We start from the raw sequence: 72,089 nt of genomic DNA, 5'->3' as shown, positions 1-72,089 counted from the left end.
TGGTTTTGGCAGGTGTTGAAGAGGAGTCAATACAATAGTATTAAATTCAAGAGACCTTGGCTTTGAGTTTTTGATGAGTTGATTGAAGTGTACAGTTGAAGAGGATTACTCAATGGAATGATGGTTGGCAATGATTGTTGTGATTACCTTCAGGAATTAATTGTAACTTGAGGTCACATAAGAATTTAAATTGTGAGGGTATACTTTCCTTTGGAGATTGAGCGTCCAGTCGAGAGAATTATGGACATTGTTTTTAACTTGAAGAGAAATTGTTGGGTCGCCATGTATGGTGTACGATAAAATCTTGGAAATTGAAACTTAGGCATCAGCTGTGGATAACTTAATCAAGTATGTGAGTTAATAAAGCATTACGATCCATGTGTGTTGTGCAATAGTTTTTGGTGGATTGAAAATTTGAGCAGTATGGTTTACCTTGAGGCTTAATAGTGATGTGCTATTGAAGAAATTAGTCGTGCTAATACTAGCTTATAGGAGTAGAAGTAGGTGGGCGAGTTACTAAGAAAGCTTTGATAATGTTTTGGTGAAATCAATAGTGGTTCGTAGTGAGTTTAGTCACCACTAGATTAGATATTCAGAATTTAGGTGATGGGCATTTGGGTTTAGGTTGTCAGGTAGAAGTTTATAGGCGCTCTTATTGGTTGGCCGGGTTGGATTCGAGCCTTTTAGGATATGTTCCTTATCTTAGATGCGACGAGTGTATTTTGAGGTGATGTTACATGTTTTTAATTTGGGATGTTGAAGTTGATTGATACTGGTTTTCTGTTAATGATCATGGATGTATTTTGCAGAATATTGATTTTGATTAAGGCCACGAGAGTTAATTGAGGAATATGAGTGATAACTCATGATTGTGAGAAAAAGAGTATTTTCTACCCAAATGTGGTAAGAGCCTTCTGGTTAGTAGGTATGGAGCCACCTTGTGCTTGATGGTGTTGTTTTTATGAGGACATAAATTTTATGCATGTGGCAAATTATCAGAGTGAGCAGCAGGAGCGTGATATTTTGGTTGTAATTAGGAGTTCAAATTTTGTGCTGATTTTGAGGAATTAATGGTGACTTGAATTTTTGAGACGATACTTGTAGTTGGAGATTAATTACTCAGTTGTAACAATTATGTTATTGATTGTTAACTTTGGAAGTGGCCTTTAGGTTACCAAAGGTAGAATACAATGAAGGTTTGGAAGCTATATCGTAGGAGTCGATTGAGGTTAGTACAAATTATTGAATAAAGCTATTAATCATTAGGATTCCTTGGGTGTTGTATTAAGGCTCTTGTGGAAAATGAGATTTTGGATATCATAGCACCTTAGGAATACTAGACGTGGTGCCACTGGGGGACTAATGTGAGTATGATGGAATCGCCTATAGGAGTAGACTTGGGAGAGCATTACTCATGCTTGTTTGGAAGTTGTTGATGGTATGTTTTTCTCAAGCATGTTCTGTGTTGTATCTTGTATCTTGCCTTAGCGTTAATGTTTGACCCTACAAATTTCAAGGACAAAATTTTTTTAAGGGAGGGAGGATGTGATACCCCGTATTTTAGTGTATTTTTAACTGAATGGGTATTTTAATTAATTTAAATATCGATTCTCTTATTTTAAATTTATCGGATCTATCGTTGGTTTATTTTTATGATTTTTAATTTGTGAAAATTATTTTGATATGATTTCTTAATATTAATTATTGTTTCGTATTTACATTGTTCTTTATTTTAAATTAGTTTATTGTTGGATTTAATTATTTTATTTTTATTTAATCACTACGTTTAAATTATTTTATTTAACTTGCTGTTTTGAAATCATTTTCGTTGGATCATTTTTGTGACCCAAGATGTGAGAATTGGATCTCATTTCTTTCCCTCACTTTTTCTTTTTCTTTTCTTCTTCTCTTATTTTTCTCTTCATTTCTTTTTCTCCTCTCTCTCTCCTTTCCTGCACACGACTTCTCCCTCTCTTCACCGTCCGTGCGTCGTCCTCCATAGCACCGCCGTGCGCCACCCCTTTTCCGTCACCGCCCCTCCCAACCGTCTCCCCACAGGCCGACGACCTCACCCCTTAGTTTTCAGTGCATCTCGCGCCGCCGTGAGCCCCCGCACACGGCTTCAAGCCGAGACACGCTTTGAACTCGTGCACCACCATCGCGCCACCTTTGGCCACTACCTCTTCACCACATCACCGGTGACCCCCCCAGCTACCTAACCCACCCATCATCAGCCCCGATCCACCGTCGGTGAAGTCCATTCATCTCTATTTCCAATTTGAGCTTTTTGGACTTCAACCGCCGCCTATGCCGCCACCCACGGCCAACCACCACCATCATTAGCTTCACCAACATCCCTAAACTATTTCCTAGTAATCTCAAGTCTTCGTTTGTCCCTGTTCAAAAGTTGGATTTTTGAAACCCACGGCCTTAGTCCATTTTTCACTGTTACATTGTCGTGTCGCCACTTCTAGCACTTCCGTGATCATTCGAAAATTATTTTATAACGCTGTAAGTATTTTCCCAAAGAACTTTTAAGATTTAAATGTATTTTTGCATTAACTCATATTTATTGTGAACTGGGTGGTTGTGCCGGACTAAGTCCGAGGAGTAAGGGGGTCGGTTGGATTGGATGATAGAGTTGTTTGTGTGAGTGGTTTATGCTGGGATTTGTTGGCTGTTTCGAGTTTAAATATTAGTGTTTTGGGTTTGATGTTGTTTATGGTGGATGTTTAAGTTTCTATTGGAATTGATAAATGGTCGTTTGGGTGGATAAATATGATTATTTAGACTATACGATGTGGCGATTTTGTAATTGTTAGGTGTTACAATTTGAGTTAATGTTGGTTGTTGGGCTTTCGTTATGGAGGGTCATGTTGGGTTGCGACGATTGTGGGCTGTCATTGTCGTAATGAGTTATGAAAGTGAGCTAATTGGTTGGACATGACGTGTTGGGTTAAGGTTTTGGAGGTTGTGTGAGTATGCTTATACCATGAATTGAATCCGAAGCAAAATGATATCATGTGTGGGCTGAATAGAATCACAGAATTTAGTTAGTTTTATTGAATTCACATTTATATGGAGTATTAACATATTAGTGAATAATTTTTTGTTTAGGTCGTGAAATTGATAGAGCTCAAGTTCAAGGCTCTAGTAACTCTTCGCAAGAGTCAGGTAAGTGGGATTTCTATGCTAGATTTGTATAAAAAAAAATGAACTGATGTTGGTTTGTAAAATTGTGCATGTTATTTTAAAAAGAAAATGTGAAAAACAACCCCAGTATATGTTTTGCATTCACTCATGAAATATGTATGAAAGATTAAATAAATGTTTTTGACATAAAAAGTGTAGACATGAGCAATATTTGACATGTTTATGAAATGTGCAAAAGAGCGAATATGAAAATTGAGATTTTTATACACGTGATATAAAATATTTTTGATCTGTTATTAATCATCTGAAAATGATATGAATGTGTTCAGCACGTGGTTTGATATGATATGGATATGAAAACTTTTGGCATACTTATCTGTTTTGATTCTGATTCTGAATATGGTTCTGATATGATGATATTGGTTCACGTGATATGGTTGGTACCAACATGATATGATATGATATGAGTGCACTCACTTTGGAAACAAAGTGGTCTTTTATGTGTTCTTTCTTGTGTACATACTCGGGGCTCCGAGATTGAAAAATGGGAAGTTTCACAACATGATATTACCTGGTTTGGCCACCGGGGATAGCACAACCCTACCACAGGGGTTAAACATGGTATATGACATGATACGATACGATATGACATAATAAGATGAAGATGTGCAGTTATGTTATGCCAAAACGATTTTTGAATATGAAAATAGTTTATGAATATGAAAAATTGAAAAGTCGTTATGATTTTTCTAATAACATGTTTCGAGATGTGCATATGAAAATGAAATGTTTTATTTCTTCAAACCAAACTTTCTAAAAATGGCTCATGTTTACATATTATTATATGTTCTCTGCTTACTGAGTTGTGGATAACTCACCACTTATTTTCATATATTTTCAGATGACATTGATTATCCAGCTGGGGTCAGGAATAGAAATTGGAGCTTGGCTAGATATGGATGGAAGGTTGTGTACCTAAGAATACCATTGTTAGTAAAATGATTTAACTTGAGTATTTGAAGTATTTTATGTTGTTTGGGCCTATTGAGACCTAAAGATGTATCGTTATATTTTGTTGAGATTATTGGGAGATTGTGGACCCCCTTTTGGTTTATATTATTTTGTAATGATGACTTATAGACTTTGTATTATGGTTATTTGGAAAATATGAGATTGTGTACTTTTTATGAAGTCCTTGGAGTTTTAAATGCTAGGAGAGATAGGTTTGTAAGTGATAGGTTGTAATTCTCCGACCCTTCCTGATACGGGGTGTTACATGTGGAGTATCTATTAGGAAGCTTCTATTAGAATGATGATGGGTGCTCTGTTTGGCTAGGGTTATGCCACTTGGCGCCCTTGCTACATGTCCCTTGGAGTTCCAATAGAGCAAATGATGAGGGAGAGAAAGAGAGAGGTTTTGGTTTTGGCAAGAACATACCACTTGGCGGCCATGCTCATATGAGACTATTAAATTTTCAAGAGGGCAATGATAATGGAGATATAAGGAGATTTTGGCCAGTCCCACTTAACACTCACGCAAGACACCTATTGGTTTCCCAAAAGGAAGGAGGAGGGTGCTTGGTTTTGGGTAGGGACATGCTACTTGGTATTCATGCAAGGTATTCTTTAGAGTTTCAAGACAATAATCATGAGAAGAAATAATGATGCTTGGTTTGGCCAGATCTCGCCACATGGCATTCATACAATGATTCTTTGAGTTCAAAATAGAAATAAATGAGGAGGGAAAGGAGAGAGAGGACATTTCGGCAGGTGACCCTTATGTTTTCAAAAATTTCAGACAACAAGCAAAATGGGGGCAAGACTGTAACATAATGATCCTCAAATTAGGGCATAAAAATAATTTTAGTCTATTTATCAATTTGTAATTAGTTTTGATATTATCATAATCAATTTAATTAAGAATTAGTAGTATTATCATTATTATTAGTATTAAAATCATTTTAAGATAAATGTAGTTAAATCATCAATTTAAAATTTTCCTCATTTTAATCCTTATTGATTAAGGTTCCTTACACATTTTCAGTCACTTTGAGACTTGCTTAAATGAACTGCTAAAGTGTATTTTTGTTTTAATGATTAAGGTTCCTAATTATTATTTTTATTTGGAGATTTGAAAAAGTTTGAATTGTTTTTTTATTTTTATTTAAAAGTTTGAAAAATTTGTAATGATTAGTTTGATAAAGTTGTAAAGATTAGTTTGAAAATTTTGTATTTGAATTATGTTTGGGAATAAAATGAGATCAGATGAAATGAGATCAGATGAGAATTTTGTGTCTCATCTGAGGCCCCAAACCTGCCGCATAATTCAAATACAAAATTTTCAAACTAATCTTTATAACTTTTTCAAACTAATCATTATAACTTTTTCAAACGTTCAAATAAAAAATAAAAACAATTACAACTTTTTCAAAACTCTAAATAAAAATAATATTATAAAATTATATTATTACAATATTTTAACTTTATAATATTTTTTGTTCAACTTTTCCTCTCTCCTTTCTCAAAAACCAAAATGTAACATCTTGATCCCGAAGGTCCGGAGAGTTAACTCTTAATACTTAATATCAACTTCATTAACATAACTATAAAATCCAGAAAACTCTATAAAATATTAATTCATTTAATCAACCCAAATATCTATGTTCCTTCATGGGGACAACAAAGAAATTCTCAATAACATAAATTAAAAATTCTCCAAAAATTCGAAAATATCATTAACTCATCATATCAAAATACCTGAAAATAAATCAATTTACTAACTACGACTCTCAAATAGCACTTGTATCCTCAGGCACTTATTCCACTATGATCATCACACCTTACTAAAATTTCCTACTCTTGTTCTCCAGCTGAACCATCAAAATTATCTGAAAAATATTTGAAGATAAGGGGTGAGTTATCAACAACTCAGTAAGCAGAGAACATATACTAGTGTGTAAACATGAGCATTTGTCAGAATTTAGAATGCTCAACAAAATATTTTCTTTCAGAATGTAGAATCAGAATACTTGTTTTCAGAATGCAAAATCATAACCTATTACCAAAAATATAAGAGCGAAACTTTCAGAAAACATTCTGACGTAAAATTTCCTTTAGCAGAACATAATTGAATATATTCATCTTATTTTATTATATCAGAACAGAGACCATGTTTAACCCCCGTGGTAGGGTTGTGCAAACCTCAGTAGCTAACTGAGCAGAAACAGAATGTGAATCTTCCCCTTATTCATTCTCAAAGCCCCGAGTGTGCACATAGGAAAGACCACGCAGAAAACCACTTTGTTTTCAAAGTGGGTGCACAAGAAACAGAAAAGTTGGTACTAGAGGTTTTCAGAAATTACATCATATCATATTAGAGTACAAAATATCTTCAGAACAGAACATAATCATATCTCAAAAACATAATTTATGTATAAAATTACATATTCGCTCTCTTTTGCATAGTTCAGAAACAGAATGTAAAAAATAAACTCATGCCTACACTAGTCATGCCAGAAAAATACTTTATTCTTAAACAGAATCTCATGAGTAATGCAGAATAAATAACTGAGGTAGTTCAAATTTCTTTTCATAAAAAAACATGCATATTTTCCAAAATTGACCTCAGCCCATTTTATTTTTATGCAAAATCTAGTATAGGAACCCCGCTTACCTGGACTTCTTAGCCTTTTTAAAATTTTCCTAAAAAATACCGAACAATTAACAATCGTCACCTATAAGATAATCAAGTAATCTCCGTAAATTTCCAATCAAACACGTATTTCGATATTTAAACCTAAAATACTAAAAGAACCTATTTTAAATCCACAAAACCTAATATTCTCATAATTCCTAAAATATCATCATTTTCTAAAACCATCAATATCCACTTAATTCCTCTCACTATTATACTCTAAGTCATTTCTAAATTGCATAATAATCTTATACTAAATACAACTATGCCACAAAAATACATCTTTAGTTTAAAAAATTCTCTTAACATAATTATAACAAAACTGATTAAAAGTTAGCAAGTAAAAATTTCATTTAATAAAAATAGGCTAATTAGTTTCTCTTTAAAGATTTCAAAATAAAATTTTGCACTTACTATGTTCTTCTAAAATTTATATATTAAAAATACATTATTACTAATAATATACTTCAACAAATTTACAAACACCCAGCCCACATGAATAAAAATAATCCAATCTGTTATGAATTTTAGATAAAAGGGTAGGGATGTAATTTAAAATTAAGTGAAAAGCTTGAATTTTTGGCTAGAGGCTACGTGTGGTCTTACAAAGGCTACGGAAAAGAAGAAACAAGTTTCAGAGGTTACAGTGAGGGAGGGAAAGTGCGAGATACTCACCGAGAGGCACAACCACCGTGCGACAGCAGACCTGGTGGCTGGACAGAAATGTTTCCACGACGACTTCCTTTATAAGTGACGGTGCAGTTCTAAGAGGGATAGAGATATGTGAGAGAGATATGTGAGAGAGAGATGAGAGACCAAGAGGGAGACAGAGAGTGAAGGAAAAAGAGAACACAAGAGAAGGAAACGAAAGCTTACGGCAGTGAATGGAGATCGACCTGGCAGTGCCTCGCGACTGGGCTATGGTGCACAGCGGCAAAAGGCTGGGAAGCTTCAATTGTTGGCAGTGGAGGTGCGACGTTCGACTCTATTTTGGGTGTCAAAAACAGGGGACCTGCAGTGGTTTGAACAATGGCTTAGAGAGGCACGCGACGGTGGAGGCGAGTCTGATCTGTGGGGTTGCTGCTACAGGAAGGACACTGTTGGCAGCAGCTGGGTTGTGGTTACTTGAAGGTGTGGTGCGGCGGCAGTGATAAACCAAGTGAAAAGGGAGAAAAGCTAAAGCGGTTGTTGTTCTCCCATGGTGGTTGGAAGTGGAGGCTTGCGGGTTGAGTGGTTTCTCGGGTGCGGTGGTGAAAGGCAGCATTGTGGAGGATCTCGGCACTTTGGAGTGGTTTCCGTTCAGCTAAGTGCACACAGGCGTTGGTTTCTGCAAAGAGCACCCTCCACGGCAGGGAGTTACGTCAGTTTGGGCTTAGGTTGTGGAGGGCTTCAGCACACGAGAGGGATGAGAAAGGTGACGGCAGTGCTATTCCTAGGTTTCCTTCATGCACAAAGGATTAAATACAGGTCAACAAAAAAACAAAAACAAACCCTAGAAGGATGAGAGAGAGACGTGCATGCGAATGGGAATAGAGTCGTGCGGGTGAGGAAAACTGATCATAAACTGATAGGTTTTCATGGTTTAAACAAACGGGTGTGGCCTTGTTCCGTAAACTGCTGGGCCAAAAGCTCAAGATAAAAAAAAAGTCCATAGTCCAACCATACAAATTCTGGATCTGAAACCTTTTCTTAAAAATTACTCGCTAAAATCCCAGTGGGTTTTTCATCCATATAAAGAAAAAATTCAAACACAAGTCTCATGTTGGGCTCGGGTATTATACAAAAAATACTCAACTCAAACTATCTCACTACTATTCGCAAATTACCTTACTACTACTCACAAAATTCTCATCTAATCTCACTCCCCAAACAAACATAAGGCCACCTCACCCCTCCTGCGATGGAGAGCGGGTCCAGCCTCTCAGTTGCCCAACATCTTACCCCAGACTCCGCCACGACAAAGAGTGAGATTAGCGCCAGCCTGACCCAACACTTACCTTCCCTGTGATGTCAATGGGCGGGAGCAGGTTCAGTCTCAAACTGCCCGACTACTTACCTCCCCACGAGGGCTAAAAGGCAGGTAAGTGGCCCAACTTCTCTCGTGGATAGAGCGGGTCCAGCTCCTCAAACAACCTACCCTGCCCCCATCACGATGAAGAGCGGACCAACTTCTTCGTTGTCTGACACTTACCTCCCCGCGAGGAACCAAAAGGATGGGTCACGCCAGAGGCTGTTTTTTCGTTCTCGTGGTGGAGAATGGGCCAGCCCTCGGCTGCTCGATATTTACCTTTCTCGTGAGCGTCAACTGGCAGGAGCTGGTCCAGTCTCAAATAGCCCAATAAACTTACCTCCCCACGAAGGCTAAAGGACGGGCAGGTGGCCCAACCTCCCTTGCAAGGAGAGCGGGTCCAGCCTTTCGACTGCCTGACAATTTACCTTGACCTCCACCATGACGAAGAGTGGGATCAGCGCCAGCCTGATCCAACACTTACCTTCCCTGTGATGTCAATGGGTGGGAGCGGGCCCAGTCTCAAACTACCTAGTGACTTACCCCACCCCCATCACGGTTAAGAGCAGACCAGCTCCTCAACTGTCCAACAACCTACCTCCCCAAGGTAACAAAGAGGCGACCTTGTCCTAAGGCATCCCGACCTCTCCTCCGGTGGAGAGCAGGTTTAGTCTTTCAACTGACCGACACACCACACGCCATCTCCAATAACAAAACGCCAAACTAGCTACACCTCGAGTTTCTCGCCGCACTCCTCCTTCACCAAATGGAATGCCAAGTGACTAATACCTCTTGTCTCCGATAAGACAACCCAGGTTTATAAATCTCGCACTTGTAAATCAAGGAATAATTATACTAATTTATTTATTTTGTCTAGCGATACGTTGGACAACTCCTTCTCACCTCACGGGAGCAGACCATTTTCCCAACTGTCCTTCAAACTTCCTCCTTGGGGGGACCAAAAAGGTAAGCTTGACCTAAGGCATCCTGACCCCTCCTTCGGTGGAGAGCGGGTGTAGTCATTCGACTCCCTAACATGACGCCATCTCCAACAAAGGAACGACAGACAAGTGATGCCTCAAAACCCTCACCAAACTACTCCGCCACCAAATGAAGAGCTAGAGCACGACTCCCTAACAACGTGACGACTCATGACCCCCCCCCCCCCAAAAGAAGAGAGAGCTCAGCCTCTCTCCCCACGGAATATAGGCCCGTTCTCTCCACTACTCAAGAAATACTTCGATATGAGAAGGGATAATGCCTAGTTGGTAGGGTAGCTTGAGGGAATCCTTGGCATCAAGTCCTTCCCTGTCAAGGCCTCGCGCTCTAACGCTGCTGGATCTAGAGAAAGAACTTACACTCTTAATACCCTCGAATCGGTCCAAGGATTTGGGGGCACATGAGCTCTCACTCTTTCCAAACCCTCCAGATAGCTGCGATTCCAGGCATCAACATATCTTCACGGGCTTGTCAGTCTACAAGGTCGACGAGAAGACTAAGGAGCTAAGTATTACGTCCCTTCCAATTTGACTTATCCCTCGCATCATGCCCACCAAGCCGACAAAAGAGAAATCAAAGGAAAAATAACATTGAGGGATGGACAAAGTAAATGGCAAAGGAAAAATGAAAATTTTATTAACAAAGTAAGCGTATACAAGGCGCGAGCAAATGGACGCAAGAACAACTAGAGATACTTGATCAGAGTACCCTATAAGAAAAGAAAATAATGTGTCTAACTTTACAAGCAGAGTGACATGGACAAAAACTAAGGTGTGGGAGCATCAGGATTTTGCTCGGGGGCATTGGGGTCTAGCGCAGGAGCATTAGGGTCTAGGTTAGGAGCTTCAAAATCAGAAGATTAGGAATCATGTCCCTGCCCAAGGTGTAGCCATGCTCGAGTGCGTTAAGGTCTGGATGAAGGTCGCGGGGGTCAAGGCCTCTTAAGTGTGCCTCTAGGGCTTCCGAGTTTGCCTAAGGGTTCTCTAGGATGTAGTCCCGCATCCACTTGAGGTCTTCGATGTATCTGTATGACCATGCCTAGTCACAAACGAACACAGCCGAGCTCAGCTGCCAAACTAAGAGGGGAACAACCTCTTGGACTTGAGACAAGTCACTCAGCAGATCTTCAATAACCACCGTCTGGGTGGCCAACCTCTTCTTAGCTCCCTTTAAATTGCCGAATGCTTGGTCAACCCTCATCTTCTCTTGGTCGGCAATGGCTTGGGCGACTGCCAATGAGTCTTCCTGTCTTTTCAAAGTTGCAGAAAGAGACTGACAGTCTTTATCCAATTGCTCAAGTCACTAGGCCTCGGAGTCTCGACTGCCCCTCAAGTTGGCATTCTCCCACTTCAATTGGCCAAGTAATTCTTCAAGAGCTGCCACCTTCGTGGTCAGTTCATCGACTAACCCCTCAGCCAAGCTCCTCGCAACTGACGTAGTAAGGACGTCTTTATGAGTTGACTCAGCTTGCTCATTCGCTGTGACGAGCTTAATTTCTAACATCTTTTGATGGTGACAAAGCTGCTCGACCTTCTCTCAGCTCTTTTCCTGAGCAAGCTAGGCTTTCACCAGCTCCTCCTCCAGTCGCTCATTCTCCTCCATTTCCCCCTGAGCGCAGCATAGAGCTTGTCGAACCCACGAGCGGAGGGCCAAGTTCTCCCCTTCAACGGCTTCCTAGTCGTCGACAATGAAGGTGGCCAATTGAGATACACCCTATCGCTAACAAAAACAAAAACGAGAAAAGTCAACGTAGGATTCCTAAATGATAAAACAACTTGAAGGAACAAATTGATGTGAGAGACCTCGGAGAAGAAGCCCATTAAGGACTTGGTCACCTGGTCGAGGGATTCTGCTAGAGCTCCTCCCTTTCGACCGAGCGCTAAAGGGAATGTCCTCCATGGGGCCCTCTTCGAGAGGTGGCCAGGCAACCCACCCCCCTAACCCCCTACCCCATGTCCTTGACAACACCCACAGCCTCCTCTACTGGGAGGAAGGGTGGCCCGCGATAGAAGAAGGGAGTCCTTCGCTAAGATCTTGGGGCTCCCATCCCTCGCCAAAACCTTGTGATCTATCCCCTTCACTCCTCGTCTCCACCACTACCTAATTCCTGGCAGTTGGCAACTTGACGATAGGCACGAGAGGAAGGACCATGGTCACCCTTTCAACAGGGAGATCAAGCGTAGGGGTAGCCTCTAACTTTGCCTTTTCCCCACTAGGACCCCCCTTGCCAAGCTCCTTAGCCGAGGTCGCCAGTGTGACGACAATGGGAGCAGGAGTAGGGCATTTTGGTGATGCCTGGAAGCGAAGTAGCTCAAGGAAAGCCATCCATTCCATGTCTACGTTGGAACCTCCTATGCAATCCCCGAAAGCGCTCTCAAAGACTTGACCTCAATGGCAGATTGCACAGTGGAATGAGAGGAGTGGATCATCTCCACATTCAACTCTAGAGGAGGCTCCACTAGTGTTGATTGACGAGGGGCCAGTTCCAGAAGAGCCCCATAAAAATGCGTCGAGAGCATATTTGACCCGTGAGACAAGTTGTGCGAGCCCATCGGGGACCACGACTGTGACGAGCTTAGGGGTCAAAGCGACTATGATGGGCTTGGGGGTTGAAACGGCCGCTGGATGAGGAACAACCGGTGTCTCTGGGACGGTGGGTCTCCTTGAAGGATTGGGTTGAGGGACAGGTGTCGTCGGTCGAGGAGGATGAACGAACCGGGGGGGGGGGGGGGGAGGATATCATACCTCGATCAGCGCTAAGGGTTGCTCTAGAGGGAATTGAGGAGAGGACACGGGGCTGCTGTCAGCCCTAGCAACCTTCGTGCGAACCTTCTTTCCCTTCCCCACAGCGGGAGGGCTCACCGAACACTTCCAAGCTGAGGTAGCCCTGACTTACATGTGAATGGTACGGTCGTCAAAGATGGTGTGGCGGAGGGGAGGCAGGAAGGCCCTTATGCTCTGCTCCTCGAGGAGAGCCTCCGAAAGGGCATCAAATGGATGTTTTAGTACCTAATCTCTAACCAGAGCTATATGTCGCAGCTCCTTAGGTGAGGCCTTCGATCGCACCATTTTGTCATCAAGAACCACCCCCATATGGCCCGAACTGGGAACTCACGACGATTCACTTGGCCGATTGGAAATTCCCACCTGCGGCTGGACATGAAGAAAAATTTAGGAGTCCAGTCCTTGATCTTGCGGTAGCGAGGCTCTAGAGAAATGAGGGCATGTATCACCCTAAAACTGCAAATGTTCTCCTCACGCTTTATAACATTGTGAGTTAGGAGAAACTCGGGTCAGTAAGGTTGGCATGCTCCGGGTTTGAGTCCGACAAAGCCCGCCATTAGAGGATGCAACAACACATCAATATCCTCCAAGCATTTGGGTAGAGTTGAGAGGGGGCCAAGGCGAGGTGATCCAATAAGTCACGAACAAGGAGAGGGAAAGACAACCTCAACCCACAAGAAAACATGCTAGGGAGGAGAGTGACCTTCGAAGCGTAGCCCTTATCATAAACAGCCCCCTCACGAGGCTCTGGAACCTCAAAAACCAACTTCTCCGGGATGTGAAAGGTGGAAGCCAGCTACGATAAGAACTCGAGAGTGACGTTCAAAAGCCAGCTGTGCCCAATGAAGAATTGCTCCACGGTGCGAACCTCGGGCTAGTCTAATATTTTAACTTATTATTATTTATGGGTGACAATTTTTGTTTGCAGGTCGTATTTGTATCGTGTCAAGTCATGGACGTTCGATTATATGAGTCAACCCGAATACGGTATGTGAAGCTAAACGGGTTAGACCTTCAAACTCCAACACCATCCCTTTACATAACAGGTCATGTCGTGTCACTCATTTTGACCCGTTTAATATTTAATTAGAAATGAGACAACACGATATCACTTATTTCAACCTGCTTAATGTAAATGAGTTGAACTAACCTGTATAATCTATTTGACCTGATTAACATAATTTCATATAAAAGTTAAAATATATATTTCTTAGTAGCCACAAAAAATATCAATATTTTTCAAATTATTTAACTAAAAAAAATAAGTATATTGAGAAATACCAATATTACAATTCAATAGTAATAAAGTTGATTTTGAAATAAAATTTAAACAAGTTATTGCAGGTTGACTTTGGGTAAATCGGATTGACTCGTTATTGATCTATTTATAAATTATGTCTTAATAAATCAATCTATTTTGATCTAAATCTATTTATATAAAAAATAAATCCGTTAATTTTGCATCAGGTTGACTCGTTATTGTTGGTGTTGATTTTATAAGTCGAACAACATTGTCACATCTATTATTATTATACAAATCAATTAAAAGCGAAAAAAAGAGAGTAATAAAAGACGCGTGGCCATCCTTTCCCTGTGTTAGTTTTTTTGGACAGGGTTGAGATAATAAAGCCTTGTACTCTCCCTCGCTCTATCTCCCCGCGCCGAAACAATGGTGAGAATAGCATGCGGTCACGTAATTCCGGCATTGGTTCGTCCATTGAAGTCATCCGTCTCCAGAAACCACTCTCTTCTTCTCACAGAGAAGTCTCACTTTGTAGGCTTTTTCGGGTTCAGCCGGAGGTTCTCTTCTTCATCCTCCAAAATAAGCATGAGCCTTCGAGCCGGCATTGTTGGCCTCCCTAATGTCGGCAAATCTACTCTCTTCAACGCAGTTGTAAGCGCTCTCTCTCTCTCTCTCTCTCTCTCTCTCTCTCTCTCTCTCTATATATATATATATATGTACACACACACATGCATGTATTTATAATTGGTTGCTGGGAAAAATGTAGGAAACCAATGTTCTGCTGATTCAAAGTATTTGGTTTATCAGAAAAGATTCCTCTTAGTTTCTTTGATTGTTAATGCTCCGCTTAGATGAGGGTGCTACATTCTTAGGATAATGAGTTGGTAAGTTCTCAAATCGAAGAAAAACAGAATATGTGTAATGCTCTAATGCTTTTATTGTGTTGAGGGAAACTGAAGAAAATTTCGAGAATTTGAATTTTGGAGATTTTTACTTTTTTAATCAATGGTACAGAGAAACACAAGTCCTCCCTTCAACTATGACCTATCAGATTATTTGCATTATTTCCTATGGTAGTTCGTTTTATCTTGGGAAAAAATTATGAGTTTGTGGAATTTTATGAAAATTGTATGAAATTGTTATTTCATATAAGTAACTGCTAATGATAATTCGTGTTTGTTAAAATCTAGCAATTGCGGCTCTCTGGCCAGTGATGTAACTTGGCTGTGTTTGATTCAAGAAAGTTGAGTTCGTGTTTTTGGTGTATTCTTGCGGTACTATCACATTGCTTGCAATATTTGGGAAACAGTTTTGAACAAAGCAAAATTACAAAGTTAGTCTTGGTTCTGTTTATGCAGTGGTTTTTTTTTTGTATGACTCCAATACTTGCATGAATGTTTTTTTTTTTTTTTTTGATCGGTATAAAATTTGGAAATCTAGGTGTCTGTGCCCGGGTTCGAACCTGGGCCTCTAGTGTGAGATTAGCATGATAACCAATGTGTGGATATTTTTTTGATGAGTAAAAGTAAATTTATATTAAATTAAGAGCTAAGTGTAGCCCAAGTACATAGGAAATATACAATTGAGAACACCTAATTACAATTAGGAGCTAGAGATGGATACAAGAAAATCATGAAAATTAGCCCCATTGAAAACAATAGCCAAGGTCCAAAGAGATAGGCAATACTTGCATGAATAAGTACTGGATACATCAAGGCTTTTGGCTGGATACATCAAGGACAACGAAATAAGACTAGGTTTCCATGAAATTAATATTTCGTAGAGTTCCTAATATGCCTATGACAAGTTGGGAGCCAATAATGGGCAAGGAATATTCTAAAATTTTGGCTTTCTCGGCTCTTCATCAAGGCTAACCGCAGATAGGGGTGTTGACTCTTTGGAGAATTAGGTTCTTCTTAGAGAGAAACTTGGAAAAAGCTCCTAGAATTTCACCTAGACTCTCTAGGGAAACCAGGCTACAAGTTTTAGGCCCCGTTTGGATTGTAAGATGGTTTCATCTCATCTCATCTCAACATCTAAATATTATTCAAATACAAATACTTGCAATTTCAAATCTTTAACTTTTTCATCTAATTATTACAACTTTTCCAAATTTTCAAAAAAAAAAAAAAAAAAACACAAAAAAAAAATTCAATTTTTTCAAATCCCAAAACAAAAATAATATTAAAAAATTATATTCTAACAATATTTTAACTTTATAATATTTTTATTCAACTTTTTCTCTCTCATTTCCCAAAACCCCATAAAACATCTTAACTAAAACCATTTCACTATTATTCACAAATTTCTCATCTCATCTCAACATCCAAACGAGGCCTAGTTGTAAAGGAGTCCTAAATTCTAGGGTTTCACCTAAACTACGGCTGGCAGTCTACTTAGTCAAGATGAATCCTTATCCAACAAGGATTCTTTGTTTTTCTTTTTCTCTTTCATTCTTTCGACTATTCCTATTAGCACATGGTTTGGGCCTTGTTATTTCTTGATTCTATGGTCTGAATAACTTTTTACTCTTCTTTGAAGCCCCAAAATATAGACCAATATTGCTTGGGCCTTCTTGTTTTTTGATTCTACAGTCTGAATAACTTTTTAACTCTTCTTTGAAGCCCCAAAACATAGGCCAACGGTAATTAGAATTAACACAAATTAACAAAATTCTCATAAAGTCACGTGTGACCCTTGTATATTTCAGTTGGTTTATATTTTGATTTATTGATAGAATCTTAGATCCAAGATGGAACAACACTCAATACTTTTCATATGTGGACTAGAGTTATGTTTTGATGCAAATAAATAGGGCCTTGCATTGGCAAATTAACGCACCAATCTAGTCAAGTATATGGTTTGCGTATGACTTCTTACTTCACATTGTACTATGTATCTGCTTGTTGGTTCTTTTTCTTTTATTACTTTATTGATCAAGTTACTTGATAATGTGAATATTGGATTTGTGGATTGGTAATATTTATGCTCCTAACCAGTGTTCTTGACATGGTAGTTTTGGATGTGTAGGTTGAGAATGGAAAGGCTCAAGCTGCTAATTTTCCTTTTTGCACAATAGAGCCAAATGTAGGGATTGTTGCTGTTCCAGATCCGCGTCTCCAAGTGCTTTCTGATCTCAGCAAATCTCAGCGGACAGTCCCTGCATCCATAGAGTTTGTAGATATTGCTGGGCTTGTGAAGGGTGCAAGTCAAGGGGAGGTGACATTGCTTGTCTTTTAATAGTTCTAGTTTTCTTTTTGGTGTCAACCAATAGTCAATGTTGATTTATTTACTTACTTTTTCATTTGACCATGGTTTATCTTAAAGAGATTCTATTGCAAATGAATTGTATGCATCAACTAATAAATTTTCGATTTTCTCATTGCAGGGGTTGGGCAATAAATTTTTATCACATATTCGTGAGGTGGACTCCATACTTCAGGTTTTTGTGCATCATAAAATATTTGCGTTCGTACATGACTTTACAATAATATGCTGAACACTCAGTCACAATCATCTAAGAAGAGAGTTTGAATTGAAAACCATGATCTAGTAGTTCATTCAATGTAGGATTGACAGTGATAGGTACTGTGTAGGGGACTTCAATTAGTGATATTTTAAATTGAAATAAATTTCTCATGGCCCATCTTTAAATTCTAAAAGGAATCTAACTTTTTCAATAAATAATAAATGGGATTTGACCTAGTTATTGAGCCTAATTAAGATTCCTATTAATCAACCTCAATAATTTATCACTCATGGGCTTATCCAATGTAGCCCATTGAAGATAATTTAGGTCCAATAAAAATTATCAATATTTTGACCTTAGAATTATTGGACTGGGTCATTACATGGTCTTTCATGGAAATGGAGAGGCCATGTAACGACCCAGCCCAGTATTTTCATAATGGATTGGTGCTTTATGTGCAAAAGGAATGGAGAATCAACAGAACATCTTCTTTTCCATTGTGACGTGACGAAGGCTCTTTGGGATGATATATTTGTAAGGTTGGATATTGCGTGGGTGATGCCTAAGATGTGGTGGATCTATTGGCTTGTTGGAATGGAGTAAGGGGAAATCGTCAAGTTGCGGAGGTTTGGAAGATGGTGTCTTTATGTCTTATGTGGTGTATATGGAACGGGACGAATGGTCATTGCTTTAAAAATAGAGAACGTTCTTTGGGGGGGGGGGGTATTAGAATTTTATTTGATCAATCTTTGTTACTTTGGGCTAAGGCCATTGTATTAGAGGGGGCTAATCTTAATGACTTGTATGCTTCTTTCTTTGCTATTACGTTGTAATTAGGCATCTTTCTCTTGTATACTACCTGTGTGCTTGGGCTTTGCCTAACTATGAGGTTTAATAAATTTTTCTTATCAAAAAAAAAAAAAAAAAAAAAAAAAAAGAAACTAGTTGGAGTGCCATTCATTAGCACCACGAAAAAAAACTGTGGAGACAAATTAGAGCACACCCTGTCTACCCAAAACCACATCTACCAAGCAAATAGAGTAGGAATTGCCAAGTGACATGAGTATAGACCACCTCCATATCCAGTTTTCATGGTGGTCCCGGTTCTCCTGATTTAGTTATGCTATCTAGACATTCATTAGCAATAAACACCGAGTCAAATATCTATCTTCCTTTAAAACAAAAGAATTGTGAGGTTTCGATTTGTGGGTGTCGATGTTTCACCTCTTAGAGGTTTAGTGAGTGATGCCCCAAAGGATGGTAGAGCTATTTGTGGTTTGGGGAGGTAGATTGTGAGAATAATGATGAACCTCAAGATTCTCGGCACCCTTTATTATTGGTTAATGGTCCACTATATTGTCGGTTTTTTCTCTCTCTTGCTTCCAGGATTTCTAGATCTATTTCTTTTTTCTATCTAGGTGTATCTCTTGTATAGTCTCAGTGTACTGATGTATCGCCCTTATTCTTTTGAATAAAACTTATTATATGTATAAAGAACTTGAAGGATTATGGATTGAATGACCATCAATAAATTGTTTTTAATTAGCCCATTCCGCCAATCCCTTTTATCTTGGTGCTATCTTTGATAAATTATCTTATCATTTATGTGAGGAAGTTGCAAAACCAATGATTTTGACAACCTTGTCTGTTTATTAAGGGTAAGTTGGTGCCATTGGTATGTTCCACTTCTATATCATAAGAGGCCTACTAATTATTTTTCAGGTTGTACGCTGTTTTGAAGATAATGACATTGTTCATGTCAATGGTAAAGTGGACCCCAAAATTGATATCGATGTTATCAACTTGGAACTTGCTTTCTCAGATTTGGACCAGGTATCTTATTATAGCTTGCTGTGTACGTTTCTGACAAAATTAGGAGCTCGTCAAATTTCAAATCACGTAGCATCATGTTGAATTTGATTATAATTCCTGTTTCCTGTCCTATCACAATTTGACTGGATCGACCTGAAATGGATCTTTGGCTTGATTGTATGGCTTGCATTTGTTTTTGTATGCATAATTTCTTCTGGAGTCTTCTCAGTTTTTCCCCATAAATAGAACTAGTTTGAATTACTTCACCGTTATGCAGTACATTTTGTTTATAAGACACACGATCTATTAGATTCCTCATTATTTGTTGAAGTTGATATCATTTTAGCTTATGAGGGGTCCTGGCTTCATTTTGCATCTCTTACTAGTGGTCCAAAGCTGGTAGAAATATAAAAATGATAAAAGTGTTTTATTGACGTAGAAGAATATTTGCATTGTAAGCACCTCAGCCAATATGGAATAGATCTACTCTCTGGGCTACATGGCCTTCTCTATTGTACGCCTTGTTATTTTGAGATTCAGCAGCATTTATACATCTAAATTGTTGCTCCCTTATTCAGTGCTGTTAATGCTGATGCCCTTAAGTCACCCTTTTTTCCAAACACCATGTGAGTGCAACATGTGGATCTCTCTTTATCTTTTATGGATTCCTTATGGTGTGTCTGCTTGTTACACTGTTCCACCCCAGCTGTTGGTAACCTAACCAGTGTGGTAATAAAGGCTTCAGTCCAAAACTTGCTTCATGCTAATCCTCAACAGAGCTGTGATGAAGCTTGTGTTGGCTGGTAGGGATCGGCATTTTGTGTTGCTGTGTTTCATTTCAGTGATAGAAGGTATGTGAAGGCAATTTTGTCTGCAATTGTCTTCATCACTTTCATTGCTTTCATTGTTCTAGAGGTGGACAACAGCTTTGACTCATGGTTGCCAAGTTTCCTCTAATTCTATGATGTGAAAGTACATTGAGGAGGTTTCTTGTGATTAGTTGGTGTTGTCTTGGGGGTTTTTCAGTTAGCTCATAGTAACAATCCGTAACAACCCCAAGAAAGCCTATAACACCCTCTTCCTCTGTAGGGATAGAAATGTCACTTTCATTACCTTATTTGGAGGCAGGTTGTAAGAGATCCATAAAGAATAATGCTAGATACGGTCCTAGGGTGTGCAAGCTCCACACACTCCCTTTGAAAAAAGGGAGCAAATCTAGGACCCATATGAAAAAAACTCATTGGGCCTCATTTCTGTTTCAAAGGGAGTATGTGAGACTCGCACATCTTAAGACTATATATAACATTACTCATCCATAAATATCTAGGATAAATTAATTGAAACTAACCCCAAGGGGTTGACCCAAGTGGTGAAGGCCTTGGTCTTGGGGTATCACTCCTTTCAAGGTCCAAGGTTCAACACCTCATGGGTGCAAACAATCATTTGCGGCCACACCCCTGGTGAAAGGCCAGCGATTTAACCAGTTCCATATAGGGAAACTTCTGAGGGTGCAGTGCATGGGACCGGAGTTTACTTTGCAGGGGTGGGTCCGAAGGGCCCTGCCTTGGAGAGGTTCCCCGACATAAAAAAATAATAATTGAAACTGAGTAGTAATGTAGCAAAATCGCATAAACTCAAAACTTAGTAAAAAATTCTCAATATCATTTGGTTGTACCATACCAAATGCTAAACAATGTGATGAACACGTATTGACTAGGACATGGTCTCTATTCCTAGATCTGGCCTACATCCTCAATTTCAACCTCAGCGGGGACATATCATATCAAGTCAAAGTGAGTCAAATCCGCAATAAATAGGAACACCACAAAGAAAATAAGGTAGAAACATGTTTCTTTTTCAAATAACATTCATACACTTCCAAAGAACATTTGCACATATCAAAAACCATTTTCCTTTAATCATTTCTCTATCAGTCCCTTTGCTGAATAGTAGCATGTGTCAAAAGTAGACTTTCCAGTATGTAAGCTGCTGCTAAGTGGCTTTAACACTCTATTGTGCATCGACTTGCTTTGGCTAGTGTTAGAGCCTTTTTTGTCACTCTAAATCAGTGTTTTTAATCTCGTACCGTACTGGCCGGTACGGCCGCTATTTAAGGTACCGGCCTATTGGCCGGTACAGGTATCATATATGTTTCGTACCGGCCCAAATACCGGCCTATATTTTGGCCGTAATTTTTTTTTTCATTTTTTCAAACTACAAGCTTATTTTTTGACTCACAATTCAGACTAGGCTATTTATAATTTATATATATGTATTTATATATAATTTATTCATATATAGACTATTATTTTGGAATAGAATTTATATATATATTTATATATATAATTTATTCATATATTGACTATCCCGAAATGGTACACGAAACGGTACCGGTACTGAAATATTTCGTTCTAGTGCCTTGACTCGTACGACATCCGGTATGGTATTCAAAACATTGCTCTAAATACCTCTGGTCAGTTATGGTTTTGGGCCCAATGTAAGCTTTTTGGGTTTTTGAATTTTTAAGTGTTTGTTTGTGTCTCTGGGCTGTCTAACCAGCCCTCTGGTTATAGGGTTTTTACTCCTTATGATTCCATGACCCATCTCATCACTTGGGAAAAATCGAGTTGCTATAAAGATAACTCTTTTGGGTTACAAACTATGGTCTTTACTCTCCATATGGAGGTCCATACAGTAGTCCTTAGGAGTTGTCAAAATGCTGCAATATGCTACATTAATATAAATTTTCTTATTCCTAGATTGTAATATGCTCATAATTCTCCATCCTTCTAACCAAGTCTTAGTGCATGTATTGCCGTGTAGTTTGATGTGATCTTGACGCAAAGATGGTGATGGTGATGGTGATGGTGATTTTTGATTGATTCAAACAAAAATCAGAGTTTTGATCAAACTTTGGCATTTTTGGGACTTGGTTATGACAGCCTGAGCAACATCTGAATTTATATACTCAAAAAGAGCTAATCAATATTGCACTTCAAGCTTCTTGAAATTATTATAAACTACAATAACTTTTCCCTTCCATACAACGTAAAATCCCATTTACCACCTTCTTATACTCAACCTGGTTTTACAATTTTTAGCATGCAAATCTCTAACATCGTCGTCCGGCCATTCCTGAGATGACATAGTTCAAGTCCTACACTTTTGGTTAGAGATTGACTTTGTAGCCAATTTTAACAAGGAAAGCTCAAACCACATCTGGGTTTATAATTAAAAAGGACTAGTCAATGTTAAAATTGTTGCTCATTGGAATCATTATAAAACACAAGAACATCTGTCTCCTAGACAATATGGGATTTTATTCATCACCTTTCCTATACTCAATCTGGGGTGTTGCACATGTAACAATTCGTGGTGGTTACCGGTGATCATAGCATATTGTTTTGTTCACAATGATAGAATGTGAAAGTATGACAGTTTGTTAGTTGGTGGCATGAGTGAGTGTTGCCATGGTGGTTGTCGGCTGTTTTTGAGCATCAATGGTCAAGGTTCTGATTGGCGGTGAAATGGTAAGAACCCTACTTGGTTGTGCTTGTTGGCTATTCCTTATCTCGATATAGGGATAATATTGAGTTGGTTTAGTTATTTGATTTCTTTTTGACTTTTGAATTTTTGTTTGTTTTTGGGCTCCACATGGTTTCACTATTGGTTCTTTTCATAATCGAACCACTCATGTTGATGTTTGGCCTGTCAGTTCAGTTCGTGTTTGTTGGTTTCTGATTGGGCTTTGTTTGGGCTACTTGAGTCCGTATTTGGGCCGATTGATTTTGTTGATGATTATGCTACTATGGAGTTGAGCCTGGAAATGTCTAATTATGCTATTGTGAGTACCTAATTATCCCAAAACAAGTTTATATCCAAATTTCTTGTGATAAGAACTGGACATTGAATGAACTTGGTTTTGAATCGGAAACTTGCTTATAATGGTTTTCCTACTTGGTCTTTTTTTATTTTATTTTATTTTTATGTCTGGCTGTGTGCATTGGCCGTGTACACTGTGATGCTTCTCTGTTTTTTAGAGGATGTAGGTTAGAAGCCTCTGAATTACATTGTAGTAATTGTTAGAAAATGGTTTTGAATTGCAGTTTCTAATTTTAGAAATAATCGGCCTTTGGGTTGCCATCTGTTAACGTTTGCCTAGTCTTTTCCGATCGAAAAACATTTATCTGGCGTTCTAGTTGGATGAGTGCCTCATTGTTTCGTACCATTATGAGTTAACATATTGGCCGTGTACACTGTGATGCTTCTCTGTTTTTTAGAGGATGTAAGTTATAAGCCTCTGAATTACATTGTAGTAATTGTTAGAAAATGGTTTTGAGTTGCAGTTTCTAATTTTAGAAATTTCTTAATCAGCCTTCAGGTTGCCATCTGTTAACATTTGCCTAGTGTTTTCCGATCAAAAACATTTATCTGGGGTTCTAGTTGGATGAGTGCCTCCTTGTTTGGTACCATTATGCGTTAGCATGCTGTCTACTTAGGAAAGTGTTCAAGCTAGTTATTCTCTGCAGGGTTCAGCTAAAACTATTTAGCATAATATTTTAGCTAGTGCATTGGGATCATCCCATATATCCTCTTATTTCGTGGTCAAGAAATAGTCAAGAAATTTTTGTAAACATATCATTGTTTAACCCAAGTCATTTTACTCATAAAATAAAGATAATTTTACTAGACTAAAAAAGGACCCAGTTCATTTGAATGCCTTCAACCTGTTTTTTTCTCATTGTTCTGCTAGAACTTTGGGTAACCATGTATGTGCTCATCTAGACTTGATTCTACTAAGGATACACACACGCGCGCGCGCTCCCACGTGCAATACTGTTTTCTTGTGGGAAAAAGTTTCCTTTTTAATGCATTTCTTGGAGGGACAAACCCCAGGTTCTGTACGTAGAGGGCGTTTCAACATTTTGGTTGCCATTTTGCCTTCAAAAACATTGGTTGAGAGCTTTTCCTCTTATTTTGGCAAACAGACATTCCTTCTGATTAATCTTTACTAGCTCTCATTTTTCATTGGATATGATAGCTCACAAGGGTGAGGTGAACAAATAGAACTAAATTGTACTGTCTACAAGTAGTGCAGATTGAGAAAAGGATGGAGAAGCTCAAGAAAGGCAAGGCAAGGGATTCACAATCTAAACTTAAGGTAAGTAATCATGATTCCAAGTTTCCATACAAATTGCTGAAAAAAAAAAAAAAAAAAGTGAAAAAGAGAAAAACGTTACCACTTGCCTTTCCAGCAGAAAGTAGCTTGTTATTATTTTGCGCCTTCCTCCCCCTCACATGGAACAGCAACACAGTGCTATTTTATATCATTAACAAAAGTCATCTTCTTGTGTCTTCAACTTGGCGTGTTTTATACTTGTTCCTTTGACTAAATCAACTGAGTTCTCCTGTATAGGTCCATAGGCTTTGCTAAATCTTTCAAGGAAGCATCAGGGTAGTCCTTGTAAAAGCTTAGTTGGTATTCTAGGCACTGCTGCGGGCTGATCATCATGTTTGATATCTTCTGTTTGTGGGATAGAGTTTTTGACCTCATGTTTTTCTCCTCATCATGAAATTTTGTCAAATACTTCATGGAGGGTAGAAAGTTTGCAATTGACATTCCTTTTGAATTTGAGATCATAGCTTGCCTAATGATTCCTCTCTACGTTCAAGTACTCCACACATGATTAATTTTGTGGTATAAATTTATGGGTCGAAAGCTAAGAATCTCATCAAAGAGTCTTTTTTGAAGTCTGTCTTTAAGCATCCCTGACTCTCAACATACCAGTTTTTCACTACCTACATCATTCCTACCAGATTTGTTTTTGTTCTCTCCTTGTTTATTTGATATGCTTTAAAGTATGTAAGGTGGCTATGATCTTTATACATGCAACCTTCATTATTCCAGGAGGAAGCAGAGAAGTCTGCCTTGGAAAAAATTCAGCAGGCACTTATGGATGGAAAACCAGCACGATCGGTAACTTTAACAGAGTTTGAAAAGGATTCGGTAAAGCAGCTTTGTTTGCTCACAATGAAACCAGTAATATATGTTGCAAATGTTGCGGAGACTGATCTAGCTAAGCCCGAAAATAACTCTCACGTCACAGAAGTGAAGAATCTTGCATCTGAGTTGAACTCTGGACTGGTGACAATCTCAGCACAGGTTTGGTGACTACTTCTGAACAGAAACCCTTAGTATAAGTTATCTTAGCTGGTGCCTCCGAGCATGTGTTTGCGCGTAGTACGAGTGAGGGCATGCTAATGTTATCTTCTGCTTAGACAGTTCTATTTATTTTTATATGAACACTTGGGTGATAGGGTCTTCCCGATGTTAACAATTACATTAGGCAAGTAAACTAGCGACCTACTTGCAGGTTGAGTCAGAGCTTACTGAACTTCCATGTGAAGAAAGGGTAGAGTACTTAAAGTCTCTTGGTGTCAGTGAAAGTGGTCTTGGAAACCTAATTAGAGCAACATATAGCCTTCTGGGGCTGCGTACATACTTCACTTCTGGCGAGAAGGTGATGTGGAGAAGTTTATATTATTAAATGTTATATTCCCTTCATATATTAAAACATCTGTCTTTCATTGTTTTGTGCAGGAAACAAAAGCATGGACCATACTTGCAGGTTAGCTTTTGTACTGCTGCATGTCAAAGATGTCTTACAATGATGATAACTTCTATTTAGTAGGCCTTGACATGACATCTGTTTTTTTTTTTTTTTTTTTAATAAGTGGTGGGCCTTGACTTGTTCCAAGCAAGTACCACATTTCTGCCAGGAGTGGGTCAGATATGATGAACAACTTGTCAAAAGAAAAAAAAAATAGTTTGATTAGTAGTTGTATGAGAGAAGAACTTTTCCTTTGGAATAACCTGGGCGTTAAGCGATGTATATTCAGGATATTCAGTAGACTTATTCCTTTAGGACACTTTTATTCTGTCAGATATTTGTCTGATCGTTATTCTTTATTTGTTCAGGCATGACAGCACCTCAAGCTGCTGGAGTTATCCACTCAGACTTTGAGAAAGGTTTCATTCGAGCCGAGACAGTAAGCGTTCTGATTGTTCCCTTTTCTTTTACTTTTTCCCCCTGTAGGGAATAAGATCTTTGCTCAAAATTATTCATCGTATTTTTTAATATTTTAGCACTTTAAAAATGTTAATTAAAATACAGTAGGTAATGTTCCTGGGGGAGAAAAAGAAGGGAACTTTAGTTTCCTTGGAATCTTAAACGTCTCACCAGTTATGTTTTGGGAGAGAGAAGTTATTTTCGGGGTCAATTACAATGAGCTGTAAAAGCTTTTGGTGCATAGTGATCTATTGAAGAGGGCTGTGACAAGTGGAGAGCATAAGAGTGTTTTTTTAATAGTAAAACAAGGATTTTATTTAAGATATAAATTGGCATAGCCTGCGTACATGACACATATACAAGAGTGACACCTAAGCATGAGTGTCCAATGATACAAGAAAATCATGCCTATTCAAGTGTAACGCCCCAATGAAAGGCCAAGCCACATGGCCTATACTCCAAAAAGATTAGTCAATGATACAATTAGAGCTCCATTAGAATATTATAAAGAATAAGAACTTCTCCTTTCCAAGCAATGTGGGATCTCATACACCACCTATCTTATTCTCTTATCATATGGAGTATCACAATCTCCTCTCTTAAATTCCCGACGTCTTCGTCAGGCCCATCCGTCGTAGGTGGCATGTCTCAAGTCCCACATTTTTTGTTGGGATAAGCTCTGACCATTTGTAACGCCCTAATGAAAAACCCAAGCCACATGGCCTATACTCTAAAAGGACTAGTCGATGATACAATTGGAGCCCCATTGGAACATTTTAAAGAGCAAGAACTTCTCCTTCCTAAGCAATGTGGGAGGATCCCATACACCACCTACTTTATCCTCTTATCATATGGGGTATCACATCAAGCCATTGAAATTGATTACATTAACCAATGGAATAAAGTATTAAAAAATAGAATTCTAAGCTCTTACATTGACCATTGACGATCCTCATAGTTTCTTTCATTCCTCTCCTTCCCAAGACACCACCATAGACATATTGGGACCATCTTTCATATTGCCGCGATCTAAGCATTACAACATAGGCCATTTCAACTTGCTAAGAAGTCAACAACCCTTCTTGGCATCACTGAAGCTAATCCCACTCTAGCAAAGAAATCGTTCTAGAGTGACATGGCCACCTCAAAATGTAATAGGTGATCAACAGTCTCCCCACTCTTTTTGCACATAGAACACCAATGCATAATAATAAACCAGTGTTTTTCTTGATTATTTTTTGTGAGAATTTTCCCCAATGAGGCTGTCCATACAAAAAAAGCTGCTTTTAGGGGTGCCTTAGTCTTCCAAATGCGCTTCCAAGGGAATAGGTTTGTATTGTATGTGATGAGAGACTTGTAGAATGAATGAATAGTACATCTCTATTTCTTTAAAGGGCGCCACACAAACTTGCTAGTCTCTCCCACCCTCACTATAGAAGAGTAGAAGATTGTAGAACTCAGAGAAAGTGTCGACTTCCCAATCTTGTGCAGCTCAAAGTGGCGTTCCATTGGGTAATACCATTGGATAGGTAAAGAAGATCTGCAACTGAAGTTGCTTGCACCCTCAACAATTCCATAAATAGCTGGTAAGGCTTCCTTGAGGGGCCTATTGCCACACCAAAGATTATGCCATAATTCAATTTTGGACCTATCACCCATCCCGAAACAAGTGTGCTTGGAGAAAGTATCCCATCCTCTTCTTATATGCGTCCAAAGCCCAACCCCATGTGGTCCACTCACCTTGTTTGAGAATCATCCACCCTAAGCCCCACCAAACTTTGAATCAATAACAGCTCTCCATAAGGCTCCCCTTTCTACTTGGTATCTCCACAACCACTTACCCAAAATAGCTTTGTTGGACTAGCAAGTTCCGAACTACCAAACTGCCACTTGGTATCGGGGTCATACTTTGGGCCAATTCATAAGGTGGAATGTAAACTCCTTGTCCGTACCTGCCCATAGAAAATACCACTGTAACTTCTCTAAGCAGAGAGCCTCCTTGGTGGGTAGTGGAAACAGAGATAAGTAGTAGGTAGATAAGTTGGAAAGAGTACTTTTGATGAAAGTAACCCTCCCATCTTTGGATACATCCTTTTCCAACTAGCCAACCGTCTTTCCATTTTTTCAATCACCCTATCCCAAATAGATAAAAGACTTGAACGAGGCACCCAAAGGGAGGCCAAGATATATTATTGGCAAAGAAGATACCTTGCATCCCAAGAGGTTGGCCAAAATCTCCACCTTAGAGAAATTACCTATTGCAACCAATTCTGACTTGGCAGGTTCACTCTCAATCTAGAAGCAACTTCAAAACAAAGAAGGGCTCTTGAAGTTCAAATATGATCTTGGTTGGCCCCACAAAAGATAAGAGTGTCATATGCAAATAGAAGGTGAGAGATATCTAATGTGCTCAGTGAAAAATCCAGATAGTAATCTACCATCCACAATACCTAAGATCATTTTACTAAAACCTTCCATTACAAAAACAAAGAGTAATGGGGATAATGGGTCACCTTGTCTAAAGCCCGAGGGCCTATAAAAAAACTATTGGTGTGCCATTCACCAAAATAGAAAAGTGGACCGAGGAAATGCAATGTTTTATCCAAGCATCCCATCTCCCCAAGACCACATCGCTTAGGCATGTGAAGCAAGAAGTTCCAATTAAATGGAACACGAGCTTTTGAAATATCTAGTTTGCAAAGTAAACCTAGTACTCCCATCTTGATCTTGCCATCCAAACATTCATTAGCAATGATCGCCAAATCAAGAATCTGTATACCTTCTACAAAGGTATTTTGGGGTTTTGATATGATCTTTTTCATCACCATGCTTGATCTATTTGCCAAGACTTTCACAATGAGTTTATACATCCCACTCACCAGACAACAAGGAGATAATCTTTTTCTTCTACCACCCCAATTTTTTCAAAACAAGAGCAAAGAAAGTTGCATTGAGACTTTTTTCAAATCTTCCAAACTCATGGAACTCCCCGTGACTTTGGTTTTAATAACTTCTCAGCAAGTTTGAAAGAAAGCCACGGTGAACCAGTCAGGGCATACTCTTGACCACTTTCTTGATCTCTTCCTCCACCAAAGGCCTTTCTAGCCATTTCACTTCCTATGATTCAAAGGAATCAAAAGCAAGTCCATCAAGGTTCGGTCTCCAAGAGAATTGCTTAGAGAGTAAGTACTCATAATATTGAATGATATGATCTGTGATCTCTGGAAGATTTGAAAAGACTGCACAATTCAGCACCATCGTTTCAATGACGCTGTTCCTCCTGTGAGAGTTAGCTACACGATGAAAGAACTTGGTTCACTTTTCTACCTCTTTCAACCATAAAGCCCTTGACTTTTGTCTCGTTGAGATTTCTTCTATTAGGATCCCCTTTCTAGGTCCATAGTCACCTGAGTTTTGCAGTCTCTCTCAACATCCGAGAGAATCCTAACCTCCTCCACACCTGCCAAACATGGAAGGTAAAGAATTCTTTTGGAGTTCCACATTGTCAAACACCTACTTATTACAATCCTTTAAGTCTTTCTTTAAAGGAAGCTATGGTAGCTGATGTGAGGGTAGTTAGACAAGGTTCATAGGAGTGGAAAATTAATCTCACTAGGGAGGCACAAGATTGGGAAGTGAGTGATCTGGTGATTTTTTCAGCTTACTAACTTCACTGTCGTGGTTCCAGCTGATGACATGATGGAATGGAGGCCTTCCAGGAACAGGAAATTTTCGGTACACTCCTTCTATGACATTCTTACAGCTCAAGATAGACCTTATTTTCCTTGGAAGAACATATGGAGGAGTAAAGCACCTCCCAAGGCTGCGTTCGTTGTTTGGACAACAGCTTTAGGGAAGATACTAACCATGGACAACTTAAGAAGGCGTGGACTCATAATTACCTGTTGGTGCTGTATGTGTAGAAATAGTGGAGAAACGGTGGATCATTTACTCCTACATTGTGATTTTGCAAGAGACATATGGATCTACTTTTTCAGCAGATTGGGAATCGCATGGGTCATGCCAGGAACGGTGCTGGAACTACTAGCTACCTGGAGAGGGATCACAGGGACACCACATATTGCAGCGGTGTGGAAGATGGAGCCTATTTATATTTTCTGGTGTATTTGGAGTGAAAGGAATGATAGATTCTTTGAGGATCATGAACGCTCCTTGGAGGAGTTTAGGAGTTTTTTTTGGAAGCATAGCTTTAGAGTTAAATGGTCTCAGCTTCCATGATTTCCTTGTAACAATTTCTAGTTCTTAATTTGGTATACTCATATGTATACCTCCGGTGTACTTGGGCTATGCCTATCTTTATCAATACAATTGCTTCTTACTTATAAAAAAAAAAAAAAAACAAAAAAGTCTTTCTTTAACACGTTAAGCTTACAAGCCAAGATGTAACTAGGGGTGTCAAATAATGTGTAAGAGGATCACCACTATTGAACTCCATCAACAGACCCTTTAGATTACAATCACATATTTTCAAACTTGAAGTATAAAAATTCCATGAATCTCCCCACAATCAATGATTATAGGGAAGTAATTTGAGCACAACCTGGGAAGTCGTTTTTGGATTAGATCTAGGTAGTGTGCTTCCCAATCTAGGGATACCAAGAATCTTTATAGGATTGCTAGGGATCAAAATGCAGCTGTGGCAGATTCTTTCTTTTATACAAATAATAATATTCAGTGGAATGTAGATTTTGTTCGAGATGCTAATGATTGGGAAGTGAATGTTGTTTCTGATTTTTTGGGAAGACTTTATAATTCAGGAGTGGTGCAGGGAAGGGAGGATAGTCTGTTGTGGGATCATGTAGGAAATTCCAGATTTCAGTTAGTTCTTTTTATGAGTTAACTTGTTACTGTGGCTTTGAGTTCCCTTGGAAAAGCATATGGAAAGTGAAGGTTCCTACTAAGGTGGTGTTTTTCTGTTGGGTAGTTTCTCTTGGTAAAGTTTTGACCACGGATAACGTAAGAAAGTGTGCTATGTTTTTAGTGGGTTGGTGTGTCGTGTAAGAAAGATGTTGAATCTGTAAATCATCTTTTCCTTCACTGCGAGGTGGCAGGTCTTTGTGGAATGAGGTTTTCGGTCTGATGGGATTAGATTGGGTGATGCCTAAGGAATTGGTGGATCTACTTGCATGTTGGTATGGTTTTGAGGGAAGAAAACGAGTTGTTGCCTTATGGAAGATGATTCATTTGTGCTTGATGTGGTGTCTTTGCCTGGAAAGGAATGGGAGATGCTTTGAAAACAAAAAAGGTTCTTTGGGAGAACTTAGGGATTTCTTTTTTAGTACTTTGTGTTTGTGGAGACTCTTGTACTGAATGATGAACTTTTTCAGAATTTGTATTGGCCTCTTTTTTGTTTTCTAGTGTGTAACAGGTATTTCCTTTGTGTACGTCTTGTGTACTTGGACTTTGCCTATTAACTTTAAAAAAAGGGGATACCAAGAATCTATCTATTCTCGACCAAGAAGGATGCTCACGAGTATTAGACCACGTATAAGCACTGCCAACTAGAGGGATGTCCAGTAGGTTTAGCTTGAAGATGAAATCAGAGAAATCAATCATGGCCGAGTTAAGGCTAGAAACACCTGATCTTTCACTTGGAAATCAAGTGACATTAAAGTCACCCCAATGCACCATGAAATGCCTCAGACTACAGGTTTTTCAGCTGCTTTACACCCTAGTAAACCTATTTCTCCAAGCAAGTCAAGCACATATTTTCTTTGTGAAACAAAAATACCTTTTCTTGACCTTGCAAATTCCATACCGAGAAAATACTTCAAGTCACCCAAGTCTTTAATCTCAAATTCATTAGCAAGCATCTGTTTTAATTTCTAAGTTTCTTGCTGTCATTACCTGTCAAGATAATATCGCCAACGTAGACAATTAGAATAGCAACCTTCCTTCACTTGAGTGCTTATAGAACATGGTGTGATTAGCTTGACCTTGGCAGTAACCATGACCCTTTACAGCCTTCCCAAATAGTTCAAACCAAGCTCTCGGAGATTGCTTGAGCCCATAGAATGATTTTTTTCAGTTTACACACCTTATCTCTGCCAAGATTACCTTCAAAACCTAGTGGTAATTCCATAAACACTTCATCCTCTAGATCTCCATTTAAAAAAGCATTATTTACATCCAACTGGTATAAGGGCCAGTTAGAATGTATTAGCTAAGGAGAGTAACACTCTGATTGAGTTTATCTTGGCCGCTGGAGCAAAAGTTTCTTGATAGTCAATTTCGTATGTTTGTGTAAACCTCTCTCTATACTGCCATCAGCCTTGCATTTAACTATAAACACCCATTTGCAACCTACAGTTTTCTTTTCCTTTGGTAAATCAATAATTTCCCAAGTACCGTTGTTCCGTAGTGCATTCATCTCTTAAAAAACTGCTAACTTCCTATCTGGATGATCCATAGCTTCCTGAATGGTCCTTGGAACAAATAGGTGAGAAATATTGGATGTAAAGGCCTTATGATTATGAGAGAGTCTGTGATATGATAAATATTTGGCAAGGGGGTGTGTGGTACAGGTTCTAACGCCTTTCCTAATGGCTATAGGTACATCAAGGTCAGTAGATTGATCAACTGCAAATGTAGTAGAAGGATTACCTGGGATTTCCAAATAACCAGTTTTTAGAGGTGATGATTGATTCTGCTCTGGAATTGTGGGATGACCCTTAGTATTAGAACGATACCTGCCTCTCGCATAAACACGAAGCTCAGAAGAGGGATTATTCTGTAGCAATTCTCCCCCTGTTTGTGATTCCCTTATGCTTTGTACAGGCAGATTGTGATTTCCATTTTTTTCACTATTTAAAATTTTAGTTCCTTGAATGTTTTGTAGAGGGATGTCAATGTCAAGGAAAACATCAGGCATTGGTATAGAAATTTTCCAAAACCGATCCTCACTACTCTCTCTCTCCCCTGAAGATAAGTTTGGTTAAATAAGACTGATTTTCAACAAAAACGACATCCATACTGATGTATTTTTTTTTGTTTTTGGATTCAAACATTTGTACCCTCTCTTATTGGGAGCATATCCAAGAAACACACCTTTTTCAGCCCTAGGATCAAGTTTAGATCTAAGATGAGCTGGAATACAAACAAAAACAGTGCATCCAAATACTTTTAGAGGCAGATAAGAAATTATCCTATTATCAGGAAATGATTTTTTTAGGCATGCCAAAGGAGTAATATACTGCAGTACACGGGTAGACATTCTATTAATAAGGTAACAAGCAGTTAGAATAGCATCCCCCACAAATTGGAATATGCATAGAAAACATTATAGCCCGTGCAACCTCAAGTAAATGACGATTTTGCAATGCCATTTTGTTGTGGGGTGTCACAACACATGGATTGATGCTGAATCCCTCTTTCTTTCAAAAAATTTCCCAAAACTTGGTTGGAATATTCTGTACCATTTATTCGTACGAAATATGCTTATTTTTGTATGAAATTGATTTTCGATCATACTGTAAAAATTCTTGAATAATATTTCAACTTAAGATTTTCCATTCATCAAATATACCCAACAAATCCGAGTATGATCATCTATAAAAGTCACAAACCATTTTTTTCCAGATAAGGTAGTAACTTTAGAGGGACCCCAAACATCACTTTGAATCAAATAACAGGGTTTTGATGCACAGTAGCCTTTTGAATTATAAGGAACTCAATGACTTTTTGATAAATGACAAACATCACAATGAAGAGAAGTACAATCCAAATTTTTAAACAGACTAAGCAACACATAAGAAAAACTAGGATGCCCTAATCTAAGATGCCAAAGCATTATTTGTTCACGCACAGGGATTGAACTAGTACTACCACTCAAGCCCTGAGCTTGTTTATTGCTGAATAGGGTATCATCAAAATAATAAAGGCCATCAATCATCCTAGCACTGCCAATCATCGCCCCGAGCTTTGGTCCTGAAATTCACAGTGAGAATCAAAGAATATGATACGACAGTTAGAATCATGGGATAAACTACTAACAGATAGAAGATTGCAAGTAAGTTTAGGAACATGAAGGACAGATTTTAATTCTATTTTCCTGGAAATTCTAATTGAACCTGTTCCTACAATGGATGAAAAACTCCCATCTGCAATCCTAACTTTTTTATTACCCGGACAAGGATAATAAGATTGAAACAATTGAGATATACTGATCATAGGTCGGATGCACCTGAATCAATAATCCATGGTGCAAAGGCTAAAGAACTAGAATAGGCACTCGGCATATTACCTGTTTGGGCCAACCTGTTCCTACAATGGATGAAAAACTCCCATCTGCAATCCTAACTTTTTTATTACCCGGACAAGGATAATAAGATTGAAACAATTGAGATATACTGATCATAGGTCGGATGCACCTGAATCAATAATCCATGGTGCAAAGGCTAAAGAACTAGAATAGGCACTCGGCATATTACCTGTTTGGGCCAAGGAACCAATAGAAGTACCAGATATCGGATTGGATTTCAGCAGTTGAAGAAGTTGATCCATTTGCTCTGAACTTAGAACATTGGTCTGGGCTTCATTTGCTCTAGGAATCACTTGGTTGTGTCCAGGTTCAGGTTTGCTGCTCTTTCAATTTGCTGGTTTTCCATGTAGCTTCCAGCAGGTTTCTCGGGTATGGCGTTGCTTATTACAATAGTCACACCATATTTGAGATTTTTGATTGTGGATATGACTGTTGTACAGAGGCATTAGCAATAGCCAAAACAGCAGGATTAGTAGCAACCCGAGCCGAGTTCTCCACTGTTCCATCAACCCCTTTTTTCTTTAGCGTAACATTCCGACGACAATCTTGACATCTCACTTCAGAAAATACCTCTCCGATTGGAGGCAGAGGTTGTCTACCAAGAATCCTCCCTCTGACTTCATCAAACTCATCATTGAGTCCAGCCAAGAATTTAAAAATTCTTGCATTTTTCACCATCTTCTTGTTGTAGTTGCAATCATCAGGGCTCTTCCATTCATAATCATTGAATAGATCCAAGTCCTGCCACAGTCCCTTAAGGACATCAAAATACTTAATCACACTGTCTTCCCCTTGTTGGGTCTTGCCTATTTTTTGCTGCAATTCATAAATCTGAGAATTATTTCCAATGTCAGAATACATTTGACTAACATTATCCCAGAGTTCTTTTGCAGTAGGATAGCACATGTAATTAGCGCTAATATCTTCATCCATTGCATTCACAAGCCAAGCCATAATCATGGAATTTTCAGCATCCCATGTAGCATATGATGGGTCTGCTATGTCAGGGGCCTTGGTTTCACCAGTAAGGTTCCCAATCTTACCTCTCCTGCAGATATACATTCGAAGTGATTGAGACCATCTCAAGAAGTTGGCTTCATTGAGATGGATATTTGTGATTTGGACTGAATGGGGTTTGGTATGGGCTACTTTGGTTTCAGTTTTGGTGTTGACCACAGGTTCAGGTCTGGCTATGGTGGAAGTTTCTGAAATTTCAGACATAATGGAGGCTGAACAGGGTTAAGGCAATAAGGCATAGGTTTAGAGGCTATGACTTTCGAAAGGAAAAGAGAACCAGGCTCTTGATACCATCTAGAAGTGGAGAAGAATTGGAATAGTATTTCTTATTTTTAAAATAAGGTACAATCCGTATGTCTTATAGACTACAAGGGTAAGCTAAAATGAAAGAATAATAAAGGAAAGAATAACAATTGCTAACAAATCTCCCAGAATATCTCTTAAGAATATCTCCTAGAATATCTCCTAAGAATATTACATAATTACAGAAATTTCTCCTATAATCCAGGGAGAGTTGACTGGATAAATTTGAAAACTTTCCAACATTATTTTATCCAGATGAGTGCCAGTACGATTTGAAATGAATTTTGACATCACATCTAGAGCACGCCAGGTGTCCCATTCCAGAAAAATATCTCCCTCCATAGCAACTTGATAACACTTTTTATTTGTTACTAAAACTTTTTAGGGTCTTCATGAAATCAGACCCTCAGGTCTCAACCCCAAATTATGACATTGGTGCTGCCGCTTTTTCAGACAATAGGTAAAAATCTCGGAATGCAATTTAAGTCACTAGTTTATGGGCCTTCTTGGTCGAGAATAATTCTCATTCTTGCATCCTGATTAAAAGTATGCTTCAAATGGCCAATGAGCTTCCCTCTTACCAAAAAGAAGAATTGGGTGGGGGAACTTACGTGGCACAAGTTCAAAACCTCTCGAGTGCTCATCTTACCTATCAGAAAGAAAAAAAATGCATGCTTCAAAATGGATATATTTTTTATTTATTGTTTATCCTACAGTAGTTCTGAATCTTCTGATAAAACAAACATCTGTTAGCTTGGTGTTTTTTAGTCAATAGGTAGGCACTCAGAGAAATTGATCTATTGTATATCTGGCTATAAACTAGGGATTTTATTGCTCATTGAAGTATCTATGGAGCTTCAGCTTACTAAGGCCAGTTTCCTATCTGGCCTTCTATTTTGCCTTCTACCTGGTAATATGCATAGTAACAACCTGTTTTATTTATCAGGTGGCTTATGATGATTTTGTTGCTGCTGGTTCACTTGCTGCTGCAAGGGAGAAAGGACTTGTGAGTTTGTTGCTTTACTATTGTTATTATTTTATTGTATAAAAATTCATAAGATAGGATGAAAAAGACAACTTTCTGTTGTTTCTGAACTCATTGTGCCTACCATTGAATTGGATTGGATATTCATCTGTCAATGATGGGTTTTTGGAGTCTGCTTATGTCAATTCACCAATTTGAACTAAACAATTAGCTTGCTTACGTGTGAGAATGAGGCCATCTAGGGATCTGAGTATTAGTAAGAGATCTTTTTGTGATAGGTAAAAGAAATTTTGTTAATAAAATTGAAATTGGCGTAGCCCAAGTACACAAGATGTATACAAGAGAAGACACCTTGTCAAGAACTAGAAATAGATACAAGAAATTCATGAATAAGTAAGAGAGATGTGTTCCATTTAATCAACTTTATAAATTTCTTTACGTAGGAAATCTCTGCATGGTGTACACCTAGGAAATTTTGATAATTTTCCTTTTTTGGACCAACTAGCGATTAGAGAAAGCTGTCGTGGACATTTATCAATATTTTCATGTGTGAACTAGTTTGTCAAGGAATGCTACATTAAGGTTATAATTGTATTTTTGTGATGAGTTTTATAGTCTTATGGATGTTATGAAAGGCTGATGACCCATATATTCTTAATAACTATCTCAAATACCGAGGGAAGGGTATGACAGTGAAAGCTAGTTTACACATGCACTAGGGGAGAAATCATGTGACAGAAATTATCCACCTGAATACCTTGCACAAGAAAATGAAGTTCTTTACCTTCTTGCAATGATTAGGGTATACCATAACATAGAAAACATCAAGGAACTTTTCACATTCACAGCAAAAGAGAGGATTTTCAAATCATAAAGAAAACTTAGAAAAGTCCCCTTTGTTTAGAGGTCCCATAATGAGTTGCAACCACTGCAGTCACGGCTTTTGACTTTTTGCACATTGGGAAACTCCCAAAACCAGCTTTTGCAGATTGTTTCACCCTAGCTTCATCTCCACAATGCACTTAAAATAGTCCCAGATCCTTTGGAGCTCATGTGCAAACCTTTCCCATATCTTCGCTTCTCTAACTCCTGGCACAGCAATTGAGTCCTTTTTCTTCCACTCTTTCCATAGTCAGCTAAAGGCCAAACAGAGACACTTGATCTTAGAACCTCACTGTGCGACAAATGCCCTGTGGCCAACTGTTGACGATTTAACAAACTGCTTGGTCTCCTTCTGAAGTAAAGGTTCCACGGTGGTCAATAAGCAGCTCCTAGTAACCTTGCCAAGAGATACTGAACTACTAATTACCTTTGATATTTTCAGAAATCTTGATTAATTGATGCCCTCATGTGCTGAAAACTCAAGATATTTTGTCTCAATCACCATCCAGCTTGAGAAACCCATCATCACATACCTAAACAAAAAGTTATACATGTAAAACTGTTAAAAAAAAGGTGCAGTAGTGGTGGGAACAAGGGAAGAAGAGAATGATTCTCATCTTGCAATTAGGGTTTCAGAAAATTACAATAAACCTGAACACATTTGCAGGGAAAGGTTTTCGGGTCTGTTTTTAAGGAATTTGAAGAGAGAAATTGATGAAAAACAATTGGATTTCTTAGCTGAAAGGGAGCAGCAGATCTGGAGGTGATTTCTGGTGTCTTTTTTTCTGGCTTAGGGTCTCTGAGTTGGAGAGGTTTGGGTTTGAGAGCTAGAGAAGTTCTAGAGAGGAGCAGCAGACTTGGGCAAAGGATCTGATTTTCGCTTTTAAAGATTAATGTTTCCTTTTAAAACTACTCAACAATCCTGGGCATGTCAAATAAAATTCAGACAAATAACACCCATGAAAATGCCAAAAGTATAATTCAAACAAAGTCTTGAACCATAGGTTTCCTAATACAACAGGAGGGGCGTGTTTGATTTCTTCAAAGTTGCAATTGCCGCTTCAGAAAAGTCATGTGGTTTGCTCCAGGCTATACTTTTACTTTAGGGGATTGAGTTCTAGTTGAACTTTTATATTTTTGGTTTGTTGTCTATCTAGTACTAGGTGTGTGCATTAGAATATGGGAAGGCATAGTTTTTACATAAATCCATAAAGTGCTCTTCTCACTTGAAGATGCTTGATGGAAGGCTTTTCATCATGTCTTTTCCCTTCTTTGCATGAAGCTTGCTGTTGTAAAATCTCAATACTTTAGAGGTACCGAGATCAATTCTCTTGACTGTATCCCGTTTGGGGATTCTCAGTTTTGGACCCTATATTATGAAGCCTAGCGATAACATTTTGGGACCAAAAAGAAAAACCGTTGTAGGTTTCCCCACTGTTCTGTTTGATTCCTGCCTCCATCCTCACCAGTTGTCAGTTCATTGAATTTGGAAGCTGTTCCTTGGGCACTCGAAATCAGGGTTCTTCCTTGAACATTTCATAGTAAGAGATGTGAGGTTATTGAATGGAAATTTTAATTTCATATTTGACATGATGGACATAAAATGATTAATGATAACTGGCGTGCACGCGCACACATATATTACCTTTTCTTTTTTCTTTTTTTTGATAGAAAAGAGATCTTCATTGCAAATAGGCACAAAAGGCCTTAAGAGTGTAAGAAATGGCATCTATGTAAACAATATTATCAATAAAGTGGGGAGGCCACCACAATTCCACATCAGTAATAGACCAAGCATGCCTTGCTAGGTGATGAGCTGCTGCATTAGCCATACGGGATTCATGTTATATCTGACAGTGCATAAATCTGAGCACGAGTCTTCTAATTTCAGTGATAACAGTTCTTCTAGAAGAGCAAAGTGAATCAACACTGTTTATATCATTAATGGCGTCCTTTTGATTTTTGCAGTTACGATCTGAGGGTAAAGAATACATTGTACGGGAAGGAGATGTAATGCTGTTTCGTTTCAATGTATAATGCTTAATATTGTTGTGGCTGTAGTTATTTAATCATTCCTCAACCCAGTAAGCTGGCAAGAATTTTGATACGGAAGAAACGAAGGTATTTCTTGCTGAGTAAAAGTTGGATTAAATTTATGTCCATAATTACACAGTTAGAAAATGTTCTTTCTGCAGAAAATGATCTGAGTGTATCACTATTGGGTTCTTTCTAACATTTTGGTACTGTATTTGCTTTTTTCAGCTACTTTATATTTTTGTTCATTATCTTCTTCCTCATTGTGCCCATACTTTGGGTAGACGACATGAAATTTTACTCCAATAATTACACGCATGTCAACAAGTAACCACTGTAGTTGCCTAACGGATTGAGATTTCCTACAATTTTCTTACAACATGTGGATCATATTGCATTAAATGTTGTCCATGGGCAATGTAGACCCTAACATTAAATCGAGCAGGGTCCGCACACTGCTCTCTTCAAATTATAAAAAATATTTGGATTAGAAAATGGTGGGAAATCTTATACCTTGTCTAGCTTGAATTCTCTCGGACAATATGGTTATGTCGACAGGTGTAATGAAGGTGGAACCAATTCACAACAGTTCAGACCAGGTGGAGATAACCATTCATGTTTATGTAGTCTTTAGTGTTTTAGTCTGTGTTGTAGATGGACCGAGATTCTCTTCCTTGGGCCGTTAGTATTATTTAGTCTGTGTAATAGGTATTTCAGAACTGGCCTTCGGCCTCTTTTCTGTTGGCCCATTGCCTTTTAACATTTCCTAGTCTCATTATCTTGAATAGCTAAATTGAAGTTTGTTAAACCTTGTGGTTTCATATGGAGGAATTGGGTGGCCTCGAACTCACCCATACGTATATGGAATTCAGTTTGTTCAATTACTTCTTCACCTTTCATTCACCATCGTCTTCCCAATCTCTTTATTATACTATTACCCAGTAATTTCCAGTAGGAGGCGAGGGAGAACCATAATAATTGGTATCAGAGAGTCGACAATCCATGGAGGACGAAACGAGAAATCTTATAGCAGCAGGTAGACTCTCATGAGAAGAGTCTTCAAGAGATCAAGAAATGCTTGAACCAATTGATGGAGATGGTGCTGAAGTTGATGGCAAATCAAAACAATATTCATAATCGGAATATTGTTATAGAAAAATCAGAGGATTCAACGGAAGGAAAACAAAAATAAATAGTTATTGAAGAAAAAGTTGCAATTGACGATGACCCCCTAGCTCCATCATCGACAAATCAGGAGTGACTGCAAAGTTGTTTCCGAATCTATTCGGGCAACCGTCAACAAAGTTGGTTCTTGGCGAATCAAATTGATATGAACCAGTGGGAATAGAATCTCTTGAACCCACAATCAATTTGAAAACTCATCCAAGAAAGCCAAAAATCAAGTCAATGGATAGAGAATCTAGACTCGTTGAGAACTCGTTTCAAGAATCTAGATTATATTAAAATCTAGATTCGTTGAAGAACCTCTCTCAAGAACCCATATTACCATGATGAAAGTCATAAAGGTTGTGATTTACTTTTAATAAATTCAAAATTTCAATCAAGAATAAGAGGAGTAAACTCAACTCATAATGAAAATTCAATATTGTCTAGAAATAACTTGTGTTGGACGGCTACAAGGTATTTAAATACTTAAACCCTAATTAACCCTAGGCAAACAAGGCCCATTTTACCCAAAATGCCCCTGGATGAATAGTGTTGCGGCTACATTAACTCTTGAAACCCTAGTTCAACAAAATAAAACATATGTGGGCTAAGCATCGTCAAGGCCGATTATTCTAGACTACTTCCTATAACTAATAAAATTAATCATTTAAATGATTTAAACAAATTGAAAGTCTTCAATAATAGTAGGCCCAAACAATAACTCTAAGTCATGTCTTCTACAGCTTGTATCAAGTGGATTAAAATTGGTTCTCCTTCTTTCAAACTCATATTGAGTGTTGGGCTCTTACTAGCTTCATTCCAAGTGGATTGCACTACTCCTTGCATTGCTTCCTTGATCTTCTTGACTTTTGATCTTGTAATTGATCCATCTGGAACTTACAAAGGATCTTTAAGACTAGACTCACCTTGGTTCCCATCACAAATATTTTTTGTGCGAAGCATTTGATCGGTAGGAGGTACAATGAACCCTCCATGCAAAGCGGCCTAAAGTTGTGGCCGTTCAAGGTGACTGTTAGTCCTAGGGATAAGCCCATGATTGCGGTCCATTACAAGGAAAAAAGGAAGCAATATTCTACTGAAGAATTTTCTTCCATGGTTCTCATAGAGATGAGGAGATGTCTGAGGCATACCTGGGTACAACCATTAAGAATGCAGCTACCACTGTCCCTGCTTACTTCATTGACTCGCAACGTCAAACCACAAAGGAAATTGGAGTCATTTTTTGCCTCAAATTGATGCGTATTATCAATGAGCCAAATGCTGCTGATATAGCTTACAAGCTTGACCAGGAGGCAAGCAGTTTGGGTGAAACAAATATGGTCATCTTTGACTCAGGTGGTGGTACATTTGATGTCTCTCTCCTCGTCATTGAAGATGGTGTCTCTGAAGTGAATGCCACGGCTGGTGATACCCACTTGGGAGGTGAAGATTCTAATAACAGGAGGGTGAACCATTTCGTTCAGGAATTCAAGAGGAAGCACAAGAAGGATGGTAAGAATGGATGTCCTTGTTTTGCTCCTAACTTTTTCGATAAAATTCATAGGCAAGATTTTAATTCTTGGAATCATGAGGTTCAAACAAAAAATGTAGTGCTTGGCTACAGTATGAAGAGGCAACAGACTCAAGCAAAGTACTAGATGAGTGTGCGGGAGGAAATAACTTTTGCAGGGTTATCAATTTTGAGTTTTCAAGTTGAAGAAGTTAATCTCATCTCCGATCCAAGGGAAGAATGTGGTGTGAACCAAAGCTTTTTCACTAATGGAGTGTGAACCAAAGCTTTTTTCACTAATGGATTTTGGCCGATATGATTTGTTCAACTACTTTGTTGTTGGTTCAGGGCAAGTTGACTTTGTTCAAGGCTTTTTCAATGGTGACCTGATGAATTGTGAGAATAGTTGTGACAAAAGGGAATATACAGCTCAGAAGCCTATAACTAAGATTGTTCCAAAAAATGGCGTGGAGGTTAGTTTATCGGGTTTAGGGGCAATTCGGACACCTCCTACGACCTTGTTGCCCACATTGGTGATTGTGGATTGGAGATGTGAGAAGGCCAGTGATAGTCCATATGAGGATGAGGATGAGGATGAGGAAGTCATTCTGGATGGTGAAGTGGATGAAGGTGATGTTCATATAAAGCCAACCTCACAAAAAGCCACTCCCTTGTTATTCTCTGAGGTCGAGGTGAAGCTACTTTTTAAGGAAGTTTATCAACTAGATAAGGTGGTATTGTGCCTATTACCAGCCTAGTGCATCAAAAAGCTGGGCCTTAATCTTGAATTGAGTTCATGCGTGGCTGGTGTTATGATTTTTGCTACTGACTTTGCACAATATACTTTAGACCATGTGGAACCAATTCGCAGCAGTTTGGCTACAACACCTTGTATGATCCAGAGTATGGGAAAATGGTTGACTGGACTTGCTACAATATGGACGTCAACTCGCAAGCCATGACAGAATTAAGAGTTGTTTGCAATGAAGTCGGGAACACCACTGTTGCAATTTACAAGAGAGTTGCTTATTACAAAATGAGTGATCATGATTATTCAAAGGAATAGGTTGCTGAATGGGTTGCTACTGAATGGGAAGGAACAGAACCTTGAGTTGTATTAGTGCTCTTAACCTCGAGGACAAGGTTCTTTAACAGGGGTAGAATGTTAGGAGCTGAGGGTGGCGGAAGGAAATGGAACTTGAGTAAAGACTCCCTGTGTCTGGGCCAAGCTGATGGGCTTATGTTATGTAGTCTTTAGTGTTTTAGTATGTGTTGTAGATGGGCCGAGATTCTATTCCTTGGGCCGTTAGTATTATTTAGTCTTTAGTGTTTCAGAACTAGCCTTCGGCCTCTTGTTTGTTGGCCCATAGACTTTTAATGTTTGCTAGTCTCTGATATCTTGCCTAGTAGTGTATGAGGAAAGGGGGGCAGATAGGATCTTTTATCTTTTGAATAGCTAAATTCTGGAAGTATGTTGAACCTTGTGGTTTCATTTGAAGGAATTGGGTGGCCTCGAACTCACCCATACGTATATGGAATTCAGTTTGATCAATTACTTCTTCACGTTTTAATCACTATCATCTTCCCAATCTTTTTATTCTACTATTACCCAGTAATTTCCAGTAGGAGGTAAGTGAGAACCATAACACAAACTTGCTAGAAGCTTGATGTCCTTTTCTATTATTGATTGTGGTTGTGTTTAATGATGTTTTCTCATGGCCTATCCCGTATGAAAATAAATATCAGACTTAAAAGATAAAGAAAAAAAAAATTAATAACCACAGAGTAGATGAAAGTATGACATGTGAATGTAAATAATATCATTCCATCTAATTATTCTTATATGAAAATTTAAGCCGTTGGTTCACTTTCAGAGGGTTTATTAGGCCAATGGTGATATATTGAGATATAGATTCCATAGAATTTTTAATTTAAATTTTATAGACTAGAGTTGAGATATAAACCTTCGGACATGTTTTTAGGACCCTATGAAGTCGTAGAACAGATTGGATCTGTAACCTATCGACTGAATTTGTTGGCAAAAATGCAAGGTATACATGACGTATTTCACATATCTTCTATGAAGAAGAGTTTCAGAGAAAGACAATCAGTTGTTATGGAGCCAAGCAATATTCAGCTCCAACCCAACCTATCGTATGAAAAATGGCCTATGCAGATTATAGGTCGTAAGAAACATGAGCTGAGGAGTAAAAAGATACCTCTAGTCAAAGTACCTTGGAATAATCCGAACTTCCAAGAAGCAACATGGGAAAGAGAGGATTCAATGAGGACTAAATATCCTCATTTCTTTGTGTGGATTTTCCAATCGTTTGTTAGTGATGTCACCTATATATATACATATACATATATATATACATATACATATATATATATATATATATATATACCATACCTATGATAACAGGGCATGGCACGAACTAGGAATACTGCACATATGTCCACATTGTTGGTAGCTAAGATTAGAGAAATGCAAGAGCGTAGTCGTAGGAACCGGCGTGAAAGAAGAGATCGAATGATGGCAACACATTGGCAGCAAATGGAGGAATTTGAGCATGAATGCACCCATGTGCTGGGTGGGATTTCAGAGGGAATATCTTCTTACGTAAAGCGTTACCACATGAAGAGCGACAACCTCCACACGACCCGTTTGTATAGAAGGACGCTACAAGGATGCAATTGCTTGAACTTAATCGAGAGGCAGAAACCAGTCGCGCTGCAAAAGATAGCGCTAGGAGATATACGACGTTCGAGACCTCAGATACCTCTACCGATCGTGTTCGCCTCCTTGAGGAAGGTCAGCCTATAGAAGATAGTGAGCTTCAATAGAACATAAACTGAACGAGATGAAGGTGAATATGTGTAACGCTCCTATCCCGGAGGGGTCGGAGAGTTACTACCTTTCACTTAAAATCATATCTTACAATACAAATGTAAACTCCAATTTCTTAATTACACATAGATCTTATTGTTTTAAGCTGACTATCTCAAAATAATTAAAGTAAGACACCACCAAGTCTCAAAATAAACATCAACCTTTCAGAATATCAAATCGACAGAGCAAACAAAACTACTAAATAAACTCTCCAATGTATCCAAGTACACTCTTTGTACTTAATCTACTATGCTCACACAGTCTTACAGATGCATATCATATCAAACAGAGTGCTGAACATATTCATATCATTTTCACATAATCAAAAATGAATTCAGAACATTTTCACATAACATGTATAAAATCAAATTTCATATTCGCTCTTTTGCACATTTTAGAAATAGCATGTCAAAATATTGCTCATGTCTACACCAGTCATGTCAGAAAATATTTTATTTTTTATACATATTTCATGAGTAATGTAGAACACATAACTGAGGTTAATTTCACATTTGTTTTCAAAACATATCATGCACATTTTTATAAATCAACATCAGTTCATTTTTTTTTATGCAAAGTCTAGCATATGAATCATGTTTACCTAGAATTTTTATTTTCTTTGAATTTTTCCACAATAGTGTCAAACGAATATCAATCATTTCCTATAAAATAGTCACGTAACTTCTGTAAATTTTTAATCAAACACAAATTTCGATACTTAAACTTGAAATACTAAAATAACCTATTTTTCCTAAAAATCTAAAATTCTTGTAACCCTAAAATCCCATCACTTCCCACATTAATCTATATCTAATTAATAAATTCAATTAATACGTTAAACTTTAAATTATTCTTGTTAAAAGAAACACTTTGTGGGCTAACACAAAGTAAGACTAAGCCCACTTAAAATAGCCGATCATAAAATCCAGCCAAGCAAAAATATAAATTCATTACCAAGGGCATAAATGTCATATCCTCTCAAGTCTCACCCTCTTACTCTACTTTATGCTTAATAAGCTTTACGAGGGATCAACTAACATAAATCACTTTCTAATTGAAACCAACGTAAACGCAAATCACTTTCGACGTAAATGACTTTATACATAAATGTAAATCACTTTCTATGCTTAACAAGCTTGATGTAAATCACTTTCTTTTTGAAACCAACGTAAACTTTTCTTGTGTGTAGCAGGGGGTTGCGCGACAGAAGCTCATCGAGAGAGAAGCAACGAGTGGTGGCAAGCGGCTGGGCACGATGGAAAAGCATTTGGAGAGAGAAAGGAAGTCGTTACTCACGGTGTAGAGAGAGAGAGAGGCTTACGTACGGTGGAGTGTGCTAACTAAGATGATGGTGGCGTGAGGAGTAGCATGACGGGGTTGTGGGGGTTGGTGGCGGTTAGTTGTTGGCTGAGGTCAACGATGGCTAAAAATTGAGAGCTTGGGGAGGAGTTTCTTGCTCTATTTTTGGATATGAAAATAGAGGATGTTTGGGAACGAGCGTGGGTGGTGGAACAACGGACTGAGCGTCGATTGGTGGTTGTTTATTATGGTGAAGAGCAGTGGTGTAACTGGGCTATCCATGAAGGTTGTGCCTAGTGTGGTCCTCTCCCCATGAGCTAGAGCTATGGTCTCCATCAATGTGGATCTACGATGCAGTGATGCTTCTATGACACAGGGCTGCGTCTCGGGCTAGGCTTCTATTTATGGCCATGGCTGGGTTGTGCAGGGTTGGCAACGGAGCTTGAGAGAAATTGAGAGGGATATAAGTGTTGGGTTTACGACAGTGCAGTTGGCTCAAATCTGCGGCGATTTTTGTACTGCTTGGAGTTGTTAAAAGTGGAGGAGAGAGTGCCGTGTTTTAGGGAGATTGAAACTTGAACGTGGGCTGCATTTTGATGCTCTGAACATAGAGGAAGGGTGCGGCTTGTGGAGGTGCCGCAACTACTTGATAATCTAATAATGGTAGTTTCCAAAACATGAATGATATTCTTGTACGTGGGAGAGATATAGAGGAAAGAAAACTATTGAAATTTTGGAGGTGCAGCAACCCTAATCGAGGGAGATAGATATCTACATGCATAAGAATATATATATATATATATATATATTTATAGAGGCAGCTGAAATCCTAGAGAAAGAAAGATGAAGGACTTATAATATGCAAGTCAGATATTGAGTAACTGGACTTGGGCCCTTTCATGGGCTGGACCATTTTAATTGATCCAAGAATCTCTCGAGCTTGTCCATACATATATATATATATATATTGTTCAAGTTTCCAAAATTTCCAATGGCCTATTCTTTAATTCCAAAATAACCTAACACGTCCCATAACTTTTCGGGCCAATTATCAAATAAATAGATTTTACTTTGTCCATAAAATATTAAAATATTTTAATGTAATTAACAAGCCTAATAAAAATCCATATTCCACCAAAATAAAATTTTGGACCCGTAGCCTATTCAAACTTAGACAATAAGTCTTAAATGGGCTTCCCATAAATATTGACCTAAATAAAATAAATAGTTTGTGGGCTTTGGCCTGGGTGTTACAATATGTATTATGACTACGATTTGGATACAATATTCTACATGTCACGAGACTTGATAACAGAAGAGGAGGATGAAGTACCATTCCCTTCATCATTTGAGGATTCCACAGCTACCTCTAATAGAGGTAAATTTCAAGTAAGATTGACATCCTTATTATTTTAGTGAATTTTTTTCATAGTTAATGATTGTGATGTTGGTTTCGAGGACGAAATCTTTTCTTAAGGGAGGAGGATTTTGGCAAGGATGGGATGACCTAGATTTTTGCCAAAATCCTCCCTTGTTTTTTTTTATTTTTTTTTATTTAATTTTAGCTTAGTTAGAGTTGGCCCAATGTTTTGACAAGCCAAGAAGATTCTAGAACCATGAAGAAAACACTTGGACCTAAAAGCATAGGCATCCAAGCCTAATAGAGGTCCAAAGGGGCTAAGTGGTAATCGACCATTAAGGGGGAAAAAAGGAATTAGGCAAAACCCTAACTAGGGTTTAGGGCATGGTGGTGCTTACTTGGAAGAAGGAAGACTATTTTTTGCTTTCCCTAGAAATCTTATCATCTAAGATCTATGGAAGGGGCACTCTTGGTTAGCACAAAGTTGCCACTTGGCAACCATGCATGAAGGCTTATAGAAGAAGCCAAAGAAAGGGAAGATAATAAAGGGTTCAGCACACATAGGGCACACGCCACACTCAACCACCCACATGCCACATGGCTCACATGCAAGTCCACCTCTAAGATACAATAAACCTAGACGTGGAAATGAAAGAAGGGGAATAGGCGTATGGAGGATACAAAGGGCCTCAAGCACGACCTCCAAGAGACCTTAGGGATTCAACCAAGGGCTTCACGCCTATCCAAGGGAAACCCACCATCACTTTTCCATATGTCATGCATGCACAAATGTTGGGGATTTTCTATAAGAAAGAAATGATGAGGAAGAGGAAGGGTTGCTTGGGGAAGGGGCACACACACTCCCCAAGGCTCTACAGGAATCTTTGTAAGAAGAGAGGAAGAGAGAGGCTTGGTTATGGGCACAAAAACACACACGCCATTTGCCACATGGCAAGCATGCACATGCCTAAACCCTAGGTTTTGGTTTAGGGTTTTTGTATAAAGACATACATGTCCCGAAGGTTCATGGAAACTAGATACAAAGGGAGGATATAAAGGGACTTTTAGGGTTTGGATTAGGGCAAGAACACACCAGTTGTCATGCATGATGAAGAGTCTTTTTTTCACATGAACGTTGCATGCTCTGCTAGGGTTTACTCTGTGTGGTGCAGGTCTTCGTGGGCAGTGATGAGCGGCCCTTCAGTGGCCTCTGGTACTGGCGGGTTGGAAAAGAATTCAGCAAGGCCACCTCTGGTGGGGCTGGAGCATTCGGCCTGTAATGAGAATAGTGATCGACGCACATTTGTGGAGGCGTTGCAGCGGCCTATCCTTCCTCCAAAATTTAGGCTTTTAGTCTGGCATCCTAAGGTAATTAATGGTGAACTTGGATTTATTTTCTCGGATATTGAGATGGAAAAGGTAGCCAAAGATTTACAATTTGCTCTAGTTCTCAAGTTTTTGTCCTCCAGACGTTCCATTGATGTTTTACGGAAACATATTATCAAATCATGGGGATTTAGTGAGGTGCCTATGATCAGTTTTAAGGATGACTTTCACGTCCTCTTACACCTTACGAATGAGAAAGATTATTTCCATGCATGGGCACGTGAATGAAAGGTGGCGGGAGTTCCGTTTCGGTTATTCAATTGGTCGGTGGGGTTTGATAAGAAAAAAGAACCCTCCATTGCTGCTCAATGGATATTTTTGCCCAACCTTCCTCTGTATCTGTATAGGTTGGATTGCCTCCAGAGTTTTGCTACATGTTTCGGTAAGTTCTTGGGAATGGATAATGCAACCATATATAGAACACGAGCCACAGGGGCACGACTATGTGTTGCAGTGGATCTCAGAGAGATGAACCGATAAAAGGTTTTCCTATGATGGTTGGGATGCACTAGATATGGTAGCCGGTGGTTTATGAGAAGCCAGGCTTTTATTGTAATAAATGCTTTTTTGAACTTTTGGAGTTCTTAGAGTTGATTTGAAAAATGATAGATCAAGAACATCAATGATTGTTCTTTATGGTCAAAAGACTTGATGTTTTGGCATGGAGAAAATTGTGATTTTATGATATGTATTTTATTAATGTCCTAGCATGATATTAAAATATAGGAAAGTTAGAGCTTGAAAGAATTGCAACAAAAATCGAGTTTAGCATTTGTGCATTTTGACCTATGCTTAGTTCTTATAGTTATGTTGTGTTTTAAATTTTTCTAATTATATATTTGAGTTGGGACAAAATTTACAAGAGGAATGTAAATTTTGGAGTTAAGATGCAAAATCCTTAAGTTAGGGGTAAAATGGTCATTTGCCACATATAGAGGGGTAAAATGGTCATTTTTTCATGAGTTCATGATTTAATATATTTAAGTATATTAGTGAGGAGTTTCTAACTTTTAGAAATATCCCTTACAATTGTTTTTTTGCGCTTTATTTCGTCACGCTACAATCACTATAAGTTAGCCTCTAACTTACTTTCAGGATATCTATGTGTGTATGGTGATAAGAGAAACCATCATTTATGTTATTTATACATATTTATATATTCCATTGTGCCATACCATGATTTACTTTCAGTACATATTTATTTGTTGCACGTTATGCCACATTATGCCATGCTTAACTATTGCATGTCACGACTATGCTATGTTTATCTATTACGCATTATGTAATGTCATATCCCTAGTCCCATGTACATATCACGTCATGTCATCTGTATTTTCATTTCACACCACGTCATGTAACGAGTATGTAGTTGTTCTTAACGAAAAATAAGTATTTTCAAGTCAATTGAGTCTTTTATGTTTATCACGACCCCAAGTGATAGGATGAGGCAATATCCTAATGAAACTCTATTATTCACGCTGGAGTGTTTAAATTGGTATGAAATTTTCTGAGTTGACAAAAAACTGTCAACAGACTTCAAATGGGACCTAGGTAATTAGTCGCCGGAGCGAAGTTAGGCACCAACGCCAAAGGTGCCAAACCATAGTTCGACTTCATGTTATATGCACTCATGCAGGTGCAAATACCTTCCACGAGATGTGTACATTACATACTCGGAGTGGGTGCTGATACCCATGGTGTGATGCGCATGTTAACGTACTCACAACTAGTGCAGATACCTGTGATGTGATGCGGTATCAACAATGACACACAGCTCAAGGGGACCTATGTAGCAACCACAGTTTGTAACAGTTTGCCAGAAATTTAGTCGATGAGTTTCTTTTGGCTTTAGGAACGTTGTGAAAACCCTGGAAATGTCTCACGAATCAAGCAATCGCTTAGATTTTTATTTGTCAGCATAGTTACTTTCTTACCCAATTAGGTGTCAAAAGCGCAATTTTGTTTATCTGAGGTACTTAGGAGTGTGAGAATGAGAAACAGTTTGCGCCATTAGTCTCATATGAATATTTATAATTTTACTTAATAATATGATTTTCATTTTCTGGACAATAGCTGTTCAAAAATGTGTTTCAATTTATTCAAGGCATTTAGAAGTCGAAGTTCGCAAAAGGAAGTGCACTCCTAGTTTCATAGCATTATATAGGATTTCATGGTGCAATGTTATTTTCACCATTTTGGGAGTGAATGGTAACTTATGTGTTAGCGCCATGTGGCATGCAGTCCAGCCGATTTCATATCATAGTGTGGAATGTCTAAATCTGTCTAGAGAAGTATAATTTGGACACTTGACAAGATCTTAGCCACACTTTGTGAATAGTATAGGACACATGACACAAAGATAAACTATCAGATGGAAATGGGAAGAAAATGAATGAAAAATCAACAATTACATGCTTTAAAACCATTCGAAAGCATTAAACAACATCCCATTACATTCATAAGAGTGAGAATTGGCAGAATAGGCTCTGATGCCAATGTTAGATGAGGTTAATTCAAATCACCTCAAGTAGAGTGAGACTTCCCTAAAGTTGGATCTTTCCTTGCCTTACAGCCTATGTCAAATTGTTGAGATTGCAGATCTATGTCACTTAGAAGGCTACTAGAATCTACTAAATAATTCAACATTTCAAAATTAAGAGCATAAGATGGTTGCTCTAGAAATTTGTAGAGAGAGATGAGGGTGTTTTGTCAGTAGCTCACTACCTTCTTTAGCATACGTATGACTCCTTTTTATAGTCTCCTAGTGAGCCTTTAATTAATTATTTTTGGGTACGGAGTTAGTTAACTCATGAGTTAATTAACTAGTATAGTTAAATAACTAGTGGAGAGTTATTTAGTTGAGGGTAACTTCCCCACGCATGTGGAGACTATGTACATGAGTCCTAAGCTATCCATTTACTAACAATTCTTATGATCATTTTCTGTCCCAACTTGTTGGGATTAACAGAAAGCTCATGGAATGAAGAATGTTGAAAATATTATTCATCTATTTATTTGTGGGATACTTTATGTTTTAGGTAAAATTAAACTAACATGCCTTCTATTTATATCCTTGTTTTTTCTTTTGTTTTCTAAAATTTAAATTTTGAGTATTGGTGAGGAGCACTTGCGTGACGCCCCGACTCCCACGTACAAAAAATATGAGAATCGTGATGTTAGGATGATGACAATACGGTCACGCATCCCAACGATAGTGCCATGTGTGTGTACATGCAACAGTGTACAATAAACAACGTAGTGGATAATTTAACAAGTCCATTAAGTACCAGAATTTTAATACAAATATTCAAAACAAAGTATCTTTAAAAAGTTATACAGTCATCTCAAATAAAAGATATACAAGTCTCAAACCAAAATGAGTGATCCCGGATCACTCCTCGGGCGGAGCCAAATCCTCAGACTCACCCTCATCCTCCTCTGCATGAAAATCTGAGTTACCAGAGAACTGTATCACATGTAAGTATAAACCAAACAACCAAGAGATAAAAACATATTGATGCCACCAACATGCATGCATATGATGAAATATGCATCAAATCCAAAATATCATTTTCCCAAAAAATGGATATTTTTCCAACACACGCCAAAATCCCATTTTGGCCCAAAAATAGTAATCCGTCATTTTCCCAGAAAATGAATCACATAAAATCCTTTTATTCAACACACGTTATTTTTCCAGAAAATAGCCCATCAATCCATTAACCATATGCACCATGATATCCCCTAGGGATCATCCGCACGTCCTGGCTTCGTAGCGATGCTCAGTTTTGCGCCCAGCGAGTTCGTGGCCAAGCATCCACTACGCAACGAGCGATGCCCAGTTCTGCGCCCAGCGCGTTCCTGGCCAAGCATCCTCTAGCCCCTGCCAGCAGAGGGGCCACGGAGTCGGCACGAGACCATCTCATCCGATCCCGTTGTCGCCTAGAGCGACAATCCAGGGGACGTCACTCAGTATATTCCGCTCCCGAGTGACCAGAGGAGCTCCACCGAGATAATACCCCATCTCGGCTTGGGGTCGTGATACACACGCATCCAAAATCCTTTAACACGTGAAAACCCAGTTTTCATGAAACACATGAACATGAATGCATGTACACGAAAACCCAGTTTCCTTTACAAACATGATCATGTGTGCAATATGCCATGTACATGAACAACACCATACCAACAACCAACATTTCACAATACCAACCAAACATACAACTCCGTCCACAATCCATCCGGCCCCCGAACTCCTTGGACTCAGTCCGGCATGTCCAACCAGATCACAATAATATGAGTTAGTGTAAAAATATATTTAAATCACGATAGTTCTTTGGAAAAATACTTACAGTGCTATAATATAATTTTCGAAGGATCCCGGAGGTGCAAGAAGTGGTGGCTTAGCAACGTAACAGTATAAAATACACTGTGGTCGTGGGTCTCAAAAATCCACTTTTGAACGGAGAGAAACCAAGACCCAAAATTGATAGGATAGAGGTTAGGGATGTCGATGAAACTAGTGGTGGTGGTAGTTTGCTGTGGATGGCGGCGCAAAGGGTGGTTGAAGACCAAAAATACCCAAATCGGGAATGAGGTTGGTTGTGCCTCACCGGTGACGGATCGGAGCTGGGGTTGAGTGCATTGGGTTGCTAGGAGGTCGAGGATGATGTGGTGAAGAAATGGTGGCCGGTGGTGGCGTGATGGCGGCGCTGGAGTGAAGAGAGTGCCGTGGCTTGGTGTGGTGCGTGGGGGCTATCGGCGGCGAGTTAGTGGCTTAGATTGGTGGGGTGGTGTCTCTGGCCGGTGGAGAAGCTAATGAGAGGGGTGGTGAGGGCCACGGTGGCGCGGCGGCGGTGGGCTGGGAGAGGCGATGCGGACGCACGGGGAAGGGGAAGGGGCTGTCGCGTGCTGGGGGGAAAAAACAGGGGAAAGAAAAAGAAAAGGGGAAGAAAGAAAAGAAAGGGAAAAGAAAAAGAGAAAAAGAAAAGTGAGGGAAAGAAATGAGGTCCAATCCTCACATCTTGGGTCATAAAATGATCCAACGAAAAATAATTTCAAAACAGTAAGTTAAATAAAATAATTTAAACATAGTGATAAAATGAAAATAAAATAATTAAATCCAACAGTAAATTAATTTAGAATAAAGAGAAATTTAAATGCATAACAATAATTAATAATAAGAAAGCACTTCAAAATAATTTTCACAAAATTAAAAAATCATAAAAATAAACCAACTAAAAATCCAACAATTTTAAAACAAGAGAATAAATTTTTGAATTAATAATAATAAATCCTTCAATAAAAATATACTAAAATACGGGGTGTCACATCCTCCCCCCTTAAAATAAAATTTCGTCCTCGAAATTGGCAAGATCAACATTAAACTAAGACAGGAATAAGATTCGACTAAGAGAAGACATAAGAAACATACCGCCAGAGTCAATCAAACAAATATGGATACTGCTCCATCATGTCGGCTTTTCTCTCCCAAGAGAAATCTTGAGCCAACGGATCACCCCATGACACTTTCACCAAAGGTATTGTCTTAGACCTTAACCTTTGCTATTTCCAATCCACAATCTGCGTCGGGGCAACTTCATAAGTAAGGTTAGGCTGAAGTTCAATGCGTTCAGGGTCGACAAAATGCGGCTCTAGCTGTCCAAAACTCTTCTTCAATGACGACACATGGAATACATCATGGACATCCCCAAAATAGTCCGGCAAAGCAACTCTATAAGCAACAAGCCCAACTTTCTCTATAATCTGGAAAGGGCCAACATACCTCGGACTAAGCTTTCCCTTCTTGCCAAAGCGCTTAACCCCTTTCATCGGAGAGACCTTAAGGTAAACCCAATCACCTACCTCAAATGATAAGTCTCTTCTCCTTGTATCTGCATAACTCTTTTGGCGACTTTGGGCTTTCGCCATTTTAGTCCTTATAAACTGAACTTGGTCCTTCATTTCTTGAATTATCTCAGGCCCAATCAATTTACTCTCGCCAACTTCATCCCAACACAAAGGTGATCTACACTTCCTTCCATACAAAGCTTCATACGGGGCCATCTGAATGGAGGAATGAAAACTGTTATTATAAGCAAACTCAAATAGTGGCAGATGATTCTCCCAACTCCCCTGAAATTCCATGACACAAGACCGCAACATATTCTCAAGAGTCTAAATAGTACGCTCTGATTGACCGTCTGTTTGAGGGTGATATGCAGTACTAAACTTCAACTTAGTGCATAAAGCTGCTTGCAAACTTTTCCAAAAATGGGACGTGAACTGCAGGTCCCGATCCGACACAAAACTCTTGAGTATTCCGTGCAAATGCACTATCTCTTTAACATACAACGGAGTCAACTTACCCAAAGAGTCAGTGTTATTGATAGGCAAGAAATGGGCACTCTTGGTCAACCAATCAACAATCACCAAAACTGAGTTCTTTCCATTAGGGGTCCTCGACAAGCCCACAACAAAATCCATAGAAATATCATCCCACTTCCACTCGGGAATATGGAGAGATTGAAGTCTACTAGCAGGTCTTTAAAGCTCAGCCTTAACTTGACGGCACGTGACACATTTCTCAAAAAAACATGGCGATATCCAACATACTCGTATTAGTCCCCCAACGGTACATCACGACCAGTATTCCTAGGGTGACTATGCTATCCAAAATTTCTTTTTCCTCGAGAACCTTAATACAACATCCAATAAACCCCAGTGATTAGTAGCTCTATACAATAATCTGTACTAACCTCAATCGACTCCTATGCTACAACTTCTAAACCTCCATTGAATTCTATCTTCGGTAACCTAATGTCCACTTCCAAAGTTAACCATCAATAACAAATTTGCACAACCAAATTATTAATCTCCAATTACAAGCATCATCAAAAAAAATTCAAGTCACCATAAATTCCTCAAGATCAGCACAAAATCCGAACTCCTAACTACAACCACAAATATCACGCTTCTGCTGTGCACTCTGATAATTCGACACATGCACAAAATTTATGTCCTCATAAAACTAACACCATCGAGTACAAGATGACTCCATACCTATTAACGAAAAACTCTTATCATAATTTAGTAGAAAATATTCTCTTTTCCAAAACCAGGAGTTATCACTCATATTCCTCAATTAACTCCCACTGCCTTGATCAAAATCAATATTCCGCAAAATACATCCATAATCATTTACAGGAAATCAATATCAATCAACCTCAACATCTCAAATTGCAAATAAGTAACATTACCCCAAAATACGCTCATCTCATCTAAGATAAGGAGCATACCTTAAAAGGCTCGATTCCAACTCGGCCAACCAATAAGAGTGCCTATAAACCTCTATCCAACAACCTAAATCCAAAAGCTCGTCACCTACATTCAGAATAACGTCTAATCTAGCGGTGACTAAACTCATTACGAACCATCATTGACTTCACCAAAACATTATCAAAACCTTCTTTGTAACTTGCCCGCCTACTTCTACTCCTATAAGCTAGTATTAGTACAACTAGTTCCTTCAATAGCACATCACTATTAAACCTCACGGCAAGCCATACTGCTCAAATCTTCAATCCACCAAAAGCCATTGCAAAGCACCCATGGATCCTAATGATATAATAACTCACATACTTAATCATGTTATCCACTGTTGATGACAAAGCTTCAACTTCCAAGATCCTATCATACACCTTACATGACGACCCATCAATCTCTCTTTAAGTTAAATAACAACGTCCTTAATTCAACCAATTGGACGCTCAATCTCCAAAGGAAAGTGCAATCTTAAAATTTAAATTCCTAGGTAACCTCAAGTCACAATTAATTGCTGTAGATAAACACAACAATTATTGCCAACCATCATTCCATTAAGTAACCCGCTTTGACTGTACACTCCAATCGACTCAACAAAAACTCCAAGTCAAAATCTCTTGAATCTAATACAATTGTATTTACTCCTCTTCAACACCTACCAAAACCACTTCTTCCAAACCAAAAAAATGAGACTAGGACCTGTACTCTCCGAAATGCATACACACTCACTACTACTACGCATCGATCTCATGCACCCTTAGCCAAAATCAATAATCCTCCAAACGTGCAAGTGATCCATCGTTACCATTTCCATCATCTGGACCTATATCCTCGAAATCAACAAGAATCATTTCCTAAATTTGCACCATCTATTATCCTTAAAATTGATATGGATTAAATCATCAACCTGTCACTAACCTCTAGCTAAAAACAATCATTTCCTGAACTAGATCAACATCTTCAATCCTCAGAAAATACACAAACTAGATCATTACCTTCCATCTCCAAAGAAGGTCTCTCCTGAAAAATTATGATATCAGTAACTCAACTCTCATCAATCTCATTTTAATGGTTACCAACTAATCAATTGCTAGAATAGACCAAGCTAGTGTACCAAGTCTACAAAACTAAGAACTCAAATCTTATTATAATTCAACCCTTCAACTCTGCAATTCTAAAACCATAAACCAGATAAGAATCATTCCCCGAAATCCTCAAGATCGATGACCTTAAATCTAAAACATTCATCTTATAAAGCTTGAAAATTTCTAAAGTCCCAAATGTTATCAACTACTTAACAAAGTCGGTAAGATAAAAAACTTCTAATCTGAGTATTCCTTCAAATGCTTGTTGAACCTACCACCTTAAATACAATAAACTTATTTTCTAAAAATTATAGGACCTCAAACCTTAGATGAATTTCTCATAAATCTAACCTTGAAGTTCGTTGAACTTACAACCTCCCATTCTAAAGCCTCCTGTCATCTTCACAAAATCTAAAACCTCAATTATCCTATTCCCCAGAGATCATCCAGACCATGTCGTTCCCTTCAAGTCTCGATATTAAAAACAAACCAATTGCCAAGAGTTCAGGCCTACTACACTAAATGTTCAAGCCTAGCAATACCATTCTCGATCGTATCATCTTCTTGCCATAGCATAACCCTTAACCTCACTTTCAACTCAAGCAAATTAAAATATAACTGTAGCAAAATAAATTAAAATACGACAATACAACATAAAATAAAATAGAATAAAACCAACAATAAAATATCATAAGACAAAATGAAGAAAACAATGAATCAGTACACAATAAAATAATTAAAAAATAAATAAAATAACCTGCCATAAAATAAAACAAATAATATAAAATAAACAAACAAGTAGTATACAATAAAACCAATAAAAAAACATACTTTAAATTAAATAATTTAACTTACAACTTTAAAAAAATAAAATTTCTGGTACTTCACATAAGGGACATGTGGGTTTACCCAGAGCCGAACTGCTCTGATACCACCTGTGACGCCCCGACTCCCACGTACAAAAAACACGGGAATCGTGACGTCAGGATGATGACAACACGGTCACGCATCCCAACGATAGTGCCAAGTGTGTGTACATGCAACAGTGTACAATAAACAACGCAACGGATAATTTAACAAGTCAACTAAGTACCAGAATTTTAATACAAATATTCAAAACAAAGCATCTTTAAAAAGTTATACAGTCATCCCAAATAAAATATATACAAGTCTCAAACCAAAACGAGTGATCCCGGATCACTCCTCGGGCGGAGCCAAATCCTCAGGCTCACCCTTATCCTCCTCTGCATTAAAATCTGCGTTACCAGAGAACGGTACCACAGGTAAGTATAAACCAAACAACCACGAGATAAAAACATATTGATGCCACCAACATGTATGCATATGATGAAATATGAATCAAATCCAAAATATCATTTTCCCCAAAAATGGATATTTTTCCAACACACGCCAAAATCCCATTTTGGCCCAAAAATAGTAATCCGTTACTTTCTCAGAAAATGACCCAAATCAATAAAACCTCATTTTCAGAAAATGAATCACATAAAATCATATTATTCAACACACGCTATTTTTCCAGAAAATAGCCCATCAATCCATTAACCATATGCACCATGATCTCCCCTAGGGATCATCCGCACGTCCTGGCTTCGTAGCGATGCTCAGTTCTGCGCCCAGCGCGTTCGTGGCCAAGCACCCACTACGCAATGAGCGATGCCCAGTTCCGCGCCCAGCGCGTTCGTGGCCAAGCATCCTCTAGCCTCCGCTAGCAGAGGGGCCACGGAGTCGACACGAGACCATCTCGTCCGATCCCGTTGTCGCCCAGCGACAACCTAGGGGATGTCACTCAATATATTCCGCTCCCGAGTGACCAGAGGAGCTCCACCGAGATAATACCCCATCTCGGCTTGGGGTCGTGATACACACGCACCCAAAATCCTTTAACACCTGAAAACCCAGTTTTCATGAAACACATGAACATGAATACATATACACGAAAACCTAGTTTCCTTTACAAATATGATCATGCGTGCAATATGTCATGTACATGAACAACACCATGCCAACAACTAACATTTTACAATACCAACCAAACACACAACTCCGTCGACAATCCATCCGACCCCCGAACTCCTGGGACTCAGTCCGGCATGTCCAACCAGATCACAATAATATGAGTTAGTGTAAAAATATATTTAAATCACAATAGTTCTTTGGAAAAATACTTACAGTGTTATAATATAATTTCTGAAGGATCTTGGAGGTGCAAGAAGTGGTGGCTCAGCAACGTAACAGTGTAAAATACACTGTGGCCGTGGGTTTCAAAAACCCACTTTTGAACGGAGACAAACCAAGACTCAAAATTGATAGGATAGAGCTTAGGGATGTCGGTGAAGCTAGTGGTGGTGGTGGTTTGCCTTGGATGGCGGCTCAAAGGGTGGTTGAAGACCAAAAATACCCAAATAAAAAATGGGGTTGGTTGTGCCTCACCGGTGACGGATCAGAGCTGAGGTTGGGTGCATTGGGTTGCTAGGAAGTCGATGATAATGTGGTGAAGAAATGGTGGCCGGTGGTGGCGCGACGGCGGCACTGGAGTGAAGAGAGCGCCGCGGCTTGGTGTGGTGCGTGGGGGCTATCGGCGGCGGGTTAGGGGCTGAGATTGGTGGGGTGGTGTCGCCAGCCGGTGGGGAAGCTGATGGGAGGGGCGGTGAGGGCCACGGCTGGGCGGCGGCGGTGGGTTGGGAGAGGCGACGCGGACGCACGGGGAAGGGGAAGGGGCTGTCGCGCGTTGGGGGGAAAAAGCAGCGGAAAGAAAAAGAAAAGGGGAAGAAAGAAAAGAAAGGGAAAAGAAAAAGAGAAAAAGAAAAGTGAAGGAAAGAAATGAGGTCCAATCCTCACATCTTGGGTCATAAAATGATCCAACGAAAAATAATTTCAAAACAGTAAGTTAAATAAAATAATTTAAACGTAGTGATAAAATAAAAATAAAATAATTAAATCCAACAGTAAATTAATTTAGAATAAAGAGAAATTTAAATGCATAACAATAATTAATAATAAGAAAGTACTTCAAAATAATTTTCACAAAATTAAAAAAATCATAAAAATAAACCAACTAAAAATCTAACAATTTTAAAACCAGAGAATAAATTTTTGAATTAATAATAATAAATCCTTCAATAAAAATATACTAAAATACGGGTGTCACAACTTGCAAATAGCCCATACTAATTTTGAACTTTATCCATTTTCAACAAGGGACTCTCAAACTATTGCGTTTTTTGTAATATGTTATCTAAACCACCACTTTTTGCATGTTAAAATCTCAAACTAGCAAAAAGGTGCAACCTACACCCTATGTTTGTTGGTTATATGATTTCATCAACACAAACACATGGAGCACATGATATAAAACTATGGATCTTCGAGCTTTCCAACAAAAACAAAAAATGATATAACAAGTTAGATTATAAATGAAATCAACATATATAGGTAGGCATAATGCAATGCCCCGTACCTAGATGGGTTCGAAGAGTTACCTCTTGCCACCTCAAATCATATCTCATAGTAAAGATAAGATTTTCAAAGACACCATAAACATAAATTCATCTCCCAACAGTACAGAATATATATATACTCCAAAGAACTTATAACCATAAACTCATTTATTCAGACTAAATGTAGATGTTCTTCTAAAAGGACCTCAACATAATGAATCAACAATTTCACAAGTCTCAATAATTTATCAACATCCTAATAAATCAATTAAACTTAATAAATCCAATCTACTAAATAAAATACTCTACTAGTAATAGTACCCTTAGGTACTCAATCCACTATCCTTAGCTAATTTCGCCCATGCTTCCTAAACTTGATTCTTAGTCGAACCATTAAAATTATCTAAAAATATTGTATAGATAAGGGGTAAGTTATCAACAACTCAAAAAGCAGATAACATATAATCGTATGTAAACATGAGCATTTATAGAGTTTGGAATGTAGAACGAAACATTTTTATTTTTAGCAGAATCAAAATATGAAAGCGATAGTTCAAAATATTCATATTAAAAGTCCTTTAGCATAACTAAGCATCATCATCATATCATATCATATCATATTAGAGCATCATATCATAATGGAGACCATGTTTAACCTGCGTGGTAAGGTTGTGCATATCTGCGGTTAACAAAGCAAAATCTTCACTATTCATCACCAAGGTGATGCACTCAGAACAAAGACTACTACTATATCTCGTGGCGGGGCCAATGCCACTATTGTATCCTGTGGTAGGGCCAGAGGCCACTATTATGTCCTGTGACGGGGCTAGAGGCCACTATTATGTCCCGTGGCAAGGTTGAAGACCACTATTATATCCTATGGCAGAACCATAAATTGGAGCAAAATATAGATGTTGATACCAACACATTAACATAATCAAACATATCGGAATTAGAAACAAAAATAGAATCAGATACAAAATCATAAAATGATGCCAAATATTTTTCAAACGCCACATCATATCAAAACAGAGTACTAAACAGATTCATATCATCTTCACATAATAAAAAACAGATTCAAAGCATCTTCACTTAATCATGTAAAAATTTTCAGATTTTATATTCGCTCTTTTTGTACAGTTTATAAATAGAATGCCAAAAGTAGGTCATGTCTACACCAATCATGATAAAAATATATTTTTCTCTTTTTATATGGATTTCATGAGTAATGCAGATAAATGACCAAAGTTGTTTTCAAGTTTTATTTTTATAACAAAACAAACATATTTTTCATTAAATCAACCTCAGTCCAATTGTTTTATGCAAAACTTAGCATTGGAACTCCACTTACCTAACTCTTGCAGTAAATTATTAAGGCCTTGGGCCGACCTCTAACAATATCACCACCTAAACCAAAAAATATTTACTAACGTGTTAATAACCCAAACAAGGACAAAGCTAACTTTACTAACGTAAATCCATAACCTGAACTACAAACTCAGCATGTACAAATCCATCACAACATTCACAGAAATTCACTACTTCCTAATAATTAGCCCATCCAACTCGTATTTGCTTAACCATTTACCACAAGCTCACTACACCAATATGTAGCGCAACCTCCTCAAATTCACTTAACAAATCCTCACACACGAGTCAGCTGAAACAACCACATTTTCAAGCCAACCGACTCACGCTCAGCATGTCGCACAACCAAACAACCCACAACAGACATATCAAGGAAGTCAATAGCCCAAAAATGACATAAGAAGGGATCAAACAATCTAAATAGCTACCTGACAACCCCAAATAGCCACACGTCAACCCCAAACGACACACAAAAATACCAAACAACCACACGTCAACCCCAAACAGACATAACAATCCCGAACAACCACACATTAACCCCTAAAAAGCCACACTATTGAGTCATCTCCACACACAACACTACATCCAGCGAGTCCTGACATGTCATACAACAACCATCTCACAGACTAACCTATCCAGCATTCGCAATCAGCCTACAATACTACCACAACGACTCCCAATATGTCACACAACCACATATCACCAAGAATTTCACAGTCTACAAATTCTATTATAGAAACAGAGACCAACTAATCCCCACTGAACACAAATCATGTCACGACATTAACAATGAAAAGTGAAACTAACGCTCGTGTACAATACCTAATTTTGTGTGGTGGCTAGTGAATTAGAGAGTGAAACAATGCTGCCTAGAAATGAAATCATTGTCCTTGGTGAGAGAGGAGTAACCTTCGGTGGGCCTTTGCCAACCGCAGCACAAAACAGAATGTGTGCGCTTCTATGAGAAGAACACCTGAGGAGTTAAATAGTAACATGTAACAAAGAAAATCACCGAGAGATTAAAGCTAGGTAGGAACTGATACCACCAATAGAGGCTCATCAACGTTGGCAGTGTGTAATAGGAATAGAGGCATCGGTGATAGAACCCACGAATGTGCTATTGATGATTTGTGTCCAACAAGAAAGAATTTTTCATTTCGAGCAAGGAGGAAGAGAGAGATAGAGAGAAAGTGAAAGAGAAAGAGAGAGAACCTGCGAGAGCACCACGAGATAGAGAGAAGGGAAACAGAGGGTATGAGAGAGAGAGAGAGAGAGATGCAGATCAGTGGTGGAGAGACAAAGGTGGAAAGAAGGGACTTACCGGCATGATGGGGGGTGACTGTCGTTGACGTTGCAGTGGGGCTCAAATCTAAACCATGAGAGAGACTGTAGTGAATCTGGGGTGGTTGATCCAAAATCAGTGGCTGCTAGTAGTGCTTTATTGAAGTTCAAGGAAGTAATTCGTCAAACACCCAATACGCACCCAGAATAATGCATTTGAATTTATTATTCTTTTTTTTGCTGAGCTGTATATATACATTGTTTATTCATTATTTGTTATTTTCTATTATCTTGTAACTATAAATAGACACCGTTGTACATGACAGAGGTAACACAATACAGAAATAGCATATTCGGTTTCCTCCTTTTTGTCAGTTATTTTTCGTCTCTTTCCTTGCGTTGTATCGTCGTCAATATGGTTCTTAGTGTTGGGGTAGCTCTGGTGGCTTGCTTAACATGTGGCGGTGGTGAGGCTCATGGTGGCGTTGCTGTGAGAAGTGTGACGGGGTTGGGCGTGGGTGTTGGTGGAGAAACAAAACGGTGGGCCATCGGCTTATTGGTGCAGGTCACCGTGCAACAATCCTGTTTGGGTCTTCAGCACAAGAGTGAAGGATCGACTGAGAGAGAAATCGTAAGAGGGAGAGAGAGAGAGAGAGAAACACATCGGAATGGATTTGTGAGAGAGAGGTTTAGGGGTGAGAACAAACTGAAGAGGCATGGGTGAATGAGGAAGAGAAATAGGGGGAAGGGAGTGACGAGGAGGAGGAATATTCGGGAGGGAAATAAACCGTCCGCAAGGGGCAACTATGGGTAGAGACTATGGGTAGAGGGGGAGATAGAAGAGGGAAAAGGGAAAGAATTTTCTGACCTCTAAACGACACTATTTCTGGTGAGTGGGTTGTCCTCATGGGCCTGAGTATAGGGCTGGTGTTACACTTAAATTAAAAACAATGTAAGCATAATGCCATTCCTCTCTCTCCATCAAATACCCTATCTCTAAATCTCATGCTGATCTCACTCTCTTCCTCAATAAATTTAAAATCCCCACATAAAAATAACATAAACCCCTCTCTTATGGTCAGTTTTAAGTCAATTGGTCGGGGAGTAGTACATCGACCATTTTAGTTTTTGAATCTATCGACTTATTACAATGACGAATAAAGTCCTAAAATAGGCATATATAGATAAAAAGGAAGTATGAATGATCTTTTTGTATGGTGATTTGTATAACCCTTTTTCATAATGTACCACTTTCTCATTTAATAGTTTGAGAGTCTACATTAAGATAATTGAGAAGAGATATTATATATCTACAAAAATATCTTATAAAAGTAAATATATAGATTGATAGGACTCAATATATGAGACGTCAGATCTACTTTATAATAATTTTTTTTTTTTATAATTTGCCGTATCACATCAAACCACACAAGTAATTTGTAAGATTATTTGTTTAGCTATATAACCTACACTACTCTTGCTTTCATTCTTTATTAACGTACGTCAAATTCAAATGATTGTTTTTTTTTTGGAAACTTCAGATCGACAAAAACAACTGCTTTTATGGTTTAGAAGAAAAAAAGAGCGAAGATCAAGTTATTTTGTAAACCTCCTTTTTTTAATAAGCGAATTGGAGGGTCTTGGGAATCAATCTGCAGACATATATATCCCTCGTGAGAAAAGGGATCAGATAACAACTTTCAAGTCTTCAAGGCTATAGAGCATTTTGTAAAGCTTACTTTTAAATAGAAAGAACCATCTTTCTTTTTTATTTTTATTTATTTATTTATTTTTTATTTTTTTTTATAGAAAAGAGATCTTCATTGCAAATAGGCACAAAAGGCCTTAAGAGTGCTTACAAGAAATGGCATCTATGTAAACAATATTATCAATAAAGTGGGGAGCTGCATGCCACCACAATTCCACATCAGTAATAGACCAAGCATGCCTTGCTAGGTGATGAGCTGATGCATTAGCCATATGGGATTCATGTTGTATTTGATAGTTCATAAATCTGAGCATGAGTCTTCTAATTTTAGTGATAACAGTTTTTCTAGAAGAGCAAAGTGAATCAACACTGTTTATTTCCCTTACTAGGTGTAAACAATCACTCTCAATAAGAAGATTAGGAAGGCCAATCTGAAAATAGAATTGGAGTCCCCTCAAAACAGCCATAGCCTCCACATTTTCTGGTTTTAAGAATTCTTCTTCAACTTTGCTAAGCGCCATAATCACCACACCACAATCACTGCACAGGATAGCTCCAATCCCAGTTTTATTGCAATCAAAGAAAAGAGCCCCATCTAAATTTAGTTTAAATATATTTAGAAAGTCTGATAAATTTCATAAATCTAAGACTCGACAACCAAAAATATTAATGACTCTACCAAAAATGGTAAATCACATTGCCTTTTACTATATAATTTTCCAAGGCGAATGCATGCTAAACTTTCAAACTCCACTACATGAGAAAGGGAAAATATAAAATAAGAAACTCGAATTTATGAATATTTCCTAAAATTATAAATATCATTTTGACTTATTACTGTACGTAAGTAGTGTAGATATTATCACGAGGAGAGCAGTCTATCGCTTCTGTTACTGTGATTCGACGTAGACATTGCCCTCTTGTTCTTCTTCTTCTTCACCAAAAACCCAAGTTTCTTCCACCAACACCAGTTCTGCCTTGATATCTCGATCGTCTGGTTAGCCCCAACACTCACGTCTCCGTTCATGTTCGTCTTTTCCTTCCTTAGAAGCCCCCGTACTTCCGGCGGCGGCCTGTACGTCCGGATCAACGGCCACTTTATCCCATCGAAGAAAGGGTGCCGTTTGATGTCGGTTGCACCCCTGGCGCAACCTAGCCTCCTCCTTGGGTCCTTTACCAGTAACTTTTCTATCAAATCCCTTGCCTCCGTCGCAGTCCGCTCATGATCCTCCTTTCTCTTCCCCATGTCGACGGGGAATCTAACTTGCCTGCTCGATGCTATATTGCGCAGGGTGCTCTCTTTGCTCCCTCCTCTGAAGGGCGTGGTCCCGTACCACAGTTCGTAAATGAACACCCCGAAAGCCCACCAGTCAACCCCATTACCGTGACCGTTCCCGGAGACTAACTCCGGTGCCAAGTACTCGTGGGTCCCGACGCAGGACCTGGAAAATGCCGTTGTCGGCTCTGCAACAAACTCTGCCTTCACGTCCTCCCGGATCCGGTTGACCTTTTTTGTAGTGGAGCCGAAGCAAGTGCGTCTGCAGTTCCTGTACTTGCTTGTTTGGGCTCGGATCTTCTCCATTGTGGGGACTACGTCGGCCTTGAAGCACAAGTCGAAGTCAGACAGCATGATGTGGCCGTCTTCCCGTAGCAACACGTTTTCTGGCTTCAGATCCCGGTAAACAACACCTAGAGCGTGCAAATACTCCAAGGCTACTAAGACCTCTGCGGCGAAGAACCTGACGGCATGAAGCTGGAGCCGGTTGCCGGGCTGTTTGCGGAGGAGGGAGTGAAGGTCCCCACCCGGGCAGTAGTCAATGAGGAGACAGGTGTAGTGGGAAACCTGGAGGTGGGCGTAGAGTGTAGGGAGGAAAGGGTGGTCTAGCATGGAGAGGATGCGGGCCTCCATCTGAACGTGGGAAAGCTTTTTGGTGCTAAGAGAATCCATGTCAACCACCTTGAGAGCGAAGTTGGCGTGCTCATAGTCTCTGAGACGGCAGAGGAAGACACGCCCGAGGTTTCCAGTGCCGAGGTGCCGGAGGAGCTTTAGGTGGCGGAGGTGGATTTTGCCATCGGAGGAGATGTTGGTGGCAGTTTTGATGGCGGACCAATGTGGGTCGGAGTTACGGTGGGGACGGCGGTAGTGGGGAGTACTAGTGCTGGTGGTGGTAGTAGTTGTGGTTGTTGAGAGGCGGGACTCGTTGAAGCTGAGAGTCAAGCTGCTGCGTGCTAAGCTACTGCGGGCGCTTGAGCAAGCGAAGGTGCGATCGGTGGTGGTAGAGGTGCAGCTGGTGAAGCTAAGGTCTAGATCTGCCTCGCAGGGAAAAAGGGTGTCTTCGTCCATCGAGGGCTAGCTCTGCTAATTCTTGATCAATTAGGATCGATCTTTCTGAGGCTATGGTTCATGTATATAAATTAACAGAGAGAGAGAGAGAGAGAGGGGTAGAGGTGGGACTCAGCGGTGGGGCCTACCCGCCGAGGGAGAAGGGTTAAAGAAGGTGTTTCGTTGACCCATCTAGTGTGATAGAGGGAGAGAGACATAAATGGAAAGAATGGGCAGAAAGAAATATTAAAGAATGAAAGGAAGTTGGCGCTGAGAAAGGGCCGCGTTCGTATCGGGGTGCGCAAGAAAGAACGTAAGAAAGGGCAGCCAGCGATCGATTATAAAGTGATTAAAGAAAGTGTTTTTAAATGATATTGTAAATTTTTTATTGTTTTTATAAATATTTATAATGATTAAAAAAATAAAATAAAAAAATGAGATGTACATTTCAGGATATCATTTCAGGACAAATTTTGGATAGGTGTAGTATTACTCTAAAGGCAAGGGCTAGTTGGATATATAATGAAAAAAAATTCTGATCACTGTTTATCACTCTATACATTATATTCTATAAAAAAAAAAATATATTCTTATATTTTATAAAAAATATCTCTATATTTTATAAAAAATTTATAAATATATATTGTGAAAGTGAATAGCAATGGATAGGTAATAAATCATATATGTATGCATGGCGCATGAACGCAAATAGTCGGTGATCATCCTCATCACTTTGATCCTAGTTTTTCTATCTAATCTCAATTATATATTTTACATGCCTTATTCTTCGTGTCATCATTCTTTCAGGTTTACGTACCTCAATATTCTTTAGTTTATTAATTAGGACCGTCTACATGCAGCTAGCGATCTTGAGTTTTACCCATCAGTAATTCTTTATAGATATACAATGTGCGGAACTCCCGTACGTACATATTATTTATATAAACAAAAATTACTATAAAAAGAGTACTTAATTCACAAGACTTACATTCTAATTAGCCTATTCAAACCATTAGTTTTCTTTATATATTGAGAGTGTCGTGAACACAGTTTGATGCTTCTTTATTGTTTATTTAATTATGTGATGATCATGATGAGATCCAAGGCATGCATGCATTGGTGGGTCAATGACTAGAGTTGGCCGGTACATGCAATTAATGTGAATAGCATTATTTATCATTTATAATATCTTATATACGACCTTGAAGAGCTTATTATATCCCTTATATATTAAAAGTGGCTAGACGCATATGAATAGGAATGAATAGTATTTTTGTTGGACACTTTCTATTTCACTTATGCCCTTGTGTACTTGATTGTTATCACAGTTATGTACCTGAATGCTCTACACAGGATGAATAGTATTTTTTTCGTCCAATTTTTCTCTCTATTTTCTCAAATTCTCATCCTTTTGTATTTTTATTTTCCTCACCGACACTGTAAAGTGTATTTTTATTGTGTTTCACTTGTCTCTTTATAACTTTCTTCTTATCAAAGGTTGGTCGAAATCTTTTTCCTCTCACTTTCTCACGTTTCCAATGTCTTTTACTATCTACTTTCTCACACAAACTTATGGGTTCTTCAACGTTGAAATTTCTCTTCTTGTCTGTCAATCTCGTCGTTACGTGGGTATGAGTTTTCTTCGTTTCTCTTCTTAGTTGAAGCTCTTTGGAATTTTAGAAGCTATGTAGAAAACTCGCATGTATAATCTAGATTAGCCTTCATTCGAAATAATGAGATCAATAGACATGCATGAACTTGGATGAAACCAGTCATCAAATCAAATGAAATAAGTACTATAAAACATATGTTTAGATATATATTAAAAAAAAAAATTGGCGATGAAATGATTTAACTGTTAACAAGCACCAAATCGGATGAAAAAAGTATTATGTAATATATGTTTAAATAAAAAAAATTGGTGATGAAACGATTTAACAAACAGAAATAATGAGATCTTAGAGATCCTTACACAGACGCATTGAGGCGGCGTGAGTGAAACCAAACTTATGTAAAAAATTGTGTTTATAAACTTGGTGATTTTGGTATGCAACTCTCATGAGCTTGTCAATTGAATGGTGATTTTGTATGTTGGCTCATTTATATAAATAATGGTATTTTTAATTAAATGTTGTTCCAAATCTGTTTTTCAAGAACTTTTATTTAATGAATTGTTACTATTATATACTTTTGCAAAGAGATTTTAGGACTTTTTTTTTCCTTCAACCAGATGCTATGTACAGGGCATATGTGCCTTGCACGTAGCCCCCATGCTAGTGCGTGTGTGTATATATATATATATATATATATAATGTCAAAAGCTGTAATGATGTGCTATTAATATTATTACAATAATAATTATTATTGCACAAAATGTTATTTTGTTACTGGGATTAGGAGGGCTTGAAAAATATTAGTAATGGCCGGGAGTAATAATTAAAGGCTAGAATGTTATAGATAAGAGAAAAGCTCACAACCGGTCGGGTGTAATACCCAATTTCACACCAGCCAATAAGATCGCACCACGTATGAGATTTATTTATCTTCCAATGTCACCTACCTCACAGAATAACTCAATTTCCTTTCCCTCTCCTCTCTCTCCTCCTGAATCCTTGCAACTTACTTTCCCTCTTTCCTCCTGAACCCCTGCTCTCCCTCTCTCCTCCCTTTCTTGTTCTTCCGATTCGAAGGATTCTGAGATTTGAAGTTCTTGTTCTCCCATCCCGATTCCAAGGATCCTGATTCGAAGGTGAGCCGATTCGAAGTTCACATATATAATTTCTACGGGGTGCTGCATATATAATTTCTATAGGGGCTAGAAGGCCCAGAACTGGGCAGCACAGCTATGTGAAGGTTGGGGTCGACGAGGAACCATACACAGTTGTTGCACTCCAGACAATTTCTTGACACTTTTGCTGGTGATGCAATCATGGGTCAGGTTCAAGCTACCCGGAGAAACCTTGGGCACGATACTTCCTCGGGCAATCATGTCCCTCAACAATTGGTTCCCAAAATTCTATTTCTATCATGTACTTGCGATTATATTAAGAAGTTTTAATTTACTAATTATCACCTTATTTCACCAGTTACCCAAAGGAAACGGGCTTGACCAGAAATTTGGTAAGATGATTCTAAAAATGGTTTCTTAATATGCATTGTTGGTATTGGAATTTAAAAGTCATGTGGTATCTTCATTAATTTTGTATACCAATCAGGTTGCAAACTGGTTTATTAATGCACTACCTTTGGAAGCCCATGGTTGAGGAGATGTACAAAGAAGAGTGGCCAATCAGTTTTGAACTCTAATCTTCACCAGAAAATGACTCGAAAGCACCAAGGGATAATTTTGGAGCTTTTGAGGATAGGGGGGAAGACGGGGGTTGGGAGGACAGTTGATGGTAAGAGCAATGCCTACTTTTTTTTTCACACAAAGTAGAGAGAGAGACAGGAGGAGGCCGACGATGGGGCAAGGAGGAGAGGCACAAGACTTCTACGTTGGCTCAATCTTCTGGCATCGCATTTTAGGAGATCTTCAGGCTATGAAATTGTGATCCGCTGCATGTTGTTCCATTCTCAATATAACTGAAATCTGCACGTGGCAGTTGTTTAATGGCCGGTGTAAATCAACTTTAGACACCCGACCGGCTCCAAGTGCCACTCTATAGATAATTAATTAGGAATTGTGATACTGCATACATAAGGAAAATATTGGATTTTTAAAGCTTCTATACCACATATAATATTTATAATATAATTTGATTTAAAAGATAAATTTTAAAATTATAATCTTATAAATCAAATCTTACCAGTACTATTTAATTCTAACAAAATTTAGAATTTAGATTTGGGCCTTGCTTAAAATTATGCCCTTTGTTTATCGATCAATGTTAAGAATATGCATTACAAGAAAAATGAACATTTGTGATGGATTATTTACGATGAGAATAATTTATTGTGATAAAAACAGACTCATTTTGACAGGAAATAATCATTTTCACAAGAAATAACTAGCTATAAATAAGTAATTTTCTTGTAGTAACGGAAGGTATTTCAACAGAAATAATGTTAATGTTTTATGATCATGAAATTTCTTTTTTCTTTTTTCTTTTTGGCTTATGGAGGTTGAGAATCACTCAATCAATTTAAATGGCTCTTCGTTTCATTATTTTTCAAGTCCATCCAACAATATATTTC

The 72,089-nt window shown here is 38.5% G+C and overlaps 2 protein-coding genes and 1 long non-coding RNA gene across 4 annotated transcripts; 1 reads left to right on the top strand and 2 right to left on the bottom strand.

The window, feature by feature from the left end:
* The first annotated feature begins 14,230 nt into the window (after positions 1-14,230).
* LOC121237723 (ribosome-binding ATPase YchF) lies at positions 14,231-39,899 on the top strand. Of its 2 annotated transcripts, none has more exons than XM_041134581.1 (11): positions 14,231-14,532; positions 16,912-17,100; positions 17,270-17,305; positions 19,073-19,183; positions 24,261-24,323; positions 25,071-25,325; positions 25,537-25,683; positions 25,764-25,791; positions 26,142-26,212; positions 36,780-36,839; positions 39,669-39,899. In XM_041134581.1, exons 1-11 carry the CDS (start codon positions 14,308-14,310, stop codon positions 39,735-39,737), a joined length of 1,254 nt encoding a protein of 417 aa, XP_040990515.1. In that variant the 5' UTR covers positions 14,231-14,307; the 3' UTR covers positions 39,738-39,899. The 2 variants fall into 2 exon arrangements, with proteins under 2 accessions (XP_040990515.1, XP_040990514.1); XM_041134580.1 differs by having other exon boundaries at positions 17,270-17,323.
* On the bottom strand, positions 20,207-34,636 carry LOC121237724. Its single transcript, XR_005934960.1, has 3 exons — positions 34,603-34,636; positions 21,401-21,408; positions 20,207-20,765 (listed from the first exon to the last, which is right to left on the bottom strand). It is a non-coding gene; the product is annotated as an uncharacterized LOC121237724 (long non-coding RNA).
* Positions 39,900-66,301: 26,402 nt separating the features above from the next.
* LOC121236528 (serine/threonine-protein kinase WAG1-like) lies at positions 66,302-68,149 on the bottom strand. The gene has a single exon (XM_041132979.1). The coding sequence runs from the start codon at positions 67,914-67,916 to the stop codon at positions 66,435-66,437; it is 1,482 nt and encodes a 493-aa protein (XP_040988913.1). The 5' UTR covers positions 67,917-68,149; the 3' UTR covers positions 66,302-66,434.
* Between the last annotated feature and the right edge of the window lie 3,940 nt (positions 68,150-72,089).

Source organism: Juglans microcarpa x Juglans regia, chromosome 6S, assembly GCF_004785595.1.
Source record: "Juglans microcarpa x Juglans regia isolate MS1-56 chromosome 6S, Jm3101_v1.0, whole genome shotgun sequence".
NCBI classification, from domain to species: Eukaryota; Viridiplantae; Streptophyta; class Magnoliopsida; order Fagales; family Juglandaceae; genus Juglans; species Juglans microcarpa x Juglans regia.
The sequence above is the reverse complement of the archived record's forward strand: the minus strand, read 5'-3'. Positions and strand labels throughout refer to the sequence as shown.

Bases quoted from the DNA above. Each gene is read 5' to 3' on its own strand.
- LOC121237723 (XM_041134580.1), top strand. From the start codon at position 14,308: ATGGTGAGAATAGCATGCGGTCACGTAATTCCGGCATTGGTTCGTCCA. The intron at 19,184-24,260 runs GTATCTTATTAT...CAAGTAGTGCAG, and splicing joins CTTTCTCAGATTTGGACCAG to ATTGAGAAAAGGATGGAGAA. The intron at 25,684-25,763 runs GTGATGTGGAGA...TGTTTTGTGCAG, and splicing joins ACTTCACTTCTGGCGAGAAG to GAAACAAAAGCATGGACCAT.
- LOC121236528 (XM_041132979.1), bottom strand. From the start codon at position 67,916: ATGGACGAAGACACCCTTTTTCCCTGCGAGGCAGATCTAGACCTTAGC.